General features: G+C 43.1%; 1 protein-coding gene across 1 annotated transcript; it reads right to left on the reverse strand.

The window, feature by feature from the left end:
- Positions 1 to 15,265: 15,265 nt before the first annotated feature.
- Positions 15,266 to 42,467, reverse strand: Sepsecs (Sep (O-phosphoserine) tRNA:Sec (selenocysteine) tRNA synthase). The gene is made up of 11 exons (XM_021210949.1): positions 42,351 to 42,467; positions 41,646 to 41,800; positions 38,786 to 38,904; positions 38,029 to 38,187; positions 36,872 to 37,025; positions 33,192 to 33,294; positions 28,811 to 28,940; positions 28,584 to 28,675; positions 21,003 to 21,096; positions 19,138 to 19,228; positions 15,266 to 15,651 (listed from the first exon to the last, which is right to left on the reverse strand). The coding sequence occupies exons 1-11, from the start codon at positions 42,462 to 42,464 to the stop codon at positions 15,348 to 15,350; spliced, it is 1,515 nt and encodes a 504-aa protein (XP_021066608.1). The 5' UTR covers positions 42,465 to 42,467; the 3' UTR covers positions 15,266 to 15,347.
- Positions 42,468 to 65,257: the final 22,790 nt, after the last annotated feature.

A 65,257-nucleotide genomic window follows, 5' to 3' on the forward strand; every position in this document is an offset into this window, starting at 1 on the left:
TCCTTTCTCTGTGATAACTCCAGCTTGTGTCAAGCTGACCCAAAACTAGCCAATACAGTTGCCTCCATCCAACCTGACTAGTTTCCTTATAAAAAGGGACCTTTAGATCCAGAAGCACATGTAGACGAATCACAGAAAACTGAAGACATATGTGGGGAGACCCAGCTGCAGGCCCAGGAGCCCTGAAGATGGCCAGTAACCTTGAAAATCAGAGCAGCCTGTAGGGGCCAGGCTGCAGGATCTTGTACTTACTCCCAAAACTTCATGATAACATCCCTAAGCTCCACCCAGCCTGAGGCCTCATAGGACTACATGGTCAAGTAATACAGGAAAGAGAGAAGGCTCAGCCAGGGACAACTGCTCCCTCTCTTTCTGGCAAGCCACCCTGGCTCGACCAAGATTTTCCTGTGCAAAAGGCTTGGTGGAGAGTGGAAGAGGGGTAAGGAGGACCCCATGCGGTTGTTGGTTCCAAACCTCTGCTGCCCATCATGCTCAACTCACAGTCATGGTCCCCAGAGGGAAAGACTGAGAAGCCAGTTCTCTGGCCAGGATCAGTGAATCTCAGTCGGAAAGACAAGTGGTCCAGCAGCCCCCACCTTCCAGTCCGCCCCAGGGTCCCATAGCACAGCAGATCACAGTTGACTGTGACAGGTCTCGACTTGGTTTTAGCAGGAAAAGAGCAATGTGCTTGAGAGTTCAAACGCTGCCCAAGGAAAGGGAGGAAAAGGGCCGTGCAGGAAAAGCCACTCTCCATCCCAAAGCCAGTGTCAGAGAGAGCAGCCCGAGACCCACAGGGATGGATGGCAGGTCCAGTGAGGGGGACAGCCGGCACAGAGCTGTCATGATTGCTGGGCTTCCCATGTTTGCTCTTTGGTGGCTTGTCACCACCCACCACCAACCCCCAACCCCCTATGAGATGCAGACTGTCACTTTGCAGCTATGGACAGTGACGATGTCAGCAGTCCTCGGGGAAGATGCAGAATCCTGCTGACCAGAAGAACTTCAGGCTGGGCGAGTGCTCACGAGGCTGCTTGGGTCCCATGAGTCCTGTTCCAGCCTCCAGGTTCACAGACTTCTGTGAAACCCAAGTCTGAGGGTGAAGAATCTCCTGCGACACCTGGGAACCGGAGGACTCCAGAAGCAGGTGCCATACCACAGTGTCTATCTCCAAAAGGTGAACATGAACAGGAGGCCTGCTAGGTCCCCACTTGGCTGAGTCGATGGACCTGGAAATCTCCTGGGTCCGTCCCTGCACTGGTAGTCCCTTCTGCATCCAGTCTGGGTCTGCAATCACGGCCTCTGAACTTGACCCTGGCCTGGGACTGAATTCTGTGAGAGCTGGGAGCAGAGATTTCTACAGTTCCCAGCCTCTTCAGTCTTCAGGAATGAGAAGCGCAAGCGAGTGCGTGTGTGTGCATGTGCGTGCGTGTGCATGCACACACATATGTGTGTGTGTGTCTCCAAGTCAACTCCCACACCATCAGTTTGTCCAGAAGCTGAGATGTGGGCTGAGGGGACACTGGACACTGGGAGCACCACACTCGCTGTGGAAGCAGGCCACTGCACCCGATGCCCCTTAGCACTTCACTGTAGAAGCCGTCAGCACGCCGCAATACAGATGAGGAAGTCGAAGTATAAAATCACTTTCTCATGAAGATGATACCTACAGAGGAGAAGAGACAGCTCAGGCTGACCTGGCAAGAACAGTGCAGATGTGAACTCCATATTTCAGTGAGTTCCTTGGTACGTGAGGCATCAGGGCTGGGCCATTCTTGGAGATAACTCATGCTTAGATCTTGCTTCCATAGATGGGAAGAGTGAGATCAGAGTTTAGGCGTTCCTTCCATGTCAGCGGGTGCAATGTGCCTCCTCATTGGGGCCTCTCTTGTCCTTCAAGGTATTTTTAAAAGCTCATCTTTGGTAAGAAAAGGCAGTGATTTCTGAGCTGAGGGCATGCTGGGATGTTCCCCTTGCCTTTCCATGAGCACCAGAAATGCGAAAGGTTGAGGTATCTAGAGGAGCCAGGAGGTCCTATCTGTGGATTTGGGGAGGACAAACAATTCAGATGAACTAAGCATTGACTAAGCAGTACCGCCCATATCCTGGGGCTATGTCTGAGTCATTGCTTCTGGTTTTCTTGTCCCAGAGGTCTGAAGCAATCTGTGCTGTGCTCTCTCTTGAAGCCAAGAACCTCAAGGCTAAATCATGGGACCTGCTTAAGATGACATGATGGACAGATGACCGAACCATGAGCTGAGAATGGGCTTGATGCTTTCAAGTGACAGGAAAAGAAAAATCAAGAGAAGCGTTGTATGACTTGTGAGAACCATGAGTGAGCACATTGTGGGACTAACTTCTCTTGGGGAGATGCAACACTCTGATCTACTCAGCCTTGATAGCGAGCCCATGACCGACAAAAGCATGGCCACCACCACATCCAGTTTAGTGAACCAGTGAGTCTTACTGAGATTACAGGAATATAAGTGAAGGGTTATTTACAGAAGCAGAGAGACTCAAAGACAGCTACCTCAGCAAAGCCACCCTAGCATGGGTGATCACTCACAATAGCTAAATACCTGGACTACATTGTACAGACTACAGGCAGTTCAATAGACTGGAGAGAGTCCTTTCAGGCAGCTCAGTTGGTCAGAGCCCCTTCTGGTTCAGCTCAACTGGATCCTATCTCTTCCAGGTTGCTTGCCTAGTCTTTTCAATTGCGATCATTGGAGAATGCCTTAAATACTGTTCTATTGCTGAGAAGAGACACCATGACCAAGGCAGCTTAATTTTAGGAATAACATTTAATTGGAGACTTGCTTACAGTTACAGAGTATGAGTCCACAACCATCATGGTAGGGAGCATGGCAGGCGGCAGGCAGACATGGTACTGGAGCAGTAGCTAAGAGCTCACATCTGATCTGCAAATTGTGGGCAGAGAGAATCTGGGCCTGGAAAGGGCTTTTGAAACCTCCAAGCCCACTCCCAGAGACACATCTCTTCCAACAAGGCCAAACTTCCCAATCCTTCCTAAACAGTCCACCAATGAGGGACTAAGCATTCAAACATATGAACAGACGAAGGCCATTCTCATTTAAACCACCACAGAAAGTGACTCAAAGCAGTCTATACTACTTAATCTACTTTCGGGGAAACTAGTGAATCTAGTCAATTTCAGGGACTTCCTGAAGCTATTTTTGTGTTGTTTGCTTCCTATTTTACCAGAGCTTTCCTGCAGGATGGAGTGCTTCACTTTCCCCTCCTAGAGTGTCATGTTGCTTCACGTCCTTGTAAATACCCTGTCCTAAAATAGCCTGTCATTTAACTTTCCCTTTACATCCTGTCTTAAGAAGTTTCCCTCCACAATGGAAGGTTTTAATGTTAGAAGAAACTTCTATAACGAGACTTCTTTTAGCATGCATATCTAAAGTTTCACTGGGATGCCCTGCATTCCTTCATCTCTAGATTGTGACTCTCTCAGATGGTGACAGTAGGGTGGCCTCAAATCTGCCACCTGGCACATCTTCAGACAAGACTACCCCAAAGCACCAGATCCCAACCCTGAATTCCAATATTTCTAAGAGAACCTCCAAGACCAGAGTCAACCTGAGACCAGGGCTCACTACTCATCATGGTATGAAAGGGGTTTGTGCCCATTGGGAATCACAGTAAAAACGCTTTAGCCTCTAGCAATGCTGGGATACAAGGTAGAAGTGGGTGCCTTCATGAGGAGCTGTTGCCTGGGACTATACTCTTGGTCTCTAGACCTGGGTGAGTGAGCACAAAAGCAAGCTACATGTTGCTTCTCTGGTACATGCTTTCTATCCTAGATAGACATGCCAAGTGATGCTGGTGCTATGCTTATTCTTAAGATATCCCCATCTTTACTACTGGACCAAACTGTTTCTAATGAATTACCCAGTCTTGGGTATTTCTTTATAGCAAGAGAAAACAGGATAGCACAATCTCTACTCTTGGCATGAGTCTGAACAAGTCCTCTCATTCACCCAACATCTCTGCAAAATTAAGGTGGTACTCGAAGCCCAGCCCACCACAGGTCACAAGATGTCAGGAGATGCAAATGTGGGAGGCACCTTTACAACTGCAAAAGAAAGAAGCCAGGAGGTGAGTGAGTGAGTGCTGCCCTGCTTCTGTATGATATGTCAGCAAAACAGACCATGGCAGAGTAGATTGTCAATGAGACAGGACAGAGAACCGCCTAAGACAACCTTCTAAACATGACTATGAGGAAGTTTCGAGATTAGGTTGAGATGGGAAGACCCTTCCTAATTCATTCCAAATGAAAGGAAAAGAAACAGCTAGCTAGCTGCATTAGTTACCACAGGAATAGAGTCCATGGTGGCAGAGTGAAGAAGGCCTGAAGCTAGAGGCTCACATCTGGCACCACAAGCAAAAGACAAACTAGAAACAGTACAAGTCTTTACTCTCTCAAAACCCATACCCAAGGACACACTTTCCCTAGCAAGGTCACATTCCTAAACCTATCAGAACAGTGCCACCAACTGGGGACCAACTGAACAGTGCCACCAACAGGGGACCAAGTATCCAAGCACTCTAGACAAAGGGAAACATTTCGTTTAAACCGCAGGGGGTGAGCACCAGCACTGGCCTCCATTCTCCCTCCAGGGTGCACTGCTTCTTCAGGGCTGACACTTGGGATCAATGTCCCAACCCAGAAGTGACCTGGAGTGTCTTCCCAACCTTGGCTTTCTTTCAGGGGATGAGCTTCCTCCCTCAGGTGATTTTTTTTAATTTCTTAAAGCAGAGCTGGATTTATTAAGATATTTTAATATAGATTCAAGTATCAGGTTAATAGAGAGAGGTGCTGAGGCAGGGAGTGAGGGGAGTATGAAACATACCCAAGTATGGGTGTGGGTTTCTCAAGGGAGACTTACTCCTGAGGTGACCTTAAGGGACTAGGAAGGGTCTCTGACTCAAGTCACCCTGCAATTTCTGCTCAGATTCACAAAATGTCATTCTGTTGTTTCAAACCTGGCGAAGGTTACTTCCGAAGTAAGCTTTGATGTCATAGCTTCTATCGACAGTGGGAAGACTATGACTGCTGAGATCCCACAAAATGGAGTGAAGGAATGAACCACAACAAGGCAGCAATCTGAGGGACAGGTGGGAGTGGGAGGTGGCAGGTGGTGTGGAGGGCTTCGAGATGTGAGGCACACCCCAAGTCCCCAGGTATGTTTGGGGTGGGATCAGTTTACAAGGAGTTGGGGTGGGGTGGGGGGAGGTAATCTCCAAAACCTACAGGGTCACACATCATGGGGACAGGTTTGGATCCCGTGAGGGGGAATCACAGACGCTGCAGTGAACCCCCTCCTCACAGGGGAGGCTGCGGTGGCACCTTCCTTCCTTGATACATATGTAGTCTGAAGGACAGTGACAGAGGTGCTCTGCTCCCCTCCCCCACCCACCCCCTGCTGGCACCATGGAGGTCTGACACTCCGCTGATCTTTTAAAAGTGAAACAAACAAAGCTATGTGCCCAATTGGATGTTTATCCCCACCATCTGCATGGCAATACAAGTTCAGGTTGTAATGGCATCCACTCTCCATCAGTATTAGGGAGCCATTTAAACATCCAGAGCCATTTACTGATTATAAACACAGTGGGAAAAAAAAAAAAAAGAAAGCAGCAAGTGGCATGTGTCCCCACACCTGCTGCCTCCCCACGTCAGTCAATTTCATGCCTAGGAAGCTCTGGACTCCGTGGGGATGCTCTATGCACAATGTGGTTGGTTATGAGTTCTACTTTATTTTCCTTTTTCTCCCCTGTAGGGACTGGCGCAGAAACCAACTTGGCCCCAAAAAACCCAGTGGCTGCAAATAAATGGAAATAAACAGAAAATAGACAATGATCATAAATGCACACCAAAATGCTGATTTCCCAGTGTTAAAAGGTCCATTTGCTTTGCATTAGTAAATAAAAGCAGGCGCATTTTCACTGGGCTTCAACACAAGCAGAAGTCATTGTTCTAAAGGCTTCTGTCCTGTCCCCCTCCCCGTCCCAGGTCCCCTAGGAAGAGGTGAGTCTCCAGGCAAGTGGACAGGGATAACATCAAGTGGGTTGGGCAAGTGTGGACAGCAGAAGCTGAAGAACACACAGAAAGGGTGCAGTTCACAGGAAAGAAAAGGCCACGGCCAGAAAGATGTTCTGGGTTTCTGTACTCTCTCAGGCCCCAGACCTGATCCCTGAGTAGCCCCAGCCTCCAGGACCAGCCTCTGTTTGAAACTCTCACCTAGGCAGCTTTGAAGAGTTCTCTACATCTGGTCTCTTACCTGGGGGATTCCAGGAGGCCCACAGATATCCAAGGATCCTGAATTTTGTCCAGGCAAACTCTTCCAAAGAGAGGTTCTGATTTTGTTTTCTTCTGCTCTTTGTCCCTCCCTCCGCCCCTCCCTCCCTCTGTCCCTTCCTCCCTCTGTGCACATGTAGCTGGTGCATGTAGAAATCAGAAGACAACTGACAGGGTCATTCCGCCGTTAACAGTCCACTTCTTTTGATATGGGGGTATCCCACTGCACCAGGGACTCAGCAAGTGGACTACAGAGGCTGGCCACCAAGCCTCAGGGAGCCTCCCGTCTCTGGCTTCCCAGTGCTGGGTTACAGGCATGTGCTTCACACTCAGCTTTTCCTGGAGACTGAACTCCAGTCCTCGGGCTTCTGCCCCATAGGTCAGGCCTATGGGCAAGATGTTAGAAGGGAGTGGAGACTATCAGCCCTGGTCTGATCAGAAGCCACAGCTCTACTTGTCTCTCTCTCACTCCTGACTCTCTATTTGACCAGGAGACATCAGGAAGGGTTCTTTCCCCAGGCCAGCCCACTCCCTCCTCTCATGTTTCCCAGGCATGCCTTTCTGCCTCTCTTCCCCTCTGAACAACTGTTAAGATATAGAGGTTCCACTACTTGTGAAGCCTGACATAGCGCCCTTCACCTTCTATACATTTCTTGGTAGCTAGGACAACTGCTACCACACAACCTCAAGAGCCCGAGACTACAGAGGTTCTGTTAGGAGAACTGACATTGAAAATCTGCTCTTATCCAAGTTCACAGGCCTGAACAAAGTGGGATGCTGAATGAATTCAATTCCAGCCTGGGAACTTAGCAGACCCTGTGTCAAAATCACAAGAGGGCTGGGGGGATATCTCAGTGATAGAGCATGTATTAAGTGCACACAAAACCTTAGGTTCATCCTCTGGGGGTGGGGGCACAGTATTCCCTCACCTGGGGGCCATGTCTGGTTGGGTCTGAGCCCCCCACACAAATATCTAGGGGTGTGGTTAGTGGGACCAGTGAAACAAAGTGGAACTTGGTAGGTGCACGGGCAGGAAGTGAGGCTGGGCACTTGGAGCAGCAGGCACTAGACGGCTTTCTGGGAGATTTTTGAAAGTTTCCATGCTAAAGTTTGGCTTTTTTTTTTTTTTTTTTTTTTTTTTTGCCTATTCTTCAGGAACATCTGATAAACTCTCCCCAACTAGACATCCTTAACTGATAAGAATAAGCAGTTATCTGTTTCCGGAGGCATCTGTGTTTTTCACAGCACCAAAAAAAAAAAAAAAAAAAAAAAGCCTTAAGACAAAGAAGAAAATCCATCGGTAGGAGGCAAGAAGCTGGAGGAAGGGCAGCTCCGAGACCGAGGCTCATCTCCCATAGCTGCAGTCTCGGGTTTTATTGCGATAGATAGGACGTGATAAATACCAAGCCAACACAGCTGCACCGCATAAAGCCCATTTCCGATGCTATTTCATTAAAGATCTTTTCCATTTTGGTGTGCTGTGTTACCAGCCATTCAGTGATAGCTCCTATCAGACCAGGGGCTACATAGCCGTGCTCCCTCCCTCAGCCACTTCCCACACATAAAACTCCACTGGATGTTTAGCTCAGTCCCGGGAGGTCTTGTTATCTTTTCAGATGAGTCAAAAGTTAGCTTTCGGAAGGTCAGGTCGCTTAGTGATCTAGTTTGCTTTTCTGCTGTGATGATAAAACCCTCTGACCTAAAGCAATCTATGGGAAGAGTTCACTTCATCTTAGGCTTCTACCACTGTCTGTCATGGAGGGCAGAAGGGGCAGGAATTCAAGCAGAAATCACAGAGGAATGGTGGCTGCTAGCTCACTCTCTGCTCACTTTCTAATATAGCCCAGGCCCACCCACCTACAGATGGTGCTACCCACAGTGGCCTGAGCCCCTCACCATCAAGTCAGTCCCTCACAGACATGGCCACATGCCAATCTGACGGAGACGACTCTACAATTAAAGTTCTCTCTTCCCCGGTGATTCGAGGTGGTATCAAGTTGACACTAAAACCTAAGTGAGCCACTCTGTCACTACGTGGCAGGTTAAGGATGAAGGTGTTCTCTCACTTTGTAGTTATTATTTGACCATGACAGAAAGTCTTTGTAGAGATTCTCCATTGGATGATTTCGCTCTCATTTGGGATCTATGGGTCACTGATTAAAAAAATATGTTAAACCTCAAGTCTTGACACATGTTTGAAAATAGCAATTGGGATTTAAAAATCATAACTTACAAACTGATACCAGATTAGGAGCTATTCAGATCCCCAGAATCCACACAAAAGCTGGGTATGGTAGCACCAAGAAAGGAGGCCAGGCAAGGATACCAAGGGCTAGCCGGCCAACCAGTCTAGTCGAAACAGCAAGCTACAGGTTCAGCAACAGGCCCTGTCTCAAACAGAGGGGGAGTGTGATAGAGAAAGATAGTCAAAGTCAATCTCTGACTTCCACACATGCACACAGGTGAGTGCACCCCCCCACACACACACACACACACTGTAAGGTTAAAACAATGTCCTGATTTGGTAGCAGTGGCTACCAAATGAGATCCATCCTGCTAAAGAACTGTCTATAGATTACCATTATTCAAACACTGTAAGTGGGTGTGCCCCAGGGTTGGTTTAGAGCAAAGAAGAGAGGTAAGAGAAGAAAAGTAGACAGGGGAGTGGAGGCCACAGGTCCTATAGGTCGGATCCTCTAAGCAGATTAGGTGGCCATGTTAAGAGAAGAAAGGGTTTACTAGAGAGCAATGCCTGTCAAACAAATAAACAGGCCAGGACAGAGGAATCACCAGCCTGATATGGTGTGTCTGCCAGCCAGGCTAAAGTCCCCAAGCAAAGTCTGCGATCCATTAGAAGGTATATACAGTGGGAGGTAGTCTTATAGTACAGCCATGTTCAGACACTACCCAGGGACTTTGACTTTGGCTTGACAGGCTACAGCTGCCCTTGAAGGTAAGAAAGAACAAGGGGGGGGGGGTCAGATGAGGCTGCTCCTTGCAGCTGGCAGGGAGGGGGCGTGTGAGGTTCCCTTTGCACAAGGAGAGCTGAGCAGGACCTCTGCATCTGCACCGCAAGGAAAGATTCAGGCATGTATTAGAGATGGAACTATTGGAGTTTCAATCAGACATGATGCGATTCACAGCTGCATAAATATTTAATCCTTCTTCAATCTTTCATACAATAAATAGCTGAGTGTCCTGTGGCAGCTGCTGCTTAGGTGCTTGGAATATGAGGGAGCGAGCAGTCGCTGCTCTGGTGGTACAGATGCCTACCCAGGGGCCTAGGGGAAACACGCTTTCACCAACCTGTACACTGCGTGCTGTGTTAGACTCCGCTCCTCAGTATGAGGCATGGCCAATAGGCTAGGACCACCTAGGACGGCTATCACGGAGCACATGCGACACACACAGCACAAGCCCTGCCACACTGAACCATACACAAAGCTCCAGGTGCCTGGCAGGACACCAACAGAGTCCCTTGAAGACAAGGGAGAGAAGACAGCTCTAGCTCTTAAAAGGTCATGGGAGTAGCTTTCCCTCACAAGGAGATTTAATAAATCCAGGAGGAAAGTGAGTTAACCAAGGGTCTAGGCTGACATTCCCAGGCTGAGAAGAGCCCGAGGCAACGTGTTCTGGGGGAGTGAGCAGCAGCCAGTGGACCAGTTTGGTTGAACAGAAATAAGGCCAAAGGGGAAGGGTCGGAAGGGTGGAGGGAAAGGGAGCAAGTTTAGATGTGGTTGGGCCTCTTTTTAGAGGAAGTAGGACCTACAGTACATAATACTTATTATAGGAAGCAGATCCTATAATAACATAAGCAAAAACACAGGCAGTTCAAACCTGTTACAGAGAAGGGCACAGGCTTGATTCTGAGGAAGTTTATAAAAGTAGGTACAAGGTGACTATTATTTGTTTTGATTGGCAGAGTCATATCACTTTGTAGCCCAGGGCGATCCTGAACTCACAATCCTCCAGTCTCAGTCTCCTGATTGTGAGGATGGCAGAAATGCATAGCCATGACTGGCTTTACATGACTTCTTGACATAATAAATACAGAATGTAAGACATCCGAGCTCCCAGACTTTTGGCCTCACAGTGGGAAGGAATATAAATAATTGAGGAGGGAAGGCTGAGGGTGAACACGTTTTTGAGGAGGAAGATCTAAGAATTGCCTTACAGGACTATACATCCAAAAGATGTGTACTAGAGCGGTTCAGGAAGGCCTAATACATGTGTGAATGCAGAACCATGATCAGCTGCCCTCCACAGTAAAGTTATACAGAAACAGGCCGTATGCACTGTGCAAGTCATGTTTGTAATCCTGCTGCCTATACCAAAACCAATGGTAGGCTTACACATCCCTGCAGAAGTCACTGTGACACGAACTTGCTCTGAACATCTTTCTTAGGTTATAATCTGTAACTTCAGATGCAAGAAATAGTCAGTACACTTTAATATGTTTTTTAATTCTCAAATGTAATTGTAAATCCAAAGGAAACTCATTAAGAGCCCAAATAGAAAGACCCTGAAAATTAAAAAGAACAAAGAAAGGTCATCTAAAATCAAATTAGGTTTTGGAATTTCCGCTAGAAAATGTGTAAAATTCTCCAGTAACCTGCCTCATAACACATTTTCATTTAAACGTGGCACAGTTTAATACAATATGGCTTATCAAGACTGTCACCACTTACTTACAGATTCATGCTGTTTCAGACCCTGAAGCATTTATTAATAATCTCTGCACTTATCCACTTGATCCTCATTGCTTAGAGTGGTCTCCATTCTACATCTGATGAGACCAAGATTTGGAGATGTTATATCATGAGTTCAGAGGGAAGACTTGAACTCCAACTTAATGGCAAATGCCTAATTTTAAAAGGCACAGGTCAACAATGAAATATGAAGTTGACAGGTAGGTCTTATTTTCAAATAAATGACATGTTTTTTAAAAAACGTATTACTTTTTATTTTCTGTGTGTGTGTGTGTGTGTGTGTGTGTGTGCCAGACATCAGTTCTCTCTTTCCATCATGTGGGTTAACAGGTATGTCAGACTGGGTGGCAAGTGCCTTTTCCCACATGCCATCTTGTCTGTCCCTGAGTGTTGCTTTTAGAAAGGACTAAAGTACCAACCTTCACAGTCAATAGCCATGGCACACGATTCCCTTCCTGACTTCTGGGCAAGCAGTGACGATGAAGATGAAGAGAGAGTGCAAGAAGACTTCAGCATAGGTTATCTGCACGTCCAGATTTTATCTGGAGTCATGACTCAGTGGAACAATAGAAGGTACTGTCAATGATTTATTAAAATTTTATTTCATGTAATAAATTATACAATTTGTTCTTATTTTTAAAGAGTCTATACCAAAAATATTTCTGGAATTGTTTCTCCATTTTGGTAATATACAGGCCAGGAGGTGGATGTCCACATCATAGCCTCATAGCTTAAACCCCCACCCCAGTTACACGGTTAAACTTAGTCTTCCTTCACCTCTTCCCCAAAGGCTCCTGTTGGCATTATTTGATTTAAAACAAAACAAAACAATGGTATAAACACAATCTGACTTTGTCCAAGGCCTTAGCTTAAACTGCAGAATATTAGCTGGTTCATTACAAAGTAATATTCATTAGCTGTAAAATCATCATTTTATATCACACAGACCATGAAACCAAAATAAAAGTAAAATGTAAGGCATAAAGAAGGCATCAAATCAGACCTGCAGACTAAGGTTGGCCAAAGAGCAGAACCAACAGAAACAGACAAGGAAGCTCCTAGCACCCCGACACACACATAGGCATGCCCATGCATACGTACATGCACTTCTACTAGCATGGCCAATTGGTTACCAAATTATTCAGAGATTATAAAATATCTGAAATTAACCAACTTCTGTTCATATAAAACTGGGTTTCTTCCAACTCAATATATAATGTCGATCTCATCAATGTAAAACAAAACCATTTTCCAGCTTGGCAAAAATTAGTGCACCCTAGATTGGGAGGCAAAGTAAATCTAATTTTTATCTGCACCAAATGTGTATGTATTTCAAATTTTTCTCTGAGAACAATCTGAATGAGATTCATCATTGATTTTCATTACTGTTGTTCTCAATTGTTGATTGCCTACTTTAGTGAAAAGACTCAAAACTGAGCTTGTCAGGATGAGGTCACTTACTCAATATTATCACCTATTTAAAACATGAGAATCTGTCAAAGTTCTACTATGGAAGCCATAGCACAGACATATTCTCTATCTATGGCCTCAGTGACAGTTCTTCCTGTCTTGTGGGTAAAGAAATAGAATCAGTGAATAATTATGTACTGGGCCAAGATATTAGAAAAATATTTATTTAAATGATATTTAAATTTACCAATTGTACATCAAAGGCCTACTGGTGGAAGAGAACTGTATTACATAACTCATCTTGTATAACTGAGATCAACTCTTACCAGGAGCCAGCCAGTAGGAAGATTCATAGTTAACACTGGCTTACGAGACTCTGTGATATCTCCCCCTGACAGTGAGAACACATCGGCAGGGACCTAGGGCAAACTAAGATCAACTGAAAACACCTCTCCCTGCAATGTAAGATGCATTACTGACCAAACTTCTCTAGGCAGACTACTCCAGCCCAGTGACTTTAAAAACCAACCTCCAACAGTCTACTCTATGGCCTTACTATAAGAGGAGCTGGGCCACAAAGACAGTAGTAGTGTCTTAGGCAATGCCTGCCCTGTATCCTCCACAGCCACAGCCTGAGGGCAACACAGGCAAATCAGGAAGCATCCCAAGGAATGTCAATGCTTCACCAAGAGTTAGGAATAGTCCTTTTAACATGCAGACGTGAACAGGAGAGAGACTTAAGTAAGTTACACAGGGTTGGGGGAGAAAAAAACTGACCTTAGGGTCAAGAGTGGAGCCAGGAAGAACAGAGCTGGAATTTAAAAGTGCTTGAAAGGGAAAGGGTTAATAACCAAAACTGCAGTGGATTTTATGCACCAGCAATAAAATGTTGTACCATATCTATCATTCACATGTGGGTTCATGTAATTTATCTTCAATTAGAATTATTATCTATTCAGCAGCTGAAGCCAAGAACTGCTGATACTCGGCAGATGAGGATGCATCTCCAGTCTCTGGACTCTGGCCTTTCTTAAGGAAAATGATGATCACACAATATAGATCACTCGTTCTAGAAAATCATTTTGGCCTGATGTGTAGGAAGCTGCACTGCCAGCAATTCCATCGGCAGCATCATCTGACCCTCATAGGCCCCACAGAGACTGACTTCATTTTATTTATGGTGCAGTTCCCAATCCACACAGAAAAACAGCACAGAGCCTTTCAATCCAGGATTTACTCCATGTAACGAGTTACTACAGCTACCTAAGAGCCATTTTAGTGCCTGGTCCCCAAAGGTAGAATACATTTGGGAACCACCTAGATATCTGCAAGTAAGTTCTTTATCCAGCCTCGACTTGGAGGTGCATCAGTGGCTCACACGACCCAACTTACACTCTCAAAACAGCCTCAGGCTAAGCACGTGTGTACAAACCCTCTAAGGTTGTAGGCAAGGAAGACTCCCTTTTCATACCAATACAAGAGCAGAGTCCAAAGGTTAATACATTTGACCCACTGTGTTGGGAGAATATGGACAGAGTGTTTCACTTCAGAGAACTGGCTCCTCTTTGAAAAAGCAGGCCAATTTTACTAAAGAAATCCTCTTGTAGCATTTAATGCACCACGAGCAGATTTACAAAGGCATTTCCCCGAATTACTCCTCCATGGACCCTTCTCCCCATGACTACGTTTTGGGTAGAGTGACGCTCCACAGAGCAGGCCTAAGAAACACAGCTTTGGCATGGCTGTTCCCAGGAGGCTTCACTAAGCCCTCAGTCTAGTTGTTTTTTGTTTTGTTCTTTTGTTTGTTTTGTTCTGTATAACTAACAAAAATCACTGTTAGAGATATGGGGCCTTGAATTTCAGTCATTCATATATATGCAGCCACAAAGGTTATTTAAAGCCCAGACAGTATGTGGAATAAAGTTTGCAGTTGCCCAAATGGAAAAATGAGCAGGTTTGATAGAAAACAACTTGTAACAACTTGTTTGCAACTAGTGACTCTTATTGTCACTAACAGTCTCTACGAAGTAGCCTTATCTACGAAGTAGCCTTAGTAACATTCACAGAGCTAACTTTTTTAAAATTTACAGACACATATCACTGAGATATGGTCTAAAACAAGTAATCAGCTGATTTTATAGGTACATGAACAGCATGGCATACACTTGAACAAACCATGACACCCACCACATCGCTAGGCACTGCTCTCATGGGACCCTTGATTTCCATGCAGCCCACCACAAACAGCAGTGTCATCCATCAGGCAGCACATGTGGGAACTCCTCTTTCACTGGGGAGCTCATTTCCCTAAAACACATCACTACTGACGTCCTGGACTGGAGAATTCTTCTGAGGACCACGTGCTGGACAGTAGGTGAGGTGCTGAGCAGAACTGCTGGGTTCTACCACGTAACACCACTAGCACCCACTGTGAGTCTTTCTGAGTTGTTCATATATAACGAAGCCAGTCCAGTTGAGAACAACTGCTCTTAAGCCTATGACTTGGCTCTGTTTCCTTGGGAAACATCCCTTCAATAGGCACGGAGACTGCTACATAAACATCTGGTGTTTAGCAGCATTAGAAACAGATCTTTCTCAATTCTGAGTGACTAGAAACAAACAAACAATCTTTGAATGCTGAAGAATGAATGGCTAAGAAGAAGCTTTCTGTATTTGAGTGAGAATTACCTGTAGCTTTACATTTTATATTAGTTCGAATCATCTGAATTGTGTTCACTGCAACTGCATGTCATAACCTGCTAAGAATAATAAAGACTGAGGCAATCTAAGGATAAAAAACAATCACCCTCAGACCAGTCTCTTCCTTGACAGAATACTCTCTATAAAATTCTTGATTCAAAAACTTTACATATATTGTATGAACTGTCAAAAAGAGCCCTGTGTCATAAAGCAGGGCCCTGGCCCACGTCACCAAGCACATCATCCAGTTTCAAAGCCATTTCCTCAATACCCGCATCTTCAGCTTTGTTATCATCAGCTCCAGACACAGCACTTGCTCTAGTCTGTTCTTTCCTTATTATGTTTAAGCACTTGTCAAGTCTCTTTATGAACAGGTCCACATCCTGCATCTTCATCCCGATGGCCGCTGCCGCATTGAGGTAAGCACAGGGGTAATTATCTGTGTGGGACATGAAGCCTTGGAAAGTATGGCCACTCACAGTTTGCACGTTCCCCAGAGGCACAGCCCTGAAAGGGAAGAAGATTTATCAACTTGACGTGTCTGGTGATGTTAATAGATACCACCCAACCAGAAACAAGGCAACTGTCTCGCTAAGCTATACAGTCACCAGTTAGGAAGCTGAGAAACAGACATAAATTGTGGCCAGTGCAAACAAACTGTCAGCTTTAAATGAACCTGTAAAATACAACTGCGAAATCCTGCCAGGTGATGACCCTCTACTCAGCTTCTATAGCAGAGAGCAAGAGCTCCTCTTCACATCTTCAAAGAAGAAATTTACATTTGTGCCAAACCTACAATCTGACTTCAACTATATAAGCCAAAACAACAACATCAAATGAAATTTCAATCATGCAACCAGCAACTGGCAATGAAAGGGCTCACAGCAGGATCTAGGAACTAGGTAACTGCTTCAGTGGGAGGTGGCCAGCAGACAGCAACAGCCACCAACAACTTAGGCATTATTTAAAGCTGACTTCCACGGATTCCTTAAACATAAGCAAATTTCTAATCTTTCACTTTTAAAGAAACGAATTAAAGGCTGGGTGTGGAGGCACAAACCTTTAATCGTAGCACTAAGAAGGAAGAGCTTTGGGAGTTCGAGGTCAACCTAGACTACAAAACAAGTTCCAGGATAGTCAGGGCTACTACACAGAGAAACCCTGTCTGGGGGAACGGTGGGGAGAAGGGAAGGTGGGTTCAACAACAAAGAAACAAACCCAAAGCATCAGAACTATGTGGCATACAGCCAGTTTTTCAAGTTAAAAGTGAATTGACCTAAGTTTTAGTTTTTTTTCTTTGAATGAGCTGTCATTAGCCAGGTGTGGTCGGCACTAGAAGGAAGTGAGGAAGATCCCAAGACCAGCCAGGCTACATAGCAAGTCACTGGCTAAAAAAGAAAACAAAACCAAACAATGGGGCCAGATGCATGGCACAGTGGTTAAGAGCTCATACTGTTATTTCAGAGTACCCAGAGAATTCAAATTCCATTACCAGCTCCCCATCAGCTAGCTCACAACCTGCCAGATCCAGGAAGATCTAATCAAAGCACAAATAAAATCCAAGTCCCTTGATACAGGCATTCTATCCTCTGCAAGTGTGGTGGATGAATAAGAATGGTCCCCATAGGCTCATACATCTGAATGCTTAGGCATCAGGTGGCACTACTTAGAAGGATTAGGAGGTGTGGCCTTGGTAGAATAGGAAGTGTGTCACTGGGGGCGGGCTTTTGAGGTTTCAGAAGCACAAGCTAGGGCTAGTGGCTCTCACTCCCTTTCTGGAGGGAGATCCAGATCCAGCGGGAGTAGAACACTCCGCTACTTTCTCCAGTATCAAGTCCATCTGCCTGTTGTCATGTTCTCCTCTACTTGCTCTATTCTCCACTATGATGAAAATGGACAAAACATCGGAAACTGTAAGCAAGCCCAAATGCTCTCCTTTGTAAGCGTTCATGATGCCTCTTAGCAATACAACACTGATGAAGACAGCATATGTCTTTCTTTTCTTTTTTTTTTTTTAAATTAAGGACATAATTTTATTTTCATAAAAAAGAATAAAAATTCTCTGCAAAACAGTTATTCTCAAGCTGTGAGTCTCAATCCCTTTAAGGGTTGAATGACTCTTTCACAAGAGTCACCTAAGAACTTGAGAAAACACAGATATCTACATTGTGATCATAACAGTAGCAAAATTATAGTTATAAAGGAGTAGTGAATTTTTTGTCAATTTTTATTAGATATTTTATTCATTTACATTTCAAATGCTATCCCAAAGTCCCCTATACCCTCCCCACACCCTACTCCCCTACACATCCACTTCCACTTCTTGGCCCTGGTATTCCCCTGTACTGGGGCATATAAAGCTTGCAATACCAATGGGCCTGTCTTCCCAATGATGGCCAACTAGGCCATCTTCTGCTACATGTCTTTCATATATGATGAAAAACATTTAGAGCAAGATACCACATTTTTCTCTAAAATACTTGATTCTAGTGCCATGCAAATGTGAGTGGAAAGCATGATTCTCAGTAATAGTTGCCACGAATGGCATAACCCTCTTAGTTTAGTGTTCTGGTTACTTGTTTGTTTGTTTGGTCAATACAACCTAAAGTCAACAGGAAGATGGAACCTCAGAATGGACTGCCCTCTGGGCTTAGCTTTGGGATATTATTGTGATTGCTAACTGATACAAGTGGGCCCAGCCCACTGTGGGCAGAACTACTATCTCTAGGCAGGTGGTCCTGGACACTTTAAAAAAAGCTAGCTAAACATAAGTGAATGAACTGGCCAGTAAGTATTTTCATCAATGATTTCTACTTCAGTTCCTGCTTAAGTTGGTACCCTGACTTCCCTTAAGGATGGACTATGACCTGGAATATAAGTTAAAGAAATGTTCTTCCCTTCCCAATTTGATTTTTGTCAGAGCATTTTAATTACAGCAACATAAATCTAAATCGAACAATTAGAAAACAGTATTTCATTAGCAACATTTCCATTTGAAATTGGTAGGAAAGATGCCATATTTCTACCATCATAATATGACAGTACTGAAGATCACCTAAGAAAGAATTAAATAAAAATCTACATAGAACCTGGGTCTATGTGGGAAGCTGAGACAGAAGACTTGCAAGTGCTAGGCCTAAGTGGGCCATATAGTAAGTTCAAGTCCAGTCTGGAACTTTAGTGACACCCTATCTGAAAATTGAGACTTGGGCCTGTATCTGTGGTCATGTGCTTACCACTCTGCCTCGGGCCCTAGGTTTAATCCTAGAAGCACTGCAGCAGCAGCAGCAGCAGCAGCAGCAGCAGCAGCAGCAATCTATCCAGAGAGGCACTGAAACAAGACTCCTGTCTTCCTATACTTCGACCACAGAATCCAGAGGTGGGATATTAACAGCCTCACGGGGTTGTTGGCTTTTTGTTCTTTGACCACAGTGAATTCTCAGGCATAGGTCAGTATATAGCAAAGGACTACTGATGAGAAATCTTGATTAAACTTTTTTTTTTTTTAAAGAAAAGCCAACACTAGCACTTTTATTGTAATAAAACTTGAAACTCATTATGTGGGGTGGGGTGGCGTAAAGGAGTCAGATGAAAAGAATAATTTAATCTCACCAAATCACTATACAGGACAGCGAAGGGCAAGAAAGGCTGGTGAAGGAAAAGCCAAAAGGCTGGAATCATCAGAAAGCCAAGCACTCACACCCAGGAGGTACTGAAGCCAAAACCGACAGCCTCGCTGTCTTACAACAGCTGACCAACTGGGCTGTCACCTAAGCAGAGCCTTCCACTGGAACTTGTGAGTTCTTAAAGTTTAGGAAGTGGAGCTTGGCAGGTATAGGCTTTTACAAGTCCTGAAAATTCATTAGAAAAACCACAGGATGAAAACAAATAAGGTTCAAGAGCTCCAGATGTCCCTCCTGGAGGAGGGACGGGCACATGGTGTCCTCCAGGTGACAGAGAAAAAAGATAGACTCATCTCTTAAATGGACTTACCTGGCTCCAGACACCTGTCTGGTAAAAAGCATTGAGCCAAGCTGAGTGACAGCGTTGTCATGGTGTTCATCTATCGTCGTAAGTGTCATAGCTAGGAGAGAAAAGACAGTCAGCAGGCTTCTGGATTACAAAACCACTCAAAAACAAATGACCATAAGGAAACTGCTTCCATGCACTGCCCATGGTACAACGTAGCACTTTAAATTATAGCAGGTATTGTTTCCATATCAGATAAATTTAGAGAAAACATGTTCACAAATCATGGACAAACATCCCGTATCTCCTTTTTAGAAAGTTAATTTTCCAGCTAAATACATGGAACAATGAAGTGATCAATGGAGCTGCTAACTGAATTCAACCAACTTGGAAGAACTTAAGCAACAAGAATGTGGAGTTGCCGGGTGTGGTGGTGCACACCTTTAATCCCAGCACTCCGGGGGCAGAGGCAGGTGGATTTCTGAGTTTGAGGCCAGCCTGGTCTACAAAGTGAGTTTCAGGACAGTCAGGGCTATACAGAGAAACCCTGTCTCGAAAAAAAAAAAAAAAAAAAAAAAAAAAAAAAAGAATGTGGAGTCTTCTATCTCAGTCCATGTAAGACCAAGATCATCAGCTTTTGCACACACAGGTGTAAAAGTGTCACTCTGACACCGAGTGATGAGCCACCCTTGCACCACCACTGCCATACCCACACTGAAGACTCACTTGTCATGCTGAACCAGTGACAAGCATCTCCACCAACCCTAAGCAGTTTTGCGCGATGGATATTATCTCCATATCAGAGGTAGAGAAAAGGGACTGGAAACTAAAATATGGTAAAACTGACGCTCCAACCACCCAGCATGACCTGCTATGTGGGCAAAGGATTAAGGGCTCTGTGTTAGGTATTGGGGCCCACATTTCTCCATTGATGTTCATTCTAAAAACGGCTTTAGTTATAAATGATTCACTTTTCTCAACTGGATGAGAAATACAAGACATATTCTACTTCATATATTCATACACTAATTATGAAACTTTTAAGTTACTTAAGTATGTAAAAGTCAAGTATTCACTTTTTTTTTTTTTGTTTTTTCAAGACAGCGTTTCTCTGTGTATGCCTGGCTGTCTTGGAACTCCCTCTGTAGACCAGGCTGGTCTGTTCAAGGCTGCCTCTAGAATGAAAGGCATGTGCTACCACAACCTGGCTCAATTATTCACTTTCTAAAAATGCTTTCTATTTATGTATTTGTTTATAGACATGTGCATGTGTATTTAGGCGCCTCAGAAGCCAGAAGAGGCTGTTAGATTCCCTAGAGTTGGAGTTAAGGGCAGTTGTGAAATAGCCTTGCCAGAGCTAGGAACTGAACGTACACCCTCTGCAAGATTAAGGAGCAAGCATTCTTAATCACCAGGTATCTCTCTGGCCCACTATATTCATTTCAGTACCTCCTGAACTGCATGGCAGAAATACTAGTCCTTATATCAGCAGATCAATTCACAATACAGTTCTTCCTAACATGCAGAAGCTGAGAAAAACAAGAAAAGGCACTAAAAATGCTATGTTGGTGGTTTGTTAACTGAGCAAATTGTCATGGTAAGAAGCAGGCCCTAAATTACTATATATATATATATGTGTGTGTGTGTGTGTGTGTGTGCGCGCACACACACACACACACACACACACTCTGATCTGATTCCCTCAGTTGATAGGTTTTACTTTAGAGAAACATTAAAGCATTTTAAAGGCTAAATAAGCCAAATTACCAGTTAATGCTAGGATGGATTTAAAATTATCAGCATAACCAAAACAAGTTACTATTTCTATAAATGATAACATCCTTGCTAAAAATATCTCAAATGTTTTTCTAATAAAAGAAGAAAATTACCTAAGGATATAGGGTTGTGAGGTGTCTGCAGTAGTCTTTCATTGTGGGCCGCTGCCAACTTCTTTAGTTGGGTGGACAAATAGACAAACATTTCCTGAAATAATAAAATATCACATTTAAAAGTTAAATAAATCCAACTCAAACCATAATACGAAATCCTACTAGTATGAAGTATATGCTTTTTACCATCTCATCCACGACTCTCCTTTAGCACAATATAGTGAGATTCAGAGCCACTGCGAACAGAACCTTGGAACTTAGGAGAAAGGCAGAGCCCCAGCCTACTTCTGGTCTTGGGCTATAATATTTCTCATTTCTGCAGAACTTTTAGAGTTAACACTTCAGAATTATTTTGGTTGGAAGGGCAGCATATTGTTAAGTTGCCCAGGCTAGAGATGAAGTTTGATCCTCCAGTCTCAGCTTCCCAAATAGCTGGGATTATAAGTAGGTACTGACACACATGAGCAAGCTCTGTACCTAAATAGCCATCCATTTCTACAGCACAACAGATGACTTCTCCTCCACCTCTTCAGCATCTACACTGTTCTACACAGGGGCCAGAGTGGTTCTTCTACACTGTTATCAGTTCCTGTGTCCTTCTCAGGTGACTTCCTTTTGTAACTACTAAACACGTCTTCAAAGCTAAGATGTATCCATTTAGCATTCAAGTTACACAGTCAGTGGTAGTTTAAAAAGTGCACTGCCGTGTATATATATGTGTGGGTGTGTGTGTGTGCACCCCAGGTCAAATGAGGGCCTTGTGTGTACCAGGGAAGTGCTCTATCTCTCAGCTATCTCCCAGCCCCGAATCTAATCTGTTTAAGGTGCAACAACTAACATTCAAAGACTACAATATCTAAAACTAAAACTTGTACTACTTTGCCAATAGTAGCTATTAAACTGAAGTTATTTTCTTCTGTGTCTGCTTTTAAAATGTAGGCTGAAACCTACCAAGTCTACCTGCAGTAGGATAAGTCTACTTTCACTGACCCCCATCAATGGCCAAACGTAAGTCCTAAAGAGACAGCAGGGCTAATAGAGAAAATGACACTTTTCAAGTTCAAAGGCCACAAAAGCTGCTTCTGCTTCCTCCCCAGGTAGCTCTCTCTCAGCAGCTTTTGAGGTCGGAAGTCCACGGATGAACAACTACACCTGGTAACAGATCAGGGCTGAGAGAGGAGGGAGAATGCCGCCCAGTTTTATGCAGTAACAGGTTCCTTAGAGCTGCAAGGGCCTCACCCGTGCTAACAACTCTATTTTATATTCTCACCTAAAATTTTATGCTCAATTCTTAAATTGGGAATATTTATTAGAACAATTCTTTGCATGTCAAAATCATGAAATATTAGATCACTAAAGTAGTTCTTTCTATAACCAAAAAGTAAAAAAAAAAAAGTCACAACTGATATCCCTTAGATGAGGTAAGACTTCTTCTTGTCATTCATTCATCACAATTATTAGCTATAGGAATAGTTATATATGGGTATTTTGCCTGCATATATGTGTATACATGTATCTGTGTCTGTGTGTGTAGAGGCCTGAAGAAGGTGTTGGTTTCCCTGAAACTGAAGGTATAGATGAGCGTGAGCCACCGTGGGAGTGCTGGGAACTAAGCCTGTCCCTGGAAGGGCATCCCTCCAAGCCTATGTCCAAGCCCTCCTGCTCTGTAGGTGCTTTCCACAGTCTATATCTTCAGAGCTATGCAGAGCAGTAGCTCATCTAGTAACTAACATTTTTAATGAATGACTTTTTCCAAGCACATTTATTAGCATTCAATACTTACCTGTATCTCAAATACATCCCTATGTGCAAGCTATGTTTGATAATAACAGCCACAACTGTTACATACAACCAAAAACATTCTGCCTTGTATTGAAGAATTCATATTCTACTTAAGTTTCTACTTACATCTTTTACATCTTTTTCCTGTATAATTTATAAATTCATTAAACCGTAAATAAACACAATTTGAATAATTTTTTGAGAAATATTTAAGCCAACTATGATCATTTTCAGAAATGGAGTGGAAAAATTATATGAAAAGCTATCTTTCCTTGTACATTTTATATATTTTCCTAGATCATCCCCAAAGCACTACTAACACTCCTTCAAAAAGGAGAACATGTAAGAATCATATGCAAGTAAAATACCAAGAATTTTATGGCAGTTAGAACAACTCAAAATCTCTTACTACTGTATCAGTTCCTAAAAGTAGAATTCATGGATTTCTTGTGTATATTTTCGTCTCCTGCAAAGTATACAGATTGCTAATTTTAAATGCTCTGAACTTTTTTTTTAAAGCCCCTTATTTCCACATAGATATGAGATGCTAATGTTTCATTATTTGTACTATTTACTAAAATTCTAACTTTCATCTGTAGGTTTAACACTTCCAAACTCTTGTTAGGAAGATATAAAAATAAACCTGGTAGCCAAAAAATGTCCTTTATGGATCCCTTTGTCCCCCTAGCAACAAGGCTTGCTCACTGTTCACTTATTATTAAGCGTATATTAAAGAAACAAAGTTCTTTAGTTTATGTACTTCAGTGCTAAAAGCCAACTTAAAATAATCTTCTATCTAGTGTGCTATCACACCTGTGTATTGGAACCTAATGAGGGCTTAATTGATACCTGAGCTAGGTTTTTTTCTGAAAAAGAGGAATATTTCCTCAGTAGCATCCCTAGAGAGTGCCTGCAAATGTGATCATGCATATATGGTTATTAGAAAACTGAATTTGCACATGTTCAATCCTAATCCATTAATAAATTACTTTTATCAATCACTGGCTGATGACAGCAAAATTGAGAGGTTCAGACTGCTGAGACCTGGTCTCACCCTTCTGAATGCTGGGATCACAGGCACCTATCTCCACCCCTAGTCAGAATTCAGTGTTAACAGTCACTAATATCAGTACAGAAAGCTTTATATTATAAAGTAACTAAATCTCATCCGTCATTAGTAGTAAAATAATACAATTTTTAAAAATTATTTTCAAATAAAGTTCACACTCAACAGCAAATATTTTCAGTATCTTTACTGAGTGTAGAGGTTGTAATAGGTAAACTAATAGCTCAAAGTGCAATAGATTGAACTGTACAATAGTCCATGTATTAGAGTACTAGATGTCCTATTAATATCACCACACTTTAAAAATATCTTTCAGGATACTATATGGCTATCTTACGCTAACACTGAGCTAAGCAATTTTTACCTGATGCATGAAGGTGCTACAGAACTTGTACTATTTTCTGCTACAGTTAAATCTATAACTGACATTTATTATAAAATACCTCTGTAACGGAAGAAATTTATAAGCAGCCCAAGCAAATGTGTATAGAAAGATCTTACTTCAAGAAATGAAATAATATTGATTTTCTATGCCCTTTGTGCTGTATTTAACTTCATTTTAGAAGACTTTCACTATAGATAAACTGAACTGTATACCTGAATGCTAATGTCAGCTATATTTCTAGAACAAAAACACAAAACCGTACACCATAGTTCATGATGTTAATGAAAAAGGAGCTGAATTATATTAAGCATTATATTTCGTATGTCCTCTGGATTGCAGAATGATCTGCAGTCATGAAACCCAACAGCCATACTATCTCTCATCACAGTCCAGATGAGCTTACTACCCTTCCAAGAGGTCTTGGGCTATGTGAAACATGCTGCTCCATGTGATGGGATGAGCAGAAATGGTGATCCTCACTGAGAAGTGGTGTCTCAAAACATATGTAAGGAACCAAAGCACAGACAGACAGGCAATGGCATGCATACATACTCACACACCAAGATGCCTACAGCTACGAACTATGTGGTCCCACTGTGGCTGGCACCAAGGATCTACACACACTCAGTAAGGCTCAAGTGGAAAAACACTGCCTTCAAGATACTGAAGCCCCACGTCCAAGCCCCAAATCAGACATCTGCAAAATTCAAGAATTCCACTTTTAGGTTACAAATGAACCACTGCTTCTGGAACTTAGCTCTGCTACAAGACACTGGAGTTACGAATCTGGCGCTCTCCTAGAACACGGTTTGTCCTCTGAGCTTCAGCTCACAACAGCCACTCTACTACACTCCTCTTCTGTACTTGTCCAACTCGGCAGATACTTGCAACAATAAATGATCATCTGCCACCCTGCTCAGCAAAGCATTCTTCTCTAAGGAGAGCTGAGCAGGATAATGGGCTTCTCTGGAAGCAAAGCAGAAGTGAGGACAAACTTCTAAGGCTGATCTTTCTTTTTGCATAAAGAAACTCAAAGAAACAGCTCTGTATTTTAACCTCTTTTCTTAAAGGCGTCTTCCGTTTAACTCCTGGTCATTCCTCCCCACTATGAAGCCGATGCACTGATCAGGAAGGGGCTAAGGGCAAAGAGGCTCAATTCACACACAAAGTTCCACTCCCTGATCCTTGCACCCTTCAAAAAGGAAAGCTTGAGAAAGGGAATGGCTTCAAGCTGAGTTCTTGTCTGCTTCTACTGTGACAAAGGTAAAGCCTTTTCTGAAGAGATATAGCTGGAAGAAATAACCTCTAAAAATACCATTGTGGGGAATAAGGGCACAGAATAAAAAGAAATCCTAAGTTTCCCTTTAACACTCCTTTTTTTAGTACACATAACAGCAATAACAAAAAAAGGCTCTCTCTCAGTGATGGTTTATAAATAGCTCTGGCTGGCACAAAATAGCTTTGCCTCAGCTTCTCCACAGCTGAACCAATAAACTACCATGATGAAATGTTCACAGCAGAGAGAAGTCCATTTAGACAAAGCCCACTACATTTCTGCATCAAATCCAATAAGAAAACAATGTCTATGCTACATATACGCAATTGTGGTTATGGAGGAGATCCACATTTTCCTCAGGAAGGCCTACTGGGTAAAAACATTAAAGGACAATTTTATTTTCATGCAATGTCAGAGTTCTCAGAACAGCATTTTACTATTCTGAAAATTACTCCATTAGACAACTTTTGTTCTATGTAAATTCTATACAAAGAATTTTAAATAAAATCAATTAGTGCATATGGGAGCTTCTGGGGTTTTAAATGCCTCCACTAGATAGCACAGGAGGATCCCAGGACCAATCATCATCTTTATGGCTCAAATGCCTAGCATGACAGGGTTGATCACTCCACTCCCCCAGAGCTGTGTGAATAACTGCAAATAAGAGAAGACAGTGCTAAGACAGAATACAGAGGGACCTGGGCAGTACCCCGACTCGGTCTTCACCAGCATTCTGAGACTTGCAATGACCAGCCAGTCCTCGGGCTTGTACATCTTCCCAGATCACAATTTCATATATACAGTGGAGACGAATCCTACCATGTGATGAAAACGACACTGAAGAATGGATATAAGGAACCTAGCAGAGGACATGGCTTAGTAGAGCATGCAGACCTGACCACCTGAGCCCAATCCTGGAACTCACAGTGCAAGGTGAGAACCAACTCCTGAGAGTTGTCCTCTATCACCCAGGAGCATGAACCCATCACCTGAGGACCCTGGTTATCTAGAACAGTGATGCTTTCATGGCAGTATAATACCTACGTGTAAAAGCTTGTTGTCTGGTTTAGCCAAGTACAATTTATACATATAAAACTTCAAGTATATGCTTTCCAAATGTTCATGTTCTCTGAACTTTGAAAAACATACAGAGCCACAAAACCACTTCCACAAAGGACATAGTTGTAAGGCATCTCACCAGCTCCAAAACATGCCTCCCTGATCCTAGCCTCCAGCGCTCATCTGTGTTTCCTGTCCCTGTCTTTTAGCTTTTCCAAGGAGGCATATAGATGAGACCACATGAGTCTTCCGAGTCAGCTGCACATCATTTATTATAATGCACTGGAGTCGCCATTTGTTGTCTACCTGGAGTCTGATCCTTTCCATTGCTAAGGGAAGATGTACCAGTGTGTCCCTCTGTTCCTCAGACGAAGACTTACTTCCATGTTTGGGCAATTATAAACTGAGTTATTGTAAGCCCCCAACTATAGGTTTTCATACAAACTCAAGCTTTCATTCTCTTGAGTAAACAGTTAGAAGCATAAGAACTGCTCTGGGTGATCATATCTAACTTCTAGGACGGTGCCACTGTAGCTTCCAAAACTGTGTTTAACATATTTAACATTCCTATCAACAACGTCAGCTTGTTTCAGCTCTGTGACAGGATTCAGTATTGTCAGGTTTTTGTTGTTGTTTTAGTTGTGATTTTGATTTTACCTTGCATTTATGTGTGTGTGTGTGTGTGTGTGTGTGTGTGTAATATAAGGTTGCTCACTGTGTTTTTAATTTCCATATCTCTAATGAATGACCATGTAAATCTTAAGAAATATCCCCACAATTTAAACAGTAAATAACTACTTGCCCATGGATTAAATTATTAGGAAAAGGAAGACTGGAGTAAAATGCCACAAAAACTTTAAACATCAATTCCGTGTGAGGAATAACACTGTTGGAGGGTCTATGTGATAACAGCTATGCCCATATGCTTTAAAACATGTCAAGTACATCTGAAGGATTCCACTGCTAGTTGACACCGTAAGGCTGCTTAGATACAAACACCATGCCAGTGGTCTCCAGCACTGCTGGACAGATGAATAATCCCTTTCATCTGACCTAACCCATCAACAATTACAGAACTGTCTCAAATGAAGCTTTTCTATGTTAGTTTGTTTTTAAAGACATTGGGTCTCACTATGTTGCTCAAGTGATCCTCCTGCCTAGGCCTCCTGAGTAGCTGGGACTACTTCAGGCCAACACCACCAAGTTTATCACTTTTTTCCCCCTCACAGCCAATATAAGTAATGAGTCCAGTGTTTCAGCAACGCTGAAGGAGAGATTTATTATTTTAATGTAATAAGGTGGCTAACCCCTACTGGTTCTTCCTTCTGGAACTAGAACATCACACCAAAACAAGCCTTCAGGTTTCCAAAATCAGCTCTGCTTTGTTTTTTTTGAACAGGGTCTTGCTGTGTTGCCATGGCTGGCCTTGCAACTCACTCAAAAGAAAACCTTTCATTTGTTTTTCAAGATCCTCTATGCCAGAAGTGGTGGTAGATGCTTGTAGTCCCAGCACTTAGGAAGCAGAGGCAGGAGGACTACCCTGAGTTTGAGGCCTGCCTTGTTTACATAAGCAATCTCCAGGCCAGCCAGCCACAGCAACACAGCAAGACCCTATTCAAAAAAACCAAAGCAGAGCTGGTGCGACTGCTAAGCAGGTCAAAGGTCCTTCCTCTTAAGTCATGACCTGCACTCAGTCCCTGCTCCCACAGATTGTCCTCTGACATCCACTCACACATGCCATGGCACATGCACATGCGCACTCAAATACATGTAAAAGAAAAGTGCTTAATATGGCTTATGTTAAAACATAAAAAGGGGAGCTCCTTTACCTTTAGGTGACAAGTGACCGAATAATTCCCAATACAGAGGTTTCTAAACAAATACTGTCAGTAAAGTAATGCATGCGAACTATCCCTCAGCACCCGGACAGACAGAGGACAACCAGGACGGCGGCTCCCATCTGAGTGATATGCAGGCTAGACGAACAGCACTGAGTACACAGGCAGACCTCACCTTTCTCTCCTTCAGCAGCTTCCTGTAGCCACTGCAGCCCAGTGACAGCAAGGTGATGAGGACGTCTAAGGACGGCGAGGCTGAGGCTCTTCCTGCAAACAGACGGACAGGGTGTGTGAAGGAGGGCTGACGGGAGGACCTGGAGAGTAAGACTCATCACAGAAGGCTATGTGCATGTGCAGTTTTGTCCATTAGTTACTTTTCCCAAAACCAAGGTATCTACTGACCTGGATACATCTTGCTGATGTCCTGAATGAAGGGATCATTAAAACCAGCAATTATAGCACCACCTACTGGAACCATAAAATTTTTGTCCAAGCTCTGAACGAAAGCGTCAATTCTACCAACCCGAGCCCCCTAGAATCAAATAACATGTGGGTCGTGTGTTAGTCACTAGGAGGACAGACAACTGCTATTAACAAGTAAAGGTCACAAGCACAACAACAAAACCATATTCTACAAAATGACACATATAAATTTCATTTCATTTCCACATTTGCAAAGGCTGCTACTAATTTTTCCTTAATTTTGAAGTAAAAATGAGTACCCCTAAAACAGTGCATAGATGTTTTTTCAAAAGCAGGTGAAGGACTGTAATTGGCTTTGCAGCAGGGCAAGTCCAGGGTTTACAGGACTAAACCACAGCTCTGAGAGGTGCTCATTATAAGCAGAACACCAGCACTCTGCAGTGACAACTGTTCTCACAGATTAATCACCAACTCATAACCTCTGGGAAGCAGGTGGGGTTTCATTACCAGTAGGAGTAGGAATTCCTGTGTAACAGCTTTTTACCTTAAAACTGAGAAAGAGACAAAGCAGTTCCCCATGCCCTGCACCTGTGTCCTTTATTTGACAATAAGGTCTGCAGTGATTAAGTAGTTTAAATACTAGCATCACAGTCTAATAAACTACAGCTGCCCGAAGTGCCAAGCAGATAGAAATTAAGCGCCTCTCTCTGACCCCTGGCATAGTCTACGTTTTCTTTTTTAGGTGGTTGGTTTGTTTCTCTGTGCTGAAGACTGACCCAGGGCTAGGCAAGCCATCCACTCTAAGCCTAGACTTCAAGCAATGAGCTCTACTTCCATAATGACTCTGACCACAAAAGAGAAGCCACATTTTATGTTTATCATCGACAAATGGCCTTTTCATTTGTATATTCCTGGCAGCTCCAGGCGATGCTTCTCCATACCTTGTGGTCCGTAACTCTGTGACCTTACACAGTCTCGTTCCATGGCAAATGAACTTGAAGTGGAGTCTAATATCCCGGCACAGAGCGGAACATGCACCTACTAGAAATGTGGAACCAAGTTCTGCTTCCCATTCGACACAGCTGTGACCTTCTGTCTAATGTGGTGCAATTTTCTCCTCTTAAAAATGGAGATACTATCTAAATTTCAACTCACATAGTTTTTTCTTTATCTGCAGCCACAGATTTTCAATCTGTATTCGCAATCTACATTCCTATTAATATTATAACCACATTTGACCTTCGTTCTCACGCTTCCTGCCCACCTCTGAATCTCGGGGAGAATGGAAATCGTAGATAGCTGGTCTAATCTGACAGACCAGATGTGGGCAACAGGTAGAGACGGCAGTAGCTGGGGAGGGGCAGACCACTCAGAGACCATCACCTGACTGTTTCAGCCTTATTCTTGCCGTGACTCTTATTTCTCAACAAACTGTGAACAGGAAAAGCCTCCTGACCTCAGGATGAGGAAGCAGCACAAACACTAACAGAATAAATGATGGGAAAGCACCTCAGGTTGTCCCAGGTAAGAAGTGGCTGCCAACAACTGTCTAGGCTTCCTGAGAAGACCCTGCACCTAACCTGGGTGTGGGAAGGCCGAGAGGAGCAATCAGCACTCCAGACTGCTGCAGCACCCTATCACCATGACGACTGCACCGTCCACTCAAGAAAACAAGCAGGCCACACCAGAGCTCAGAAATGTTCAAGGGCCACACTCCCCACACTAACAAAATGTTGTCACTAAGGAAGAAAAAGAAAGAACAGGCAGAGCAGAGGCTGGTGGAGATCAGGACATGGCTGTGTATTTTGTGTGATGTTATCTGGTAGCTCATACACAAATGGGAACCCAGAAGATCTACTGAATGCAGTAATCATCAGGCATGAGCTGAAGCAGCAGTAACACTCTTTGCTCCATCTCTTAAGTCCAGTTGCTGCTTCCCACACTCTGCAAACAGTCAATCGCACACATATTTTTAAAGCTCTACTATGTGCCTCTCCATTAATCTGTCCTAACAACTCAAATTAGGCATTTCAGTAAGTACAATGAATGTCAAGTATACTTCTTGCGACTTCTTATACAGAATATCCTATCTGCACAGATCTAAGTAATTCTGGGGCATCTTTGGAAATGCTACATTTCAGACATGCTGGTTTTCTTCACTGACCACATGGTTTTTGTGTGTTGTGTTTAAGGGGTAAATCTGTGTCCTGGTGTCGACTGTGCCAGACGAGCTGTTCTGCAGCCATGAGGCCTCAGGCCAGTCACTGAACTTCTGAGCTTGTTTCCTCATATATGAACAGAACAATAAATAGTATACCTTATTAGATAACGTTAAAGACGTGTTCAGAGCCTAACTGATGCCTAATACACATGGTGGGTCCCTGCATCATCACAGCTATGAGTGAAAGTTAACTTTATAATGTCATGGCATAGCAGTCAGTGCTCAACAAGACCCATATATTTATGTGGTTTAAACCAACAATGCCATGACCTCTCCTCATATAGGCCAAACTGCAGAAATGTTTCTTTACTACTTAAAGACTAATCGATTTTAGAATCTGCATTTGAGAAACATCTCACACACACAGATGATGATGAAGTGAGGAAACAGGAAGAGAAGCCCCAAGGACACCATTCCCATCAGCTCCACAGTTCCATTTTCTAGTATTCAAAAGTATGTTGTGAGCCCCAGAACACTGAGCACTTTTCAATTAGGGAATAATAACGTCTGAGTAAATGACTCGTTTTGGGCTGTAGACTTGGCAATTAGAACAATCACTGTTCTAGCATGAAGACCAGAATTCTGATCCCAGCACCCTATGGCAGCTCCAAGGGATTTAATGCCTCTTCTTGCTCCTCAAGCCATCTGTCTCCCACTAGCTCTCTCACACACATTAAATAAATAAATCAAAATAAACCCTTAAAATGATGTATGTGAAAACAATACAGCCATGTAGAAAGTATAAACATATAGCTAGCTAACAATGCCTGGAGTATTTTGTAAAATGTACACAATGACTACACTATGTAAAAATAGTATGTCCACAGAAAGAAACTGTTCATTATAGACAACTAAAGGTGCCTATAAGATAGCTATGACCACCTACTCCTTCCTTTCATAAACCTTTAGAGATGCTAATGCATTTGAATTTTGAAAGCATTAAAGATATAAGGAGGAGAGGAAGTGAGATGCCCCGTGGCTAAAAGCATTTGCCACCCGCCCTGACAGCTTGAGTTCAATCTCCAGAACCCATACGGTAGAAGCAAAGTTGCCCTCTGACCTCCATGTACACGTTATGACACACATATGTGTACATGAACACATACACGTACATAGTAATTTTTTAGTATTAAAAATTAAAGGGATGCCCAGGAGGAAGGCGGGGCACAGAAGCGAGTCACTGGTGTAAGGCGTTTTCACAGACTCCATCACAGACCCCTGTGCTCCGTTCTTCTGCTCTAGATGACGCACACCTGATCCAATGTATGGATCTGTGAGGCAGCCTTAAAAAGTTAAGAAATGATGAAAAGACATCAAAGTTAAGAGTGGATAAGGAGGGATCAAAGGGCAGCAGCTACTAAAGGACTTTTAAGATCCTAGAAAATGTTTAAATTTTTTTTAAGATTTGAAAATGTATTTTTATGTATTCACATGGTTCCTTCTGACTCTCTGTGTTCTTTTTCCTCTATATAAAATATAATCATCAATATAGTTTTTGAAATACTGTAATTCAATACTTAGAAACATGAACATCCTGGGTTGAAACAATTCTCAGAAGGAGGGCACTGAAATATTTCTATGTTGATTCAGGACCAGCAAAACTATTTCCCAGGGGCTGAGGAATGGCTCATCCACTAAGAACACTTGCAGTGCAACTGTGAGGATCAGAGGGTCGATCCCAGAACACACATGCTTCACATATATGTAAAACACTAGCTCCAAGGAGGGCGAAGACAGAGGATCACTGGGGCTTGCTGGCTTCCAGCCTAGCTGAGAAAATTCAACCCACAGGTTCAGGAGAGACCCTGCCTGCCTCAGGGAATAAACAAAAGGGCAGTCAACACTCTCTTCTGACCCCCAACTGCACAAACTAGCATGCTCACACAGACACATAGGTGTGCACACACTTACATACAGAGATACATGCATACACATAAAATATATGCATAAACAAATAAGTCTTTAAAAGCTACTATCCAATTACCATCATACTACCTAGGAATAATAACTTTTACTAATAGAATACTGTATACAAGTTTCTAATGTTCCCTGAAGTATAGAGAACTAAATAATGTTTACTGTATTGGGTTATAGAAAAGTCATAATCCTACAGCATATAATATTAATATAATAATTCACCTGCTGAATGAGATGCATGCACTTTGAAGACTGTAATCCATAAGCGTTGTTGACTACATGTGGAATGTCATAATTAGCACAAATCACAGCCAGTTCTTCTAATCTATAAACATAAACATTTACAGAAAGACATACTCATACTGTGCTTTATAAATAATTATGGAAAGCTTTTATTAATAGCAAGTCTTAAGGTATACCAGGGAAAGGGAGAGGGGATGACAAACTGAATTCCCTCTGTAGCATCTTTACATGTAATTCACCAGCCTGGAAATACAGAGCAAACACTTTAGGAAACCTAGACTATCTTTTAATGCTACCAATAAATGAGAAAAATGCTTTTTATAAAAGCTTATGACTTGGGTGGCAGAGGCAGGAGGATCTCTGTGAGTCTGAGGTCAGATGGGTCTACATAGTGAGTTCCAAGCCAGGTCTCCACAGCAAGTACCAGGCCAGCCAGGGTACATAGTGAGACCCTGTCTAAAAGGAAAGGCAACAAAAAAGCTTATGATGGTAACTTTTACTAATTTCCAAACTTTTTACAAACAAGACAAAGAAGCCATGACTCACACAGCACTGTGCCTCTCTTCCTACTGTTCTGACTGCTCACCACATTAAAGCTAGTGCTGGAAAACAACGAGCATGTCTGGAAACCTTAAGAAAGCTTGCAGAAGGAAAATTACAGTACTCCTATTCCAAAAGTCACTGACCACTGGCACTGCCTAACGACCTGGTTACATCCTTTAAAAAAAACTGCTGGCTTAAAAATATACATCTCTTCACTGTTCACTTGACACTCCTCATATAAAGACGATTTGAGTCTAACATATGTTAAATATGGTGATGAATCACAACACAGTAGAGGTCTTTGTGACTGGAACCACCTATAAAAATGTCAGCACACTGCAAAACTATAACTAAATCCTATGTTGTAATTAAGATGATCTTTTTTAATGTTTTGTTTCACAGAATAGAACAATTTGGAAATAAATCATTTTAAATTTTCTTTCCAAAAGGAGGTATTTAAATACATTGCATCAGGAGGCAAGCAGATCTCTGTGAGTTCAAGGCCAGCCTGTTCTACACAGTAAGTCTCTGCCCAGTCAGGAGATACACAAGACCTTGTCTTGGGCCAGGCGTGGTGGCGCACGCCTTTAATCCCAGCACTTGGGAGGCAGAGGCAGGCGGATTTCTGAGTTCGAGGCCAGCCTGGTCTACAGAGTTAGTTCCAGGACAGCCAAGGCTACAGAGAAACCCTGTCTCAAAAAACAAAACAAAACAACAGACCTTGTCTCAAGTAAGCAATGAGTGGTATGATCTTTCTACTAAGATGATGTATCTTTTTTTCTAGATGTGAGCAAGAATGCTTTAAAACTATAAATAATATCATGTTCATGTATCAGAAACTTAATTTACTTAAGTATTATAAATTGTGGTGGTGGTTTAGGTAATAATGGTCTACATACACTCAAATATTTCAATGCTTAGACATCAGGGAGTGTTACTACTTAAAAGGAACAGGGTGTTTGGCCATGTTGGAGATGTGTCATAGAGGTAGGCTTTTAGGCTTCAAAAGCCCAAGCCAGGCCCAGTGTCTGTTCCTGATATCTGCAGATCTTGACTTAAAACTCTCAACTTAACTGTTCCAGCACCATGTCTAGTTATGTGATACGATGCTCCCTGCGCTGAAGATAACAGACTAAACCTCTGAAACCATAAGCCAGCCCCAATTAAATGCTTTCCTTTGTAAGAGTTGGCATGATCATGCTGTCTATTCACAGCAATAGATCACTAAGACATGATCACAGCAATAGATCACTAAGACAGGGCTGGAGAGATGGCTTACTCAGTCAGTGAAGCACTTGCCTCGCAAGTACGAGGACCTGAGTGTGATTCCTCAGAATCACAGAAAAAGCCAGCTGTGGCAGCGTGCGCCTGAGATCCCAGCAACAGGCGGCATCAACAGGACAAACCCTGGGGCTCAAGAGCCAGCCAGGCTGACTGAAACAGGGTGCTCCAGTGAGAGGCCCTGCCTCAAAACAACAAAGGCAAAGTGAGAGAAAAAGACATCCAAAATCAGTCATGCACATAAGCACACACACACACAAGCACACACACAAGCACACACATACCCACAAGCACGCACACAAGCACACACAATACACCTGACTCACAATCAATACCAAAATGTCTTCTGCTACAAACAAAATAGACTTTGAACACATACTTATATTCTCCAGAAGATAAAAGGCACTTTTTTTTCATATGTGTGTGCTCCAGAGAAAGAATTCTCTAATAACATCCTTGAAAATAAGGTATCATAATATTAAACTTATTTAAACAAACAAATAAGACTTGTAAGTAACTTTAAACGATCTAAATTAATCAGGTGCTTTAAGGACATAAAAATATACTAAATGAAAAGCAAAAAAAAAAAAATAGAAAACAGATTTTCCATGTGAACCCCACTGAATTCTAAGTCAGAATTTTAATAACCATCAGAAATTATATTCTTTTAACATTTTTACATAGATTTCCTATTAAATACTCTATAATAATTGGCCAATAAAAACAAGTTAAATGATAAACCACTAAAATCAGAAATTCAAATATACTAGCTTTACATCTCCATTCTCCTAGGCCTCACTAATCAAAAACATTCATTACATCATACAAATAAGAAGTAAGAAATGACAATTTGCTGACTGTTAAGCCCTCCTGACTTTTTGTAGCAGGTCTACATGTAAACCAATGCAGCATCACACACTGAGACTGAAGCCAAGCTCCCCAGAGAGAGATGACTCCTCTAATACAAACACTCACGAGCTGTCTGGGACAGCTTTGCTAGAACTTTACTTCTAGTCTATTCAAATGTTCTAGATATTAAAATTATGAAAGAATACTATTTCTTTCATATTTTGATAGAAATTTTAAGTGATTGGTCATTAATAAACTACTACAGCATATGCAACATAATTTTAAAACAGAATTCATGAGCTCATGAGTGACACAAGATAATTTTTCAAGGGCACAGCTTCAATATGATCTTTTAAAATTTGCCTGTGAAATAATAGAAGCTAACACGTGGCCATCACGGCCAGACGATGTGAGTGCACAAACAGCAGAGCTTAGCAACCAGAGTCCAAAGTCAACCTGGTTCTTATTCATTAGGACTTCTGTTAAAAATATTGAAATGAAACCAAACTCGAGCTTCTGGCAGAAACAGAAAATTCTGTTAATTAACCTAAGCCCCATGACATTTTCAAAATAAAATATTTATTTGTATCTTTTAGAAAAGTGAACATCTGCCACCCCCATGGCTTTAATTTTCTAATTTATATTATTTTCCAAATGTGGACAGGCACTTAATCTCCCCATCACAGAAACGTAAATAATCCTAAACTACTTTACTTATAGTCTGTTAATGACTATACTTCCCACTTAGCAAATGAACTGCAAGGCCAAAGCAGAGATGGGAAAATGCCCTGCCCAGCATTTCACTTGGATAAGCTTAAGCAATGAGTAGGAAAGCAGACAAACAAGACGAACTGAGGTTGGATAGACGGATGTCCACCTCTGCATCAGCTGATTTTCCTTCAACATCAAAGTTCTCCACCTTGCTTCAATAACTGTCCCTAGGCTGCTGAGTGAGCATCTGAAGACCCATATTCCACGTCAGTTACCTATCAGGCACCCTTGGCGCAAAGCAGGCTGTGGTCGAATGAAGGCACAGGATGTGCTCAGGCCCGAGCTCCTGGATTTTAGCCTCCACGGCTTTCAAGTCTGTGCGCAGCTCATCACCCTCCAATACATTTTCTATTACCACGGGTTCAAACCCTAATCAAGTCAACCAGAGAGCTAAGCATTAGTGTCAACTAAATGTGAGATGATTCTAGAACTCTAAGAACCAATGCAATGGTACACAGAACTCTAAATACTTAATAAACTAATAAGCTTTTTCTCTAGTAATAAAGATGGTGGCTCAGAGCTGGCATTAGTCAAAAACAAGTCGAAAGGATGTGAAGAACAAGTAGACAACTAGGACTGGATCTTAATGCTTTGAAACAATACAGAAAGGATTTTATATTATAAAGAAAACATATTAACCAGAGGTCTACAGAAGTTAACTGCTCAGTTGCTGATAATCAAAAAGAAACCTGGTCGGGGCTGGAGAGATGGCTCAGCAGTTAAGAGCTGTTCTTCCTGAGGTCCTAAGTTCAATTCCCAGAAACCACATGGTGGCTCACAACTATCTGTAATGGGATCCAATGCCCTCTTCTAGTGTGTCTGAAGACAACTACAGTGTATTAATATGTGTGTGTGTATATATATATATATATATATAAATAAATATTTAAAAAAAAGAACCCTGATCATTCTCTAGAAACATTTCAATTTCATTTGAGTTTATTACAGAGATAGATATAAATAATAAAATTCAAGCACCCAAATTAATCATATCCATAAATTGTTTTACCATATAAACACACATACAGAAAAAAAAAACCCTACAATCAATTTCAGTAGTGTGAAGATAAACAACCCATCTCATGGCCCAAGAGTCCATATTTTTAATTGAAATATTGTATTTAACTAGCACATAGTTAAAGATCACCTCACAAATAATTATACAAACTTTAAAGGTAAAGGTAAGTAACCTTTAAGTAAACTTAAAGTTGCATAAGACAAAGTATGTACTAAATTTTATGAATACTTTACTATTTCTTTAAAGCATGAATATGGGGTTCATTTAATTTTTCATTTACCTATCTCTACATAAAAATCTGAATTTTTCCATTGGATGTTTAAAATATCACATATGCTGCATGTCATCTTTTACCTGCAGTGACCATGGACTTAAAGCAGGACTTCTGGTCTATCCGGGGCCATATGATATACTTGGCCTTCGGTCTTTTGTGCCGTAGTGTTAGGAAACACAAGGTTAGACTCATCCCGGTTGCCATAGGAACTACAAAGCAACTGGTCACTGAATGAACACCTACAAATAAAAAATAAAACAATTCACTATCCCATTGAAACTTTCTGGAAGAAATGATACATTTCCTTTATCAAATAACATGGACTGTAACCCCGATGTTTCTTCTCATTTGCTCTCATGAAACTCATTGTTGAAGCCAGGGGAGTAGCGCTGCATACCTTTAATCCCAGTAGTTAGGAGGCAGAGAAGCAGATGTATCTCTGTGATTTTGAGGCTAGCCTAGTCTACAATGAGTCCCAGGTGATCCAGAGCTACATAGTGAGACCCTGTCTCAGAAAAAAAAAAAAAAAGGCAGAAACATTGCAATTTTCCTGGTGATGGGCCTCAGGAAGCAGACACAGGCTGATCTCTCAAGTCAAGGCCAGCCTAGTCTACAGAGAAGGTTCCACGACACTCATGGAGTCACAGAGATCCTCAAAAACCAAACAAAAACTAGTCATTCCTGAGGCTATAGCTCTCAATTTTTTGTCTTATTCTGAAACAGGTTTACATGTGTGTCCTTTTAAAAGTCATTCATATTATTTTTGAAGACATGAAAATGTAAGAAACTTGTGTACTATCTACTCATCAATGGCATTATGATTGACATGATACATACCAGCCAGCTTTATGACATTAAGCACCAAAGAATTAGTAATTTTGTTCAAGAGGCTAGAGCCTGCAGCTTTTGGTTGCACAGCAGAAATATCACCGGATCGTCCAATTCCATGGATGAACCTAAGCAAAAAAACAGGCCAAAATCGGTACAGATATATTCAGTGTTGAAGTAGTCAATACACAGGTTTACAAATAAATAACCAAAATCTAGCAGAGGTAGCTTTCTGTTGTTGTCAGTATACTTCATAAACAACTAATGTGGAAACACCTTAAGTTGAAACAGTTTCAATATGTTGTAGTAGCTAATCTCCAAAGACCATCATTATCAAATTCTTTTCCCATGTTGGTCCACACCAAAAGATACAGTTTAATTCTCCTCCATATCTACATCTGGATTGGGGGAGTGGAAGGCATGCTCTTATTTACTAGGAAGAACAGAAAAAGCCTCTAAGTTCTAAAAGATCATAAGAAGCACTAAGTCTACTTGGCTTCTAAAGAGTCTGCTAGTGTGCACTGCCTTCCAAAATCCAGCTGCCACACAGGGAAGAGCTAACATACCAGAAGACGGGATCTGATCCCTTAGCCATGTAAGCAGATCATATCCTTAAGAGACTGCCCACTCTCACCTTCAATAAGACTACAGTCTTAGCTGACATTTGATAACTACACCAGAAACACATTGCTGAGCTCAGTTAACACACAGAACCAGGAGGAATAATGATTTTAAGCCATTAGCCTTTGGAGTGATCTGTTTAAAACCATAGTACAGGTAACATTCTATTCCTTCTTTTCTGCCTACCAGAGCAGTGGGACAGATTCCAATCTGAATGAGTTGATGCTTTAGAAACTGTCCTAATTAGTTGTTGTTGGTGTCAGTGGCCTTTTGAGACAGGATCTCACTAAGAAGTCCTGGCTGACCTTATACTTTGGATCCTTGCCCCTGTTTCTGCGAAGTGCTGGGATTACAGGCATTACCACCGCCCATGCAAAAACTTTACTTATTTCTAAATTATGTTTCTTGAAAATGAGTGTACAAATCCACTTGTCTTAAATTAGATAGTCCTATATAATTAAAAACACCTCTGAATACTCCAATTAAAAAAAAAAAACTCCTTCTGATGCTCCATCTCTTACATTCAATTAGATCAGAAACTGCATATAATGAGAGTATCATGGAGCACTAACTAGTACTGTACTTCTTTATAGGCACGTCTTATATACAAGACATCCATATGCACTATGTATGGACCTTGTTACCAGGGCATTGTTAGACTGAAATCTGCATCCCTACTCATAGCATCACTTCAGACTGCAAATGTTTTCATTAAAATAAAATTCAGTAAGCCTCAAATATTTCACCATGATTTAAAAAAAAAAGTTTTTAAGAGTTCATATTTCTCACAGAAAGAAGACAGAAATAATTGTCATATCCAAAATCACTACCAATTAATGATTTAAGTTATTCTTGCCAAGCAGTGGTGACACATGCCTTCAGTCCTAGCAGAGGCAGGTGGGTCTCTTAGAAAATCACTTTTCAGAATGGATTAAAATCTCAAAACTAATACAACTAATGTGATCATCTCATACAACGGTTCCCTCATCTGCTGGAATTCAGATAGTGATAAACCATGCTTTATTCTCCAAAACAACCTGTACACTAAAAAGGAAATATGGCTACGAGTGGGGTTAAACACCTTTAATCCTATGATTCAAGAGACAAAGGCAAGTGAATCTCTCTGTCTGAGGCCAGCAGGAGCTACATAGTGAGTTCTAGACCAGCCACAGTTACAAAGTGAGAATGTCCTAAGAACTAAAAACAAAACAAAACAAAAAAACACAACACACAACCATGATGTATATCAACTGAAGTTTAAAAATAGAAAGAAAAAAAAAAGGCCACACCCATGGTAAACATTCTGCAAGGTTGGCTGAACTTCTATGATTGTGGCAAGTCAGCAAGTGGCAGGCCAAGAACCAAAACATCTTCCCTCTGTGTGACCTATCAACCCTGTGACTATTAGGTAAATCCTCTGGAAGTGACAGAAATCCCCTAGCTTCACCTACCCAGAAGTTAAGAATGTCATCAGACAATACCCAGGGCCTGCAACAGGATTTCCCTGCTTTTCCTAAACATGCCTACCTCTATATTTCTACTAGTGTAGTCAAAAAGTGTCTTGGCCTGTGATTCTGTTCTGCGACTATTTTACATAAAAATCTCATGAAACTGTTGCCACTCCAGAACATGATATTTGGGGTCACCTGTCACTTATATATATCTCTAGAATACTCTTATTTCTTTTGAACTGTGTTTTTTTTTTAAAAAAAAGATTTATTTATTTATTTATGTATATGAGTACACTATAGTTGTCCTCAGACACACCAAAGAGGGCATCAGATCCCATTACAGATGGCTGTGAGCCACCATGTGGTTGCTGGGAATTGAACTCAGGACCTCTGGAAGAACAGTCAGTGCTCTTAACCACCGAGCCATCTCCTCAGCTGGAACTATGCTTTTTTTGTTTGTTTGTTTTGTTTTGTTTTATTAAGTTTTTGTAACAGATGTACTAGTTTAAATATTATCAGAACACAGCACCAGTGATGTTGACCAGCCTGCTGGGTGAAAGGGGAAAACCACCATATATCAGAACTACTGTCTTGAAAAGCTCCGAGTCTCTCAGTTCCATCTCTCAGTTCCGTTTGATTTCCATACCCATGTGATGAGGTTAGGGATTATTTCTGAATGGAAACTCTTTTAATTCAGTAGGAGTACCACCACCATTATTTTAAGCTCCTTCCACTCCCGTTCCCAGAATAAATAAATACATAAATAAATGTTTTCACAAGTAGTTTAAGAACCATACCTGTAATGACGGCGAGCAACCAAACCAGAGGCTACTCTCCCTTCCCTTTCTCCCACACCACAGTTACCCAAGAAATTGTTGCTATCCAAGAGTGCAAGCTCATGCAGAAAGAGTTCGAGGGTACTTTCATCCCAGCCATCCTCTGGACACTTGCCCTAAAAATAAATAAATAAATAAATAAAAAGTAATGGCATTTATATTCAGGAAAATGATCGGTCCCTAAAACTCCACATCAATGTACTTGAATTCTTTTTAATGTGTTTTAATGACCTTTGATTCCTCACACCAGAAATAAACTCAGCAGCTATGTAGGAACTGCCAAACTGCCAATTGGCCAAACGTTCGTTTTCTATTTGACTACAAACTGTAGAGGTTGGGGACATCTGTAATACGGGCCACTGGCGTTTGCGAGGGCTCAGTGGAGTTAGGGAAACTGAAAAGGTGATGTCCTCGGGTGAGTTTTCAAACTAGGGGCTGGCAGACCTTGGGGGCACTACGGTTCAGGACTCCCGTCAAGGAGCGAGGCCGGAGAGGTGCGGCGGGTAGCTGCCCGCCGGCGCAGGTCGACCGGCGGCACGCGATCGATCCCCGAGAGGCCCCGGCGGACCCAGCCCTGGGACTTTGACAGCTCCGCACACACCGGGAAGCGCGCTGCCCCGCCCCTCCCGGCACACGCCGAGCCCGAGCGCCGAGGCAGCGGAGTACCTGCTCCAGAAGCAGCCGGATGAGGTGCTCGTGGGCGCGCCGAGCCTCGCAGCCCTGCCTCACGTAAGCCGGAGACACCCGCCGCTCGCTGGCCGCGAAGCTCTCGGGGTTCATGACGGCGCCCCACTGAGCACACGCCGAGGCCCAGGATGCAGCGCGCCGCCCGGACGGTACGGGGCGGCCGTGGACCCAAAACACCCTAGGCCGCTGCCTTCGGCTTCCGCGCATGCGCAGAGCCATCTTGTTGGCCCTCCACTCCCATGCCCCAACACCACAAGCACCTGGGAAGAAGTTGGAAACCTTGAGTATTTATGAGAGAGTTGGCAAGATTAGCGGGTTTCCGGCCAGAGGAAAGGGGAGTTGGCTTGGGCTAGGTAAACCTTCTTATAATCAAGAACACTAGTACTTCAAGAGAGGGCAGAGAAGGCAGAAGGGTCATTGTGTTGGGTTTCTCAGGGAAATGACAATTTATGATCTGCCCCAGTCATATTGTTTGAGTCTTCCCCAGACTGTGTCAGATTCCAGAACCTTACATCCATAAATACCTTGATATATTTCAGCATTTCCTACTGCCTGGCATCCTTAGGAAAGGATAGAGCCCTGCTCCCGTGGCAAATTTATCTCATGATAATTACTCTTTTCATTTTAAATTATGCAATAATCTGCAATAACTCAACCCATCATTGTACTATGGGAAGAGGAACCTTATGCATATCTTACCTGAGATCTAGAGTTTTCTGTACTAAATTTAGATCTACAGAATTCCTTTAAGAACTTTGTACTAACACTTGTCCATGAATAGTGTATCTTTAGAATATAGTAGTAGTCTACCAAATGTAGGAATTCACCAACGGTAGAACATATATGTACTTGCATGTCAGCAAGCAAGCAAACATGGCCTGCAAATTCTGTATGACTTTGAAGTGTTTGGGGGGAGAAAGAGTTCCTCATCCTTTTTGGGCGCCATAAGAAAACTGGACAAGAAGTTGGGGGACTCTGCAAGCCACTATTTCATAGGTTCATAGCCATATAAAAATAAAGGCTCATGGGGAAAGAGGGGAGATGTGGAAAATAATGAAAATGTTCTGAGAGATCACTGCCAAGCCGGCATCCTCACCCATACAAAGGTCACAGTCCTTCAGCTATTCAAAGGCACCATTGTAGCCGGGTGTGGTGGCGCACGCCTTTAATCCCAGCACTCGGAGGCAGAGGCAGGCAGATTTCTGAGTTCGAGGCCAGCCTGGTCTACAAAGTGAGTTCCAGGACAGCCAGGACTATACAGAGAAACCGTGTCTCGGAAAAAAAAAAAAAAAAAAAAAAGGCACCATTGTACACTACCGGGTGCTTAGTCCCTGACTTTGAAAAGAAAGATTGTGGGAAACGGTTGGACCTTTTATCGGCTAATCTCTGGCCTCCCGGGACATTTGCTTGGGGGCTATCAGATATCTTCAAAAGGATATCACATGTCTCTAGAGAGCCACTCATTGCAACACAGACAAGCTGGTTACTCTCCCAAGTCAACATTACCTGCAAAGCTTGACAAAGATCACCAAGGTTAACTGAGGATCGTTGTGACCTGCCTACAACATAGTCTAGCAAAAGTCTACAAAAGTGGGCTGAACCATGACCTCAACGGCCATTTCACCATTTTTAGATTGTTTTCTTTAAAATGTCTTTTAGACAGTGTATGTCCATTTTCAGGGCAGCCTATAGTATTTACTTGCCAAAAGATGTAGCCTGTAGAGTCTCTCTAAGTTCTGATTTTATTTTAACCTGGGTCAAAAAAAATCCTAACAATAACCAAGCCACTTACTTCTATCAAGATCAAACTCTAGTCAAACCTAAAATCACTAGGAGATAGAAGGTCCTTTGCACTGTCTTGCCATGTCACAGATGTGGGAAAGGGGGAAACAAAGTGCATACTCACATGCAATGCAAACTGGGAAGGGAAAGGAAAACTGAGAGGGAGGAAGGTGATGGAGGGAGGGAGGAAGGAAGGGGGAACGGGATGGAAGAAAGGGGAAGGGGATGGAGGAAGAGAGGAAAGAGATGGAGGGGGGAGAAGAAAGGAGGACCAAAACCAAAATATACATGGAACCCGCTACTTTGTGTACTAATGGTGTTTTTTAATTGAAAAGAAAACAGACCAGAATTTTGTCAGCATGAAAAGTTAACCCAAGAAATTACTTCAAACTGAGGGTTTTAAAGAGATCTTTCAGAAACAGCCCACCTTCTAAAGCTATAGGCTAACAGGGACCTTCAGAAGTAGACAGCCAATGACCTCAGAGTAGACAGCCAATGGCCTCAGAGTAGACAGCCAATGACCTCAGAGTAGACAGCCAATGGCCTCAGAGTAGACAGCCAATGGCCTCAGAGTAGACAGCCAATGGCCTCAGAGTAGACAGCCAATGNCCTCAGAGTAGACAGCCAATGGCCTCAGAGTAGACAGCCAATGGCCTCAGAGTAGACAGCCAATGGCCTCAGAGTAGACAGCCAATGACCTCAGAGTAGACAGCCAATGACCTCAGAGTAGACAACCAATGGCCTCAGAGTAAACAGCCAATGACCTCAGAGTAGACAGTTTCCTTTGCTGGCAAGGCCCCCATCTACTGCATTCACTAGAAAATCTGCTCCCATTATACTCATGTTAGGTGGCACCTGGCTTTTGGCATCTTTTCATTCCTGTGTAGGTGTAGGCCAGGTCATATTTACTCTAATGCCGTTCACTTCCCTCAGCGCAGTGGCTGCTACACGGACGGCTATCACTGTCCACATTACTTAAACACCCAAGCAATTTCAACCTCATTAAACAAGACTGGAGGGAAGCTCAACCACTGGTGCTCCCGCTTGCAATTACATGAACAAATGATCATAAGCGATTCAGCATAATCACTTCACTGGTGTCCACCCCTCCCCAGGGTGGGGGGAGATTATTACAATATTGATAAGACCAACCGGTGTTTCTAAATTTGAATTCAATCACCTTCACAGGGTAATGGGCCAAATCCTTGCCACCTGGAAATGACTAGTTGAGATCCAAATGTGGATACCAGCTAATGTAAAGCCTTGGTTTCTACCTTGGGTCATGAGTCACACATAGTCCCCACCATCTATCTCCCTGTGTCCCCCACCGAATCCATTTTCCACTTGGAGAGGACACCTAATCCCATTTGCTTCAAGCTTCTTGTACTTTAGGACTGTGATTCCAAGTTAGGTCTGTACAATTTTTGCCCCTACTCCAACTCAGGGTCGCCTGTTCCCAAAACCAGTCCCATAAGATGTCCCATTTCTAATTAGCTGCCTTCAGTGTCCCAAGGCCATCATCAGTCCCTGATCCTGGCACACCTAAAACATTTTTTATTACATTTTTCCACTCCCCTGCATATATTTCTACAGAAATTGGGCATCAGCACAAACAGACAAATAATTGGCTGGTATTCTGATTGGCCTGAACAGTGGTTTTTATAGTCATATCTGCCCTTTCTCATTAGCTGGGTGCTCATGTAGCATACAGTGTAGCCCCACCCCAAATTCCCCATCTTCCTGGGGCTTGGGATTCCTTACCCCCTCTCTCTGACAAGTGGGCTTAGTCATAGAGCAAGCTGTAATTTTCCTTTCTTCTTCAAAGGTTTTTTATTTGTGTGAATGTGACTTTGTCTGTGTGGATGTATGGCCTGCATGTACGGGTGCCCCAAGGGGTCAGAAGAGTCTAATACGTGGAGTTACAGGAGGTCAGCGCTGACCATGCTGGAGAGTGGGAACTACAATAGGTTCCTCTGAAAGAGCAATGAGCATTTTACCTCTGTGCCATGTCTCCACCCAAGCTAATCTAACAGCACAGAGGGCAGGCAGGCCTCCAGCCTTTTTGTGATGTAGTAAACTTAAGTCAATTAAGGCATCTTTGGTTTGGGAAATAGACCGTTTGTATTTTATATTTTACCTTACGCAGTAGCCCTCTGATTTCTTTTTGAGCCCTTTGAGATGCTGGTTGTAGAGACTCAATTCAAGTGAGCCTGCGGATTTCTAAAGGACCCCAGGAGAACTTGTGTGTCTATTCCTTGACAACGACAGAAGCACTTCAATCCTTGGGTGAAGTAGCCTAAGGTCAGGGCCACCTGCCATAGAGCAACTTCCCATACAAAGTCCCAGGGAAACTCAAAGAAAGATTAAGGTAATGTCTAATGAAGCTGGGGGGGGGGGCAGGGGATAGTACACCATGCTCGAAGGGACAGCTGGTGAGCTGGGGAAAGAACAGAGAATGAGCTACCTCAAGTCTTTGGCAACTGAGGCATTTATAACAACTAAAACTATACAATGGGCAATGGCAAAAATTGTGCCCAGCTTTCTCCAACCAACCGAAGAAGAAATATTTAGCCATATTCTATTACTGCTGGAGTCAGCTCAAGGCTCTCCTGTGGCTCCAAACTAGGGCTAGGTGCTTGACCTGAGAGCACACTTAGTTGTTTTACCTTTGAGTTGTGTAGGGCTTGGCCCAGGGAGGAACAGATACTTGTATTTGTTGTCGTCGATGTTGGGGTCCAGACCTGGGCTAAACTGCTGCCTGAACTGTGTATTTTACATTCCAAAGTGGACATGGACTCCAGGTTCTCCCAGCATCCCTCAGCCCCGTTACAGGGCATGGCAGGCATACCCTGCCTTCTGCCCTAACCTTCCCAGCTGAGGGCTGGGCTTCCCTTCTTACAAAAAAAAGCTCTTCCTGCGGGGCAGTGGTGGCACACGTCTTTAATCCCAGCACTTGGGAGGCCAGAGGCAGGTGGATTTCTGAGTTTGAGGCCAGGCTGGTCTTCAGAGTGAGTTCCAGGACAGCCAGGGCTACACAGAGAAATCCTGTCTTGAAAAACAAAACAAAACAAAACAAAAACAAACAAACAAACAAAAACCTCATCCTTATATAATCCATTTTGATCCTGCGTCATACTCCACCCCCATCCTACCCCAAAACCTATCTCTGAATTTCTCTCTTCCTGCCTGTGCACACTTTCTCTTCCCCCTTTCCTCCCCTTTTCCCCCTTTTTTCCCCTTTTCCCGTGACGACTTCCCTGCCCTGCCCTGCCCTGCCCTTCCTTGGGACCAGGAAACCCACCCTAGCGTGCCTTCACAATAAACCTGCCTTTATATACTTAAATTTGGCTTGAATTGGATCATTTCATTCATGGGGAATAACTTCAATCAGTTTCTCTTAGCTCCAAGGCCACTTTAAAGTCTTAAGCTGTGCCCCTTTTTATTTTGTGGTCTGTTTTGGTGGTGGTGGTGATGGAGTGTGTCTGTATCTCTTTCAGACAGGGTCTCACTTTGTACTCTTGGCTGGCCTAGAATTCACTATATATACCAGGCTGTCCTGGAACTCACAGAGCCTGGAATACACTAGCCTCTGCTTCTTGCATGCTAAGATTAAAGATGTGCCCCATCATCTCCAGCCCAAACTGGTTGCTGGCATATTAGCATTTGAAAAGCTTTCAGCGGGGGCTGGTGAGATGGCTCAGTGGGTAAGAGCACCCGATTGCTCTTCCAAAGGTCCTGAGTTCAAATCCCAGCAACCACATGGTGGCTCATAACCATCCGTAACAAGACCTGACACCCTCTTCTGGAGTGTCTGAAGACAGCTATGTGTGTAATTACAAATAATGAATAAATAAAGCTTTTAAAAAAAAAAAAAAAAAAAAAGAAAAGCTTTCAGCTGCTTTTTGAGACTTCCTGTCTCCCAATCTCCCAATTCCTTGCTTTACCCTAATTAAACTATAAATCTAAGTACAAAATCTGAGGTTGAGGTGGAAATTCACTGCCCACTGATTGTCTTCTATTCCCACAAAGCCTGACTTACAGTCAAAACATGCACAGAAGCACTCTTATCTATATGTGACTTATTCAAAAGCAATTGTTTTTTTGTTTTGTTTTTTTTTATTATTATTTTCTTTATTTACATTTCAAATGCTATCCCGAAAGTTTCCCATACCCCTCCCCCCACCTCTGTTCCCCTACCCACCCACTCCCACTACTTGGCCCAGGCCTTGCCTTGTGCTAGGTCATATAGAGTTTGGAAGACCAAGGAGCCTCTATTCCCACTGATGGCCGATTAGGTCATCTTCTGCTACATATGCAGCTAGAAACACAAACCCCGGGGGTACTGGTTAGTTCCTGTTGTTGTTCCACCTACAGGGTTGCAGCCCCCTTCAGCTCCTTGGGTGCTTTCTCTAGTTCCTCCATTGGGGACCCTGTGTTCCGTCCAGTAGCTGGCTGTGAGCATCCATTTCGGTGTTTACCAGGCACTGGCATAGCCTCACAAGAGGCCGCAATATCAGGGTCCCTTCAGCAGTATCTTGCTGGCATGAGCATTAGTATCTAGGTTTGGTGGCTGATGATGGGATGGACTCCCGAATGGGGTACTCTCTGGATAGTCCATCCTTTCATCTTAGCTCTAAATTTTGTCTCTGTACCTATAACCTTTCATGAGAGTTATGTTCCTTATTCTAAGGAGGAATGAAGTATCCACAAATGGTCATCCTTCTTGATTTTCTTCTGTTTTCCATAATGTGTCTTGGATATTCCAAGTTTCTGGGCTAATATCCGCTTATCAGTGAGTACATATCTAGTGACTTCTTTTGTGATTGGGTTACCTCACTAAGGATGATATCCTCCAAATACATCCATTTGCCCAAGAATTTCATAAATTCATTGTTTTTAATGGCTGAGTAGTACTCCATTGTGTAAATGTACCACAGTTTCTGTATCCATTCCTCTATTGAGGGACATCTGGGTTCTTTCCAGCTTCTGGCTATTATAAATAAGGCAAAAGCAATTGTTTTTATTCAACTACCTGCCTAACTGAAACTGCCAGGCTCAAGGTCAAAGGTGAAAAGTTCAAAGGATGCCTAGTGATCTTGGGAAAGTGACTTCACTTTTCTGTGTTTCCTGTCCTTTAAAGGAATCAGTAGGAACAGCTTCTTTATACGGAGCTTTAAATGCATAAAATAACAGGCCTATATAAATAGTGGGAATTGGTTCTTGACTACTCTAGCAGTATCAGGTATGGGTTCCATCTCATGGAGTAGGCTTTAAATCCAAGGAAAAAGTGGTTGGCTACTGTTATGGAATTTGTGACCCCTGGAAAAAGACCACAGACTCAGTCCAATTATAATTAAAAGATTCATTGATCAGCTGCTAGCCGAAAGAACAATCTCTGAGCCAAATTTGTGATTGCTACGAGAAGCAGGGTAAGGAAAAGATTCTTACAGGGGAACATCACAAGAAGACCATCAATCTCTACACCGAAGCAAACAAAAACTGGTCTGTTTTGCCAAGTTAACTAACACGAAACAACCATTGGTATCTGTGTAAACAAATTACAGAAGCCAAAAAAGCAGTCAGTCATATCATAACAAGTAGATAGTCACAGCTGTAATTTTTGGGTGGGGGAGGTCACTAGGTCAGGGTAACTGGGAACTTATCTTCCAGGGACTCAAGTCAGAGACAAAAGACTAGTGGGTACCAAGATGGAGGCCTAGCACAAAATAGAATTTCTTCAGCCATCACTGTTACTTCCGTGACGTTTGTGCCATTACTGTGCCAGTATCTTTTGCAAGCAAGTCACTGTTGAAGGCCACAGGTTTTGCAGCGGGATGATATCGATGGTCACACACCTCTTCTGGTAGCATGCAGGGTACCTTCCAGCACTAGCAGGGGTGAAGGTTCTAGTTAGGCACCAGTTCAATTTGACCATGTGAAGGACATGCGTGTGTACTGTCTTTAGCAATAGGGCCTTACCATCAGGCCAAGAACCTAAGACTAGACAAGTCATAGGCCCTAGGGGAAAACCTAAGACTATTATTCTGCTAAGGAACATAGCAACAAAATGACTCCTAATGACATACTGCAGGACCATAGATCAGCATCTCAGCCTTCATCAGAGACGCTTCTTCTTGCACCAAATGGGAATTAACACAGAGTCCCATAACTGGACAGTGTGCAGAGTGAGAGACCTTAGAACACTCGGTCCTAATGGGAGGTCTTCATTAGTCTCCTCCCCTTGGGGCTCAGGAGGAGGCACAACAATCGCAAGAGCCAGAGGTGATGGATGATTACAAGGAAGAAAGTCTCCCAGACGCAGCAGGACAGGTATACAAGGAACTCAGAGACCTTGTCAGCATGCCCGAGCCCTGCTGAGCTCCAAGCCAGAGAAAAGGAAATGGACATGGCGTCCCACCCCTAGCCCACATGCTATTTGCAATTGATATCTACTGGCAAAGAGGAAATCCATTTTCTTCTATGGAGCCTCACCAGGTGTACCACCACACTTCAGGGGAGACCTCATGCTCAGATACAGGACCAACATAAAGTGAATTCCATGGAGCTTTTGTTGGTGGTTGTTTTTTGTTTCGTTGTTTTGTAGACTTTCTGCTTTGCTTTGCCATTTCTTGTCTTATGATATATATTTTTTTTTGTTCTGTTTGCTTTGATTTTCATTCTTGGGGTTTGAGGGTTTTGGTTTGGTTTGGTTTGGTTCTTTTCTTAGATGTGGTTTCTTTGTAGCCTTAGTCCTGGAGCTCACTAAATAGATCAGGCTGGTCTTAGTCTCAGATATCTGAACTGACTCTGCCTCCCAGGTGCTGGGATTAAATGCATGTACTACCACACCTACGTGTGGTTTTGTTTTGATTTTTTTTTTTTTTTAAGAGATAGAGGAGACCAAAGTTGGGTGTGTAGAGAAGTAGAGAGGTTCTGGTGGGGAATCGGAGAAGCAGATCAAAATATATTGTGTGAAAAATATAAAAATAAAACAGTAGTAACTGTATTTGCTTGGCCTTTCAGGTCTGCAAAATGAGCAAAGCCCTTGAGAAATAGTTGCTCTCCTGTGGGAAAATAAATGGAGGTAGCTCACAAGGCCTGAGAAAAGTGTTGTGGCACAAGACTGGGAAACATCCAGTATAAAGGAAGCATTTCAGAACACAGGAGGGGTCTGGCCAAAGACTGGGGAAAGTGGGAAATTCCAGCAAGAGGGAAGTGAGAGTCACAATGTGTGTTACAAACAAGCCCAGTAGACCTTTCTGGGCCAGCTTCAAAGGCCAACTTGAACTTGTGTCCTCAGATTTCAAAGCCAGTGAGTAGCAAAGGCTTCCTGCTTACAGCATCCATGTCCTTAAGCAAGTCTGTCCCCTGTTCCCACCCTGTCACTGGCATTGGCCATGCCAGTGTGTCTTGTCCATGCCATGTCCTTAAGCAAGTCTGTCCCCTGTTCCCACCCTGTCACTGGCATTGGCCATGCCAGTGTGTCTGACCAACAGGATGAAAGTAGAACTAAGCCGGGCAATGGTGGCGCACGCCTTTAATCCCAGCACTCAGGAGGCAGAGGCAGGCGGATTTCTGAGTTCGAGAACAGCCTGGTCTACAGAGTGAGTTCTAGGACAGCTAGGGCTACACAGAAAAACCCTGTCTTGAAAACCCCCCAAGAAAGAAAGAAAGAAAGAATCAAACAAATAACTTGCACGTAAGGGCACTTGGAATCTTTCTGCCACCATGGGAACAAACCTGCTCTAGACAGTTGAATGATGGGAAACATGTGACCCCCAACTTTTGTAATGTCTCAGTCAACACCCAGCACTCACAGTCACAGCAAACTAGTTTCCTAGATCTGGCCTCAGGTGCACTGGGGTCTGGTCAGGTGCAGTAAAAAAAACAGTCAATGGAGCCCAGGCCAGATCTGTGACCAAAATGAATGGTGGTCATTTTTAAGCCACTATATTTTAGGGCAGTGTTAGGTCTCAAACCTGGGACAAATGGCTGAGGTGCCTACATAGCATATGAATGTGGACCTGGCCACCAGGACCTCCCTTCCTAACTGGCCTGCCCAGTCCAGGGCTCAGGGATGCTCTTCCCACCCACTTTCGTTACCAGCTCTTTTGTACCTTTGGCCTCCTGGCTGCTGCACTAGGCTCCCCCTTCTCCCTTCTCCTTTCCCCTCTTCCCCTTCCTACATGGCACAGCACAGTCTGGTCATGACTTTATCTGGACTCTCCCAAATGTCCCTGCCTCTAACTGTGCTCTGCTCTCCCACATATCGCAATAAACTTTCTCCTCCACCATACCTAAGAACAGGCATGTTTCCCTTCACTCTCTTTTCTCTTTTCTCTTTTCTCTTTTCTCTTTTCTCTTTTCTCTTTTCTCTTTTCTCTTTTCTTTTCTTTTCCTTTCTTTTCTTTTCTTTTCTTTTCCTTTCCTTTCCTTTCCTTTCCTTTCCTTTCCTTCTTCCCTTCCCTTCCCTCCTTCCCTTCTCTTCTCTTCTTCTCTTCTCTCTTCTCTTCTCTTCTCTTCTCTTTTCTCTTCTCTTCCCTTCTTCCCTTCCCTTCCCTTCCCTTCCCTTCCCTTCTCTCTTTCTTCCTTTCTTTCTTTCTCAGTGAGTAAAGTGCTTGTTTGCCATGCCAACGTGAGAACCTAAGTTCTCCAGCACTGTAAAAAGCTGGGTGTGGTAGCTAGCCTCTGTAATCTCAGAGTGGTGGAGGCAGAGACAGGAATCCCTGGCACTGGCTGGCTAGAGTCGGTCTAGATGAGTTAATTGCTAACTCACAAGTTCTTAAAACAAATATAAGGTAGAAATGAAAGACATCCAGATTTGGCCTCTGTCCTTTACACACCTGCGTACACAATACACCCTCCATGGACATGTACATATATATACATCAGCCACACTCATAGTCACCTACAAAGCTTGGTGCTAACAGGGAACTGTTAAAAGGAGTGGGCAGGTGTCTGTGCACTTGGAACACTTGAGATACATATTAGATATCAAAATAATTACAATGTAAACTTGTCCTTAAAATAAATAAGCTGACAAGTGATTGCTGAGGATAAATGACAGTGATTCATGATATTTCAGCCTCCTACCTAAGGTATCTGCTTCACTGAGAACTTGGGTCCCATCCCAGATCTGAGGATCCTCACTGATAATTTTTATTATTTATTTAATGTTTACACATGCATGTATGTTTGGATCCACTCCACCCTTCACACCCTACATTCCCATTGCTCCCAGGTTGTGTTCTGTCTCTTTGTCTTTTAATTTTAATACCCAGAGTTCATATAATGCTGCCTGTATGCGCATGGGTGAGCAGCATCTCAGGGCCTTTATCCTGAAGGAACTGACCCTCCCTCTCCTAGCAATCGATGACTGCCAATGGCTACGCAGGGATGGGACTTCCTGAGCCACTCACCATCCACGATGGGATTGGATTGGCTTGATCTTGTCCATGTCTTATGCATGCAGTCTGTGAGTTCACGTGTGCAACCATGTTGTCATGTCCAGCAAATATTGTTTCACTATAGACATTCATCCTCTGGCTCTTCCAGTCTTCCCACACATCTTTTATGGCCTCAGGAATTTCTTGGCCATTATTACATCTTGACAAGCAACATCCAATCTCTAAAATACCATCAGTACCGTACTGAGTATTCGCCTCATCCTTTTTCTCATGAGACTTCTTTACTTCGATATTTAGGGACTCCCTCCGCCCTTGTCCCCTGCCATAATTTTATTTGAATGGGTTTTTGAGACAGGGTTTCTTTATGTGTAGCCCTGCTCATGTTTCTATAAACTAGGCTGGCCTTAAACTACAGACAATGGCCCGCCACTGCCTCCTGAGGGCTGGATGGGGATACTTCATCACCAGCTCATAATTTTAATTCTTTAAAAAAATAAAAACAAACAAACAAAAAGGCTGGGCATGGCAGTGCACACCTTTAATCCCAGCACTCAAGAGGCTCTCCTGGAGATCAAGGCCACATTGGTCTTCATGGTAGGACAGCCAGAGCTACACAGAGAGACCTTGTCTCAGAAACAAAACAAAACAAAACCACAAACAAAACAGTTACTTTTTCCTTAAAAGGATGGGTGTGGTTCTTAGGGATTCTTAATAGAAACCAACAAATACAATTGCCTTCCCTGAGCAGGTGTGTAAGCAATTGAAACAATCCTTTTATTATCTGTGAGGGTGAGAGTGGGAGGTACATTTGTGCAGAGCACATGGTCGGAGGACAACTTTGTGTAGGCAGTCCCCTCCTACCTTTATGTTGGCTCTGGGGACCAAACTGAGGCTACCAGACTATCCTCAGACAGCACCTTTACCCAACAAGCCATCTCACCAGCTCTAAGCCATTTTTAAGTTGGCTCCTCCCAATCCCCACCTGAATCCCAGCACACTGGGAGGATGAGAATCATACTCCTATAAGTGCAAGGCCAGCTTGGGCTCCACAAGACTCTGAGAGGAGGTGAGGTAAGGAAGCTGTAGGTCACAATGTTACCTTTATTGGGTAAAGTTTGTTAGAGGCATGTCCAAAAAGGCTTGCTTCCTCTGCAAGATCCAGAATTAGACTTGCCTGTGATCTGTGCTGCCCCAGGCAGTCTCTCCCCTTCCCACTGGCAGGGCAGCTGCCTTCCCCAGAGAGAGAGAAGAAAGGCCTCAAAAGGATTGGGGGGGGGGGAGTGGAACAAGGTAGGGAAGCTGTATGTGCTCACTCAGAAGTACTAGAGACTGCCCTGCGCAGCTCAGCAGTACCCAGTGCTCAGCACACACGAGCCTGTGGTTTGATCTCCAACATCAGCACCACCAAGATCAACCACTAAATAAAGTACAAGGATTGTAAGGGGCGTGGGTGGCAGCAACCAGAAGGATGAATCCTGGAAAATTCAGTCATCGCTATTGCTTAGAAGTTCTTTAGAGCGAGAGACGTTGTTTAGAAACACTCTTCTGGAAGACAGACTCTTGATGGGAACTTCTGCTGAAATGAAAACTGCAGATTGTCCTCATCTGTAAGGTTTTTAAAAGTAATATTAGAGTTTGTGATGAAAGCTAATGATAACTGCTATGGTCTAAATGGCCCCACCGTCATTCATATTGAAAATGTAATCCCTATTGTTAGGTATTAAGAGGTGGACCCATTAAGAGAGGATTAGGTAGGGAGAGCTCTGCCTCTCATCAACGGACTAATCCGTTTGAAGATTAATGGATTAATGGGTTAATGGGTTATCTATGTGGGGGTCTGTTTTAAACCAACTTGGCTCTATCTCTATATGCATTCCACTGCCCATGTGATACTGTTTGTCATGTCTGGACTTCAGTGTGTCAACACCAGCCCCTGCTACACATGCCTTCTCAACCTTTGACTTCCCAGCCTCTAGAGTCACTGGCTAAAATATACCTCATTCCACAGATAGTACTCAGTCTCTGGTATTCTGTCATTGTAACAAAAATGGGCTATAGCAACAATAAAGAACACGTCTGGAAGTTCATGAACCTCATTCCATATACGATTCCCCAGTCTCTGATATTCTGTCATTGTAACAGAAATGGACTACATCAATAACAAAGAACATGTCTGAAAGTTCATGAACAAAAATAGCATTTTAAAAAACATGCTTACCATGACTGGGCATAGTGGTGCAGCTATAAAGCCAGCAGAGGAAATGGAGGCAGAAAAATGAGGAGTTCAAGGCCAGCTTCAGCTATGCAGCAAGCGTGCCTTGAGAGCCTTTCTTAAATTAGAAAAAAAAAAAAGTTAGGTAGGTGGTGGTGGCACATGCTTTTTTAAACCAGCACTCGGGAGGCAGAAGAGCGAGCCCATCTGTGAGTTCAAGACCAACCTGATCTACAGATCTAGTTTCAAGACAGCCAAGGCTACACAAAATAAACCCTGTCAAAAAACAAACAAAACAAAGGAAGAGAAAATGCTTGCTAAACATTTCCCTTCAATTCTTCTGAGTAAAAACTAACCTTTTGTTCAGCTGCCATGCCAATATTTCTCCCGTGGCACAGAATTTGATATGGTTGAAAACCACACACTCAGCAAAATTATACATTACGAAGAACACTTTTAGGAATTATAGTTTGACCACTAAAATTTTATGCAATTCTGTAACTAGTGTTAACAAAAACAGTAATTGGTATCTTGAGAGACGCTTGGATGGCCCAGGCAGGCAGTGCTGCTTGGCTGGAGTTTGCCTCAAGGCTATTAAAATGCTATTAAAATGATTGTATGGAGTTATAGGAATGGAAAATAGATTAGACATTGCTGGGGCTAAGTATGGGGGTGGAAATGGAAAGGCATGAGTATGAAGGAGAACTTTTGGTGGTTCTCCTCATCCGCACCTTTGATAAAACTGTAAAGAACACACCGCACATACGTGCACACAAAACTGATTAAAAACTAATAATCCTCGTGGATCATTCTAATGCCTGCTACCTGTTTCCTGACTCTGACATGATACTACAGTCACACCCATTTCTGTTGAGGAAGATGGACATATGAGGTCTCTCTATACACTATGGAGGTCTCTGCAAATCTATAATTACGTAGAATCAGAAGATTTCAAAAAGCATCAGGGGACAGGAGAATGATAGCAACTCAGTGTTTGCCTTGCAAACATGAGGACCTAGCTCAGTCCCTATGAACTTATATAAAAAGCCAGTCATGGTTGCACAGGCTCCAGCACCAGGGAGGCAGGGACATGTGAATATGTAGGACTTGCTAGGCAGCCAAGACACCCTGTATAAAAAAACAAAACAGAACTCTCTGTCTGTCTGTCTGTCTGTCTGTCTGTCTGTCTCTCTCTCTCTCTCTCTCTCTCTCTCTCTCTCTCTCNCACACACACACACACACACACACACACGTTGAACAGAATTGTGGCTGTGGTTAGGAGAAAAGTTCTGAGCGGGAGGGATGGTATCTGAGGAAGCAGAGGGCAGAGCAACGTGCCCTGGCTGGACCTGGAGTCCACTTATCCCAGAAGGACGATCCCAGTGGGTCATTGTTTGTGTTTTCTTACTATACACCAGAAAGGGTTCTATCTACTCCCCAAATTGAAGGTTTTTTCCCTTGCCGTTGAAGACTACACATAATTTAGCTCTCACTATTCAAACTTGTCTTCTTTCAGAATCCATTTACATTTGGAATGTGGTTGTTTTCTTTGCTCAGGATCTACCTGGTCATTTAGGGAGACATTTGGCTGTACAGGCTTTTATTTAAGGGGAAAGTGTTGGGGGGAAGAATGAAGAATGTGATCATCAGATGAATGTGCCTTCCCTGCGGAGACGCTCTGGCAACTGGCATTTGAAAACTGATGACCCACGCGTAAACAAAGACAGGTGAGTCAGCCAAGCAGGGGTGCTGAGTGTGGAACCCCTCAACTCAGGCATCAGACACATCAGGGTAGAGGGGGGTCACCATGGGACCTTGTTTCAAGTGCAGTTCACCTGAGTCGGTTCCCAGAGTTTCAGAGTCTATCGGCCGGCAGATGAGGTGTGGGAATCTACTCTGCACTGTGAACCCCAGGGGAGGTTGACGCTGTTTCTGTGAGAAACACTTTGGAAAGCACAGGCTTAAATCTTCAACAAGGAAAAGGACTGTCCCACTAGCGTTTAAGTAGTTAGCCGACTTCCTGCCGAAATAGTACAATTTGGCTGAACGGTGAGCCGTGGAAGAGACAGCCCAGCCATGCTTCAAAGACATGCTGAGCCAACTATAAATGCGTGATGACATTGCTTCCAAAGCTGGGGACTGACAGTGTCTGACAGCCGAGCTGGTACCGGTGTCACCTTCGAATACAAAGAACATTGGGTGTTTTGGCTTATTCCAGCAGATATAAAATGTTAGAAGGAAAATATCCCCCTAACTAGCTCTCTCTCCTCTGAAGCAGCACTATGGAATAACAGTGTCCTGGGAGCACACATCGGCTTTCCAGCTACCCACGTATCACCGGGGAGAGCTTTAAATCATCTGCCCCCAGGCAAACGGCGGGGTTCACAGAATTCCTTCAATGTCGGAAAATGTACTTTTGAAAAATACATTCCAAGTTCTTTAAAGCTTAGGAACATCTCACGATGTCAGGGGAGGGGAACGTGGAGTTCAAGTACAAGCGAGCAGGAAAATGGCTCGCCGGCAGGTGAGAAAAACATCAAAGAAAATTCCAAACCCATGTGAAACGGTGCTGCATTTGGGTTCTTAAAAACGAACACACCAGAGCAGTGCATGTTCATAGGTACTACACACTCAGGAAAGTATTATAGTAACAACTGTATCTGGGTAAACCTTTCTAGGGCTTCAAATCTATTGCCCTTGGACAGAAGACACAGCAGATAAGGAACAGGAAGGATGCTTGATCTTAGCAGAAAGGAAAAGAAACTATTGTGTTTGGGCTTAACAATCCCAAGACCTGGGGTGAAAGAGATGGCACAGCAGTTAAGACCACTTGCCGCTCCACAAAGGACCAGAAAGTGCAACTCCAGCATCCACATGGAGGCTTCCAACCATCCGAGACTCTGTTTTCAGAGGATCTGACACTTTTTTCCTGAACGCCACAAGCAGGCAGGTGGTACACATACAAATAGACATACAGGTAAAACACGCATACATGTAAAATGAATACACTTTTAAAAAACAAAACAAAACAAAACAAAACAAAACAAACAAACAAACCCGTGAGACCTATACAATGTTTCCCAATACCATTGGAAAGAGCAGCTTTGTCCCAAGAAAGTCTGAGGCCTGACTGGGCCATTTTTAGAATTGAAATTAGGAATTTTTCCCTTCCTTTTTTTTGCCTTGAAAATGCAGAGATTTGATCACGGTTGAGATGTGAAGAGTTACCTAAGCTAGATGAGGACAGGGAAAGTAACAGAATGGAAGACCCAGCCATCCCACGGCTACCTCAGAGCTGGAGATCTTCAACGAGCAAAACCACGTGCCAGTCGTCTTGCTGGAATCAGACATTTGGATCTAACAGGGTTTAAGGCTAGTAATGAAGCCATAACTGCTATAGAAGACCCTACATTTGAATTAGTGCCTTCTACCCATATAACAATCCAACAAAAGGGAATTAATATCTGAAAGGGACCATGATCCTGCTGGCTCACCATTGTATTCTCAGCTGCTGTCACCTAGAGGAGAAATAAATAACAGTGTTTCAATAAATGAAGGCATATGTGAGTCCCCACATTGGCATGTAAGTAAACTGCCACTGAAGTCTGAAAGGGAGCCATAACTGAACAGCCATTTATGTCGTTGGATGTGCTGACAGATGCCGCAAGCTCCTGTTTCTTATTTGTGCTGCTCTGTCTTTGTCTGCATTCAGAGTCACCTCTAAGCACTGCCATGTGAGAATATTAGCAACCAGTCGGTGACATTCTTATTTACCATTGATGCTACGCGCTTCCCAACTTGTGGCCCCTTCCAAACCGAAGACCACCACTCTTAAGTAAGCTAGGTAGCTCTTTGCAATTAAGATGAAATAATAAGGCAAACTGGCATCATCCTAGTGGCCTTGGCAGATATAGAATGTTCAAAATGGATCGTTTGCCAGGTATGGTGGCATATACCTGCGATTCCAGCACCTGAGAGGTAGAGAGAGGAGAAGCTTCAGTCATCCTCAGATACACAAGGAGTTCAAGATCAGCCTGGGCTATGAACCATGTCCCCCCACCAAAAAACAAACAAAAAATGACTACTGATAGAGGGGTGAATTGTGGCCCTCAAAATATGTTTACATCAGTATAACCTCACTTGGAAAAAACCCCAACTCTTTACAGGGATAATTAAGTGTCTCAAGATTAGGTCACTGTGGACTATTCAGATAATCACCTTAGTCCAATGCCAAGTATCCCTGTAAAAGCAGAAGAGGAGAAAGTCCTGTAAAACATAAATGCTGGAGCAATGCGGTCATAGGCCAAAGGCTGTCTGAAGTCACCCAAGTTGGAAGAGGCTGTGGAACTCTCTCTTGGATCTTTCATTGGATGAGACAAGTTGCTGTCATCTTGATTTTAGGACTCTGGCCTCCAGAATTGTGAAAGGACAGATTGCTTGCTTGTTTGTTTGAGTGTACATGTATGTGGGAGTACCTGCCACATGTGGGTGGTTGCCCTTCAGAGGCCAGCATAGGGTATTGGAGTTGTGATTGTAAGCTGCTCCACAGGGAGTGGAACTCAGGTCCTCTGGAAGATCAACAAACACTTTTGATGCTGAGCCTTCTCAGCAGCCCCAGAGAATAGGTCTGTAACTACCAAATTTGTGGCACTCTTTTTATAGCAGCCCATGGAAAGTGATTTTTAATCTGTTAAGCAAAACTGAGTCAAAATAAGGCAAAGGGTTCAACAAAATCACGAGGTTGTAAACTTTGAACTTATGTAAATATTCAATATACTAGGATATACACCTTCTATACATGTGCCACCTAACACAAGTGTTCATATCATGGAGAAGCAACATTATACCAAAGATTTGTATTTTGATTTCCTCACAGATAATAAACCTTGTCTCCTTTCTGAGAATATACCACTCCCATACATCAGTCAGGAACCATGAGGTGTTCGATTGCCCATGACTATTTTTCTAAGTGCAATATTAGAAGCAAAGCAGGGATTACATAGAGATAGATGCACATTACAGCTGCCCCTGAATAAGCCACTCTTGTCTTATTTATTATGACCTTAAAGGAGCACTCGTTCAAGTCCAGTCAGCAAATACTGGGCATGTAGCAGGTGCCTGAGACACCACCAGGTGCTGAGCGGGCAAAGAGGAATCCAAGTTCTTGCAGTCCGGTTCACTGAGACAAGTAGGACTCAGGCATAGTGCATGTGATAGGGGAAAAAGCACAGGTAGGAGACATCTTCACCCAGGGTACAGTAAGAGAAGATACGACTGGGGTGTGTGTCTTGAAGTCTTAGCTAGCAGAATGAGGGTTGGGGGTATATTGTAGGGGGAACAGCTGCTTGGAACATAGAGGTCCGGTATGATCTTTAGTCTCTGTTGTCAACTAAATGAACTCTAGAATCACCTGGGAGACAAGCCTCCAGACATGCCTTCAGGGATTCTCTTGATTAGGTTGAGTGAAATGAGAAGATTTGCTCACTGCCACCAAAGGTGGTGCCATTCCCTAGGCTGCATACAAATCCGAAAGTGAGCTGAGCACAAGCATTCATTGCTCTCTGCTTCTTGATGTGAGTAGCTGTCTGGAGCTCCTGATGATGTGACTTCCTCGCTATGATGGACTGTGGCATTGAACTGTGAGCCAGAAGAGACTCATTCTCCCTTAAGTTGTTTTTGTCAGGATATTTCATTCCGGCAACAGGAAAAGGAGCTAACATATCTAGAAACCAGCAAGAGAATGTCTGGATTAAAGAATTCTATTGTGGGCAGGCCGGGGCAGCCAGCAGGGTAATGAAAGTGAAGAGCCTTAGTAAGGAGCTTGAGTTTCTTCCTTAAACCCAGAGAGAAAGCCTTCCTACCTGTTACCATGATAGGATCGTATTGCTTTTAGGAAAGAAAATCTGCTGGTGTTCACTTCTAGATAAGAACAGGACAGGAAGACCCGGGGTGCAGTTCAGCTATGGCATGTGTACCCTGTGTGTGCAAGGTCCTGATTTGATCCCCAGTGCTAAAAAGCAGAAAATGGGGCAGGATTATCAGGACAGAGGCATCAGCCTTGGGGTGGAAAGAAGGTCTAGAGGATACATTAAGGGTTGCTTTTCAGGACTGGCTGAGAACAAAGCAAGGAAAAGCAGAACTTGAGACTTCTGTCCAGTTTTGATCTCCTAAAAATCAACCCTGGTCTTTCTATTCATCCCTGTGCCAGCTTAGCCACTTGTATAAAATAAGTCCTCAGTGTATTCCCAGGTTGATATTGGAGACTGGAGTTCCGGGTACTGTCCACATACTCCTGGAATCCCCTTCGCTTCCAAGTACATAAAGGTGCTGGGAGGGACGACTGACAGCTCTCACAGGACGTTCCTGGTTTTGTTCGTCTGCCCGTTTAGTGGCTTCTTACTGGATTGATGGCCTGGTACATGAATCACAGTGACTGTCACAGCAGAATGGAGTGCTGACTGAAGGTTTGTTTTTGCTCTCTCCTGACTGTTGCTATTCTGAGCTCCAAGCAAGGGTCAGATACCAGTGTAATTGCAAATACCAAATACTACCTCCCCTGCTTGCAGTTCTTTCACAGGCATTGGAAGCATACATACATACATACACACACACACACACCACACACCACATACATGACAAAGACACTGTTCATTTCTCTCTCAATATAACCTCTAAAGGAATCTCAACACCTCAACTGACTAAAACCTTTCTAAATCTTTTTTTTTTTTTTTTGACTGGGTGGCTCAGCAAATGTAGCACTGTGCTCTTGGAATAATGCTGGACAGCGTTCACCTGCGGACTTGCTTCCCGAGGCCAAGGTGCTTCCAGTGTTCCTCGACGGGCTATTATACCAAGAAGAGAAGGAAGGCAGGAAAACAGGAGTGCCTTCTGCAGAGCAGTGACTTGAGACTGGGGCACCCTGAGTCTTGCCAACTTGGGGTGTGCAAGTACCCTTGTGCATTAGACTGGACTCAAAGGAATGAAGCTTAGCTGGGCCGGTGGGTGAGATAGGAACTCGGTCCGTGTGAGTGCAGTAGAAACAGCCTCCTCCAAAGATGGTTTTCAGCGAAACAGTCCTCTTTATCGGTGGTGAACAAGGGCTAGACCAACCTCGGGGAGTGGGAGGTGGGTTTGGGCTGAGTGTACATTATAGGCTGGAGCTGAGGTGCTGGGGGTGCTTCATTTGCATGAAGAGGAATTCCAAGCTCTTGTTAGACATGTCCCTATAGGGAAAGAGGAAGTTTAGCCTGTAATTTGGTCACCCAGCTATGTGACCACCTCAAGGGTGGCAGGAATGGGGGGGGGGGTCATCAGGCTTACGTGCACTGGGTCATGCAGGCCCAGAGCAGGGAGGACACAGTCCTACTCCTGCAGATGAGATTTTTCTGGGATTGGACATGTCTGAACCTCATTCTTGCTCCAGACTGACTCCCCCAGTCTAACTACTTTCCGACCCCACAAAGTCTGGAGGAGGTGGCAGGTTGAAATGGGTGTAGAGATAACCAGGATTCGGTCAACATTTTGGAGGGGAGAGCTAGATTTATCCTAAGGGTCTTGCTTTTTTTTTTTTTTTTTTTTTTTTTTTTTTTTTTTTTTTTTTTTTTTTTTTTTTTTTTTTTTTAGCTTCTTTGAGTCTTGCCCACCCAGTACCAGTTGGTATAAACTGTACCTCTCTACCCATGCATTTTCAAATCCTCCTGCAGGTTTGTACTTCACTACGTGAGAACCACTAATGGAGAGGAAAAAAAGGAAAGTGATGAATGATCTCACCGAGGAGCTCAAGGTGTCAGAGGTGGCACCTGAGGCTCAGCACACCACCACTGACAGAGCATCACTGTCCAGGGAGAGAGAGGCACAGATCACAGCACGTTCAAAGGACTCCAAAAGGCCAGGTTAAACGGCAAGTCCAACTATGGAGTTAGGAAAGGCTGTGAGCATCCAACTCCCGTCCAACATCCCAAATCTTAGCACTTGCTGGCCACCCCCTTGGGCACATTGGTCCTATACTCTCATCAAGCTCTATCTTAACAATACAGGCTGTACTGCCCCCCCCCCAAGAGCTGGTGCAGTGTGTATCAAGTTCCATCATGGTCCTCTGAGGGCAGCATGAAGATCTGTATTAATAATAACTGGTGGTCGTGCCTAATAGTTGGAACACAAGAAAAATGGTCAGAAGGATGGTTTTGGATCATTTTCTAAGGATGCACTAAAATAAAAAATGATGTTGATTGAACTGCTTATTCAAAACCTACTGTGTGACAAATTCTATTGACTTATTTAACTCAATGTTTCCTCTCAGAAGCAGAATTCCTTTGCGGATACATAAATGAGACGCAGGCAGTAAATAAGGTGCTTGGACTAGGTTAGAATTAACTACTCCAACCCCCTACTTCATTAGCCACCAACAGTAACTGGAGATTAAACATATACCCAAACAGAACTATAATACTTTTAGAAAATAAGATAGGATAATGGCTTTCTAGCTTGGGTTAGGCAAAATTTCTTACCAAATACACAAAGTACTAACTTTAAAAGAAAAAAATTATACCCCAGACTCCATCAAAATTCACACTCTGATCACCAAGAGTTTTTTAAGAAAGTGTCTTACTTTGGGGATCTGAGAATGGCTCAAGAGTGCTTCCTACTCTTTCCAGAAGACCCAAATCCAGCTCCTAACATCCGTGCCAGGCAGCTTATAACTACCCGCAGCTCTAGGAGATCTGAAGGCGCACACCTGCGCACATACATACATACATACATACATACATGAAGAATAAATATTTCTTTTAAAGAAAACAACTCATTTTCTACAGAACACCAAAAGTGTTAAGTGTAAAAATAACCTGACATATTTGCCTGTATCACTATTCTACACTTCTACTCTTTAAAAAACACAATTAAGGAAACGAACAGGAATTATAGTCTGGAGACAATTTTGTAATACATATCTCTAACAAAGATACAAAATACAAATTTTGAAAATGTTGGTGTTTTTACTAAAAAGATAGGTCTGCAATTAAATAGAGTACATACCTAACTCATAATTACACTCAGTGAAAAATCATAATTTTAGCTACCCAAAACAACCTGTACTTGCCAAAATTTATAAATATCTTTATACATATGCACAATAACTGAATCAAAAACTATTGTGACAGTGATGATGCTGCCTACAAAAATATACTTCAGGGCCAGTAAGATGTCTCAAACAGGTAAAGTTACTTGCCACCAAGACTGGTCACCTGATTTTAATCTCCAAAACCCATGTAGTAGAAGGAGAGAATCTAATCTTCTGACCTCCACACGTTTACAAACACACACGCACACACACATACATACACACACATACACACACATTCACACACACACATACATACACACACACACACACACATTCACACACACACACATACACACACACTTTCTGATTAACATTTGAGCAAAAATCAAAATTGGAGAAACTTTGCTCACCTCTCTCTCTCTCT

The sequence above is a fragment of the Mus pahari genome, chromosome 13 (assembly GCF_900095145.1).
Source record: "Mus pahari chromosome 13, PAHARI_EIJ_v1.1, whole genome shotgun sequence".
Lineage (NCBI taxonomy): Eukaryota > Metazoa > Chordata > Mammalia > Rodentia > Muridae > Mus > Mus pahari.

Coding starts and splice junctions, on each gene's coding strand:
- Sepsecs (XM_021210949.1), bottom strand. CDS start 42,464: ATGAACCCCGAGAGCTTCGCGGCCAGCGAGCGGCGGGTGTCTCCGGCT. Junction 28,941..33,191: donor GCATGCATCTCATTCAGCAG/GTGAATTATTAT, acceptor ATTTGATTCTAG/GGGGCTCGGGTTGGTAGAAT. Junction 19,229..21,002: donor TCACAACCCTATATCCTTAG/GTAATTTTCTTC, acceptor TTTCTCTCCTAG/CTATGACACTTACGACGATA.